Here is a 72,089-nt window from a genome sequence, read left to right as displayed (position 1 = left end):
AGTCTCTCTCTCTCCCTCACAGACAGAGACTAAAGCAGTCTCTCTCTCTCCCTCACAGACAGAGACTAAAGCAGTCTCTCTCTCTCTCCTCACAGACAGAGACTAAAGCAGTCTCTCTCTCTCCCTCACAGACAGAGACTAAAGCAGTCTCTCTCTCTCCCTCACAGACAGAGGCTAAAGCAGTCTCTCTCTCTCTCTCTCCCTCACAGACAGAGACTAAAGCAGTCTCTCTCTCTCTCCCTCACAGACAGAGACTAAAGCAGTCTCTCTCTCTCTCCCTCACAGACAGAGGCTAAAGCAGTCTCTCTCTCCCTCACTGCACAGAGACTAAAGCAGTCTCTCTCTCTCTCCCTCACAGACAGAGACTAAAGCAGTCTCTCTCTCCCTCACAGACAGAGACTAAAGCAGTCTCTCTCTCTCTCACTGCACAGAGACTAAAGCAGTCTCTCTCTCCCTCACTGCACAGACAGAGACTAAAGCAGTCTCTCTCTCCCTCACAGACAGAGACTAAAGCTGTCTCTCTCTCCTCACAGACAGAGACTAAAGCAGTCTCAGCAGTCTCTCTCTCTCCTCACAGACAGAGACTAAAGCAGTCTCTCTCTCCCTCACAGACAGAGACTAAAGCAGTCTCTCTCTCTCCTCACAGACAGAGACTAAAGCAGTCTCTCTCTCCCTCACAGACAGAGACTAAAGCAGTCTCTCTCTCTCCTCACAGACAGAGACTAAAGCAGTCTCTCTCTCTCCTCACAGACAGAGACTAAAGCAGTCTCTCTCTCTCCCTCACAGACAGAGACTAAAGCAGTCTCTCTCTCCCTCACAGACAGAGACTAATGCAGTCTCTATCTCTCTCCCTCACAGACAGAGACTAAAGCAGTCTCTCTCTCTCCTCACAGACAGAGACTAAAGCAGTCTCTCTCTCTCCTCACAGACAGAGGCTAAAGCAGTCTCTCTCTCTCTCCCTCACAGACAGAGACTAAAGCAGTCTCTCTCTCCCTCACAGACAGAGACTAAAGCAGTCTCTCTCTCTCTCCCTCACAGACAGAGACTAAAACAGTCTCTCTCTCTCTCTCTCTCTCTCTCTCTCTCTCCCTCACAGACAGAGACTAAAGCAGTCTCTCTCTCTCTCCTCACAGACAGAGACTAAAGCAGTCTCTCTCTCCCTCACAGACAGAGACTAAAGCAGTCTCTCTCTCTCTCCTCACAGACAGAGACTAAAGCAGTCTCTCTCTCCCTCACAGACAGAGACTAAAGCAGTCTCTCTCTCCCTCACAGACAGAGACTAAAGCAGTCTCTCTCTCCCTCACAGACAGAGACTAAAGCAGTCTCTCTCTCTCTCCCTCACAGACAGAGACTAAAGCAGTCTCTCTCTCCCTCACAGACAGAGACTAAAGCAGTCTCTCTCTCCCTCACAGACAGAGACTAAAGCAGTCTCTCTCTCCCTCACAGACAGAGACTAAAGCAGTCTCTCTCTCCCTCACAGACAGAGACTAAAGCAGTCTCTCTCTCCCTCACTGCACAGACAGAGACTAAAGCAGTCTCTCTCTCTCTCTCCCTCACAGACAGAGACTAAAGCAGTCTCTCTCTCTCCCTCACAGACAGAGACTAAAGCAGTCTCTCTCTCTCCCTCACAGACAGAGACTAAAGCAGTCTCTCTCTCTCCTCACAGACAGAGACTAAAGCAGTCTCTCTCTCCCTCACAGACAGAGACTAAAGCAGTCTCTCTCTCCCTCACAGACAGAGACTAAAGAAGTCTCTCTCTCCCTCACAGACAGAGACTAAAGCAGTCTCTCTCTCTCCTCACAGACAGAGACTAAAGCAGTCTCTCTCTCTCACAGACAGAGACTAAAGCAGTCTCTCTCTCCCTCACAGACGGAGACTAAAGCAGTCTCTCTCTCCTCACTGCACAGACAGAGACTAAAGCAGTCTCTCTCTCCTCACTGCACAGACAGAGACTAACGCAGTCTCTCTCTCTCCCTCACAGACAGAGACTAAAGCAGTCTCTCTCTCCCTCACAGACAGAGACTAAAGCAGTCTCTCTCTCCCTCACAGACAGAGACTAAAGCAGTCTCTCTCTCCCTCACAGACAGAGACTAAAGCAGTCTCTCTCTCCCTCACAGACAGAGACTAAAGCAGTCTCTCTCTCCCTCACAGACAGAGGCTAAAGCAGTCTCTCTCTCTCTCTCCCTCACAGACAGAGACTAAAGCAGTCTCTCTCCCTCACTGCACAGACAGAGACTAAAGCAGTCTCTCTCTCCCTCACAGACAGAGGCTAAAGCAGTCTCTCTCTCTCCCTCACTGCACAGAGACTAAAGCAGTCTCTCTCTCTCTCTCCTCACAGACAGAGACTAAAGCAGTCTCTCTCTCCCTCCCTCACTGCACAGACAGAGACTAAAGCCAAAGGAACAGGTCAAGGTGCCTCAACCAGCTGCTGGCTTTAGTACAATGGGATCGCCTTATTCAAGCAGTAAGCAGGCACCCCCACAACCCCGCCAGCCTCTCCCCTCCGTACCCCATCTCCCTTCCTCCCTCCCTTCCATTTTGTCTATCACTCGCTACACACACTCTACCTCTCCGCTCCCCTCCTCTCCTCTCCCCTCCTCTCCTCCCCTCTCCCCTCCTCTCCTCTACCCTCCTCTCCTCCCCTCTCCCCTCCCCTCCTCCTCTCCTCTCCTCTCCTCTCCTCTCCTCTCCTCTCCTCTCCTCTCCTCTCCTCTCCTCTCCTCTCCTCTACCCTCCTCTCCTCTCCCACCGTACCTGCGGTCTGCTGGGGCGCTGGTGCGGTCTCTGCCGGTTGGGTCTGGGTCGGCTGTGGGTGTAGTGCCGGAGCGCCGGTGCGCCCAGCGGCAGCTCCATGGCGGGGAGACGCGGCACCCTGGTTGCCGTGGAGCTCGTCTGTTGCTGAGGCAGGTTGCTATAGGAGCAGTGGGAGGAGAGGGGAGGGGCCAGGGTGGCTAGACTGACACATCTGACAACAGGGCTGCGCCTCCCTCCTCCTCCCCTCCCCTCGCAGGGGAAAAACCATGAGGAGAAAGATGGTGACGGAACAGGAATGAGAGGAAGCTTGGAGCTGGAGCTGGAGAGGGGGAGACGGGCAGAATGAAATGTAGGATGAACGGCTGCAGGTGCAACAGACCTACGGTCTGGCTGTCAGGCGATTCCCTCTGCGGGAATGACAAGAATGCACAAAATGTTCAGATTATCTGATGATGTCACTGATGAATAATTTATTTTGTGTGCGGGTGAGAGATGGTCTGAAGTGACTGTATCGTCTGAATAGCTTCTCTATGCTTCAGTAAATTGATTATATTGGAAAAAGGAATTGAAGACTTACCAAGGTGCAAAACGACAACAAAAAGACACGCACGCATGTCTTTTTTTTTAATTTAAGATGTTTCAGTGTCATCGGAGACTCGGAGAGTCAATATTTCAAATGTTTCAGTGTCACTAGAGAGTCAATATTTAGAATGTCTGTCACCAGAGTGTCAATATTTAAAATGTTTCAGTGTCACTAGAGAGTCAATATTTAAAGAGTAGTTTTTCTGAGGTCAGAATTGACCTGAGGAACATGTAGTGTAATCCAGTCCTGAGAGCAGGTTTGATCATCTCCTACATTGAGGAACATGTAGTGTAATCCAGTCCTGAGAGCAGGTTTGATAATCTCCTACATTGCATACTAGATTATCCTGAATAATATCACAATATTAAAGACAGAATACTGGAGTACCCTGAATAATATCACAATATTAAAGACAGAATACTGGAGTACCCTGAATAATATCACAATATTAACCACAGCATAATGCGGATCTGACTGTCTATTCTTCTGATAGCAGGTGTTTAATCAAAGATCCCCGCTTTCTAGTGTTGCACAAGGACCAATCAGCATGGGTATGGGCGGGTTCATTATCCATTGATGGGGATTTGATTGGCTGTTTACCTGCAGTCGCAGGATTAATAACGTTAATGTTAGTTCGGCCAGATAAACAATAAAAAATATACTAATAAAAATGGTTGGACCTGTGAGATTTGTACTTTGTACTTTGTAGGTCTGCATTTTAAATGTAAGGAGTAAAAAGTATGTTTTTTTTCTCTGAAATGTAATGGAGTAAAAGTACAAAGTATACAAACCTAATAATACTCGAGTAAAGTACAAATCCCCCAAAAAACAGTACTTAAGTATTGTAACGAAGTACAATTACTCAAGTACTTTACACCCCTGCTTTTCTCATATTCTTATATTCAGCGTTCATTTGATTGTTTACACTATTTATTTTTCTCATATTCTTATTCAGTGTCAATTATATTGTTTACACTTTTTATTTTTCTCATAATCTTATATTCAGTGGCTGAATTATACCACTAGGGGGCGATGGGAGAACGTGTTACTGTATCCCCCCCCCTCAGAAATGAGTGATATGATGCAATTAATCTCAAGGCCTCCGGTGGTTTTGTTTTGTGTTGCCAGGACGACAGGCCGGTAATCCAGGCCAAGACACACATTCAGTACAGTCTGAGGAATCTGAACGACCAGAATGCATTTCATTTTGTACTTTAGTTTTGTATATCGTATATTATTTTGTATAGTGTTTGGTCTTTATTTTTTTTGCTTTTTTTACTGTATGAAGCACAATCTCAGGGGGCTCACACAGAACCAAGCATTTCATTTTTAATGTACGTGTACCTTATATGTGACAAATAAAACAAAACTTGAATTTGAAACTTGACCAGATGAATGGGGACCACCATTTACTTTTCACATACTGTCAAAGAAATGCAAAAAGTGTCGTGATAATGTTCAGGAATAATAAAAACAAGACATTTAAATTAGCTCCTTGGATTCTGGTCCAATTCAATAATAACCACATGACAGTATTAAACATACACACGCCAAACAGAGATGTCCTGTGTTTCTTTCTTTTTTAAGATGTGTTTTTCGGGCATTTCTGCTTTATTGGGGACAGGACCGTGAAGGACATGGACACCAGGGGAGAAGGGGGAAGACAGGCAACGAACATCCTGGGCCGGATTCAACGACGACAGGATGGTCCAAGTGCAGATAGACATTTCATCAGCAACTCAATGCATGTGTGTGTTCCTGTGGGTCGCCCATCCCGCATCTTCTGGCCGTCTCAGACCCACTCCTATCCGAGCTCCGGGAGGGTTCATCAAGGAGAAGCCGCCTTTTCTCAGTCCTTGACCCACAATGGTGGAATGAACTGCCCACCACAGTTAGGACAGCCGAAACCCGTCCAATCTTTCACCGTCGACTAAAGACGCACTTCTTCAACCATTATCTGAAAAAAAAAATATATATATATATATATAACCCTAACTAACCTTACTGTCATGCACTTGTCCTAATAAACTAACCTACACTGTATAGCACTCAACACTTTGATGAACATTGTTACTCAGCTGATAGAGTCGTGCCCTTCCTGATGACTTGTCATACAGAACTTGTAAGTCGCTTTGGATAAAAGCGTTCAGCTAAATGACAAAATGTAAATGTAAATGTGTGTTAATCTGCATGACAATTAATGAAAGACTTCTTCTTCTTCTATCGCGGTGAGCCACCAGGACAACCCAGATGTTCTGTGTTTCTTTGAGGAAATAGTCAAATCCATTTTTGATTTAGCAAATAACTGAATGATAGTAGGTGACTTCAGCACTGTACTAGACCAAGTCCAATAGTCCGTTCATCAGTCGGTTTGGTATTAGTCCACCAAGACTTTCTTAGTCGATGTTTATGATTTCTTCCCGTGCTAAATAAAAAGCATCAAAATGGTCGTACATTTTGGCTCAGAAATAAAGGCATGGAGAGGTTCCTGTGGTAGGCGACAGTAGACCATAGATTTTCAATGGTGGGGCTACCTCTTTGTTTACATTTTGATTGAGGATTGGGCCATGAAGTGAGTCAGTCCGTCTTGCAATGTTTTTTGGAGGGAAACACCTGATTGATTGATTAATTGAACTGTACATTGGAGGGGGTTGGGTTTGGACATTTACAGGGGCCAGTTTCGGATTGCAGTCTCCCGTAGGTGCTCTTTGAGAGTGGTTTTAAAAGTGGGTAGTGATTCACATTCCTTTACAGCTGTGGGTAGGGCGTTCCACATTGATGTGGCATAATTCCAAAACGTGTTTAGACACCTCTATAGACACACACCCGTATTTTATATTATTAAATACAGTATGTGTCTTGTGTCTACATCTTTATTTGTGTACAGGTTGTGTATTTGTGGATGTATTTTAGTATGTGTGTCTACATCTGTATTTGTGTACAGGTTGTGTATTTGTGGATGTATTTTAGTATGTGTCGCTTATGAATCTCCAACACCAAGCACATTGTATACTCAACGTCCCAAGTTGAGACCACAAACTTGAACTGAATTGAATTAAATGTTTATTTCGAACATGTGAACATTTTAAATACATAACAATAACACAAATAATAATAATAATAATAATAATAATAATAAAAAGCAATAACAAACCAAAATAGTTCAAACAAATTAACAATAAGGGCGGCTAAGTGGCGCAGTTGGGAGAAAAATATAAAATGGGGGAGAAAAGGAGATAAAAAAATAAAAATGTAACAATATTAACTCAAAATATCAGAAAAGAAGTAGAAAGAAGTATTAAATCCTTTAACCATATAGCTTTAATTTGAGATTAATTTAAATGATTTAACGCATTAAAATAAATTAATCTAGATTAATCTATGGAGTGAAACATCTTCAATTGATGGTTTTGTTGAGCATTTGTATTTCACAGGAGAGAAACGGTAGGTTATGTAGATAACCTAGTTATATTAGTATTGGCTGAGCGTTCCGCTCTGAGCCGTATGAGATATTCTATCTCCTATGATACCTAATGTATCTCCCTACGAACAAAAAAATACATGCACCACACCTGTATGGGGCTCCGCCCCCATGGTGGCACCGCCCATATAGCAGTGACGGTAGTCACCACACACCCTTCCTCGCCAAAAACCCGTCCCAGGAAAAGATTCCTCAAGAGGGAACTCAGGGCCGCGCAGAGCGGAACGCTCAGCCAATACTAATATAACTAGGTTATCTACATAACCTACCGTTATATGCCGTATTTGCTATCGCGTTCCGCTCTGAGCCGTATGAGATATGGGGAAGAGCGGACGCGAAGCCCGACAAATGTACCCCCTGAGGACCCGTAAGCCCACATCAAGGGGTGCGGGGAGCCCTGTCACCCCATCCTCCCTAATGAAGGGGGGGCGCAGTCAACTCCACCTGAATGCGAACAAGAGGGAAACTAGAACCCCTTGAACACACCGTACAGGCGGAACCACGTGTGACTCAACACACTGTGGCCCATACCCATACACTCCTGCTACCCGACCAAAGGACGGGAAGCAGGAAAGGCCACAGACCCCAGAACCGCCTGGGAGACAGAACCCCCGGTCATGTCCATGAGGAAAAACCTTACAAAGGAGCCCGGGGAGGACCATGAAGCTGCAGCACAGATGGCCTCCACCGAGGCCCCACCCAGGAGAGCGGCAGAGGCAGCCACCCCACGAGTGGAGTGCGCCCTGACGCCCCCAGGGGGATCTTGCCCAGCCAACGTGTAGCAGAGGGTAACACCCTCGCACAACCAATGGGACAGGCGCTGCTCCGACAGTGCCTTACCAGCACGAGCCCCACCGTAACAGACAAAAAGCTGGTCGGTAACCCTGAAATCCTGAGTACGGCTGAGGTAAATCCCCAAGCACGGACTGGACATGACAGGTGAAGGCCCGCATCTAACTCACTAGTGTGAGGAGGAGGACGAAACGCCTGAACCACAATATCCCGGGAGCGGAAGGAACTCCGGATATTCTTAGGCACGAAAGCAGGATCAGGTCGCAGAGTGACACCGCAATCGGTCCGAAAAGACAGGCACTCTGGACGTACCGAGAGAGCACAGAGCTCACCTACGCGTTTAGCGGAAGTGACAGCCAGAAGGAACGCGGTCCTGAAGGACAGCTGTCCCAACGGCGCCTGCTCGAGCGGCTCAAACGGGGCCAAGGACAACCGACCAAGGACCAATTGAAGATCCCAAGTCGGAGCCAAGGAGCGTTGCACCGGCTTAACGCGTCGAGCGCCAAGCAGGAAACGCTTCACAAGAGGGTGGCTGAACAAGACATCCCCTCAAACCCCTCATGATAGGAGGATATAGCTGCTGCATATACCCTCACCGTCGAAGCCGACAGTCTATCAAGGAGAGACCGGAGGTAACTAAGGACAGCATCCAGGGGGCAGGAGACTGAGTCCCGGCCCCCCGCCTTACACCACACTTGGAACATACGTCATCTGCCCGCGTAAGCGAAGCTCCAAGCAGGAAACGCTTCACAAGAGGGTGGCTGAACAAGACATCCCCTCAAACCCCTCATGATAGGAGGATATAGCTGCTGCATATACCCTCACCGTCGAAGCCGACAGTCTATCAAGGAGAGACTGGAGGTAACCAAGGACAGCATCCAGGGGGCAGGAGACTGAGTCCAGGCCCCCCGCCTTACACCACACTTGGAACATACGTCATCTGCCCGCGTAAGCGCGACAGTGGAGGGAGCATGCGCATTCCAGATGGTAACACCATCAGGATCAAGAACCTGCGCCCCTCAACGTACCCGTCCCAACAACTGACCTAACAGATGTATGGGGAAGAATCCCTGGCGGCACGGCATCGGTCCCAGACCCGCCTGGCCATGTCCAGACGCAATCCTCACCCGTCAGGATGAGGGCCGCCCCGCGACAGTACACCTGCACCCACATTCTCCCTGCCGGGGATGTGGGGAGCCCTCAGGCCGCGCAGATGGAGGACGCCCATAGCCAGCCGCCCGCCGCCTGGTGCAGACAGGGGGAGCGTACTCCTCCCTGTCTGTCGATACACGACACTGACGTCGTATCGTCCGTCCTGATCAACACCATTTGTGGACCAGAAGGACCGCTTTCAACACCAACACATTGAACGTAGCGCAGACCGGGCAGCATGGTTTGCCAGCTGCCCCCTACTGCGTTGGCCCGACGCATCACCAGCGAGGGAGGCGTCGGTGAAAACGCGACGTGAGACAGCGCCGTAACCGTCCTAGGACGGAACCTCCCGAGCGTGTTGACAACACGCTCTGAGATGGATGCCCATAGCCCTCCAACCGTTGACTGGGAAGAGGAATACTCTACATCCAGTCTACAGCAACCCCAGGCTGGTAGAGACCTGCCTGGTACGAGACCTGACGATCCACCTTGACCGCGAAGGACCAGAACGTCATCAGGGCAGAACACTCCGTAACCCCGGACGACGCAGAGGCCCCAGTGCGGCCTCCACGCACTTGGTGAAGATGCGGGGAGCCAGAGAAAACCGAACGGCAGCCTCTGGTACTCATACGCTAACCCTGCAAAGGAAGCGTAGGTAAGCCCTAGGATGGAAGATCGGGGATGCGCATACGCATCCTACAGGTCTATGGAGGAGAACCAGACCCCCACCTGACAGTGTTCAACAGGTAGGAGACGATCCAAAAAATGCTGAACCTTCCCATGGGACAGGTCCAGCCTGGGTCTTACACCCCTCCCTCCCGACTTCTCGGGCAGAGAACACCGGGAGGAGAACGCCACAACGATGGCTTGCTTCGTCCACAGAGATTGGATCTCGTTGACCAGAGCTGTCACAGCTGGAGACCCCGACAATAGGGTCTGTACCAAACCTGAAAACGGGTGGGGTTGTGTAAACACAAGTCCCCGCCTCAGCGTTCTCTCCATCCACCTCGACATATGATACTGCCGTAGTCATATGTGACGACACTTCCAACCCGCCGTCACGTGGCGCAGGTCCGCTAGGAACCGTAGATAGTTGGCCCGGTCCCCCCGCTGTGCGTAGCCAAACCTGGAACCGTGCGAGGAGCACGTTCCGTGTCGGAACACCTGACCCTGACACCACCCACGAGGCAATCGCACCCAAGGGGGAACCCCGACAGAAAGGGCCGGTCTGATACGGGGGGCTTCCGATGAAAAAAGCCCCCCCACTGAACACCCCTCCAGAACATGCTGAAGGAGTTGTTCTGCAGCCGGACATGCAAGGTGTAAGGCCCCCATGGGTTCCTACACACCGTAGCCCTGCAGTGATATTACTACCACCCCAAATCATGTGAGCTGCGACCACTTGCCAATATTTCAGGAGTGGGAGGCACCAACATGATACCAGGCCTGGCGAAGGCGAGGCCGGGGAAGCCCGCACTGTGTGCCTCAAAAGGTTTCGAGCCCCCCTGCTGACAACACTTAAGTTGACAGACGTAACACCAGGCTCAACCAACACAGATCAAGGTGTGGGAGCCGCTTGACAGCACAACATTCTCACGGACAGACCCAGGCTCAGCCATAAACTGGGTGTCAGCCCCTGTCCCCATGAGAAGCGAAAAGGGGGGCCGCCCGCGCATCAACGAAGGCACGCGGCCCACAGCCAAAGGAAACAATCAGAGCCCACTTCTTCCGCTGGTGTTGGGGAAGGGAGCGATCGGAGAGCGGGCTGCTCACGGCAGGACGGTGACGGCTTGTTTGTTCAAGCCGAACCCATCCTACATGGCCGATCCCTCGGCCGCCAAGGCTGTCGGCCTTGTGGACACCTGTCGAATCGACGCCCAGGATACCTCTGGCGGGGGAAAAACATGGCCGCCTGTCGAGGGCCCCGTCATCGCCGCTGACGAGGCCGTGCTCTCTCTTCTTCTGGCTGCGCGGTGTGAGGCGGTGTAGGGCCTAGGACAATACCGCCCGCGCTCCAGCAGAAGACCAAAATCCCCTGCGGAGAGGGGAACCCTGAGCGGTTATAGCTTGCGGCTGGGTCAAAGCTAATAACGTCAACAACCTCGCGCAATGTGTCGACGTCGGCTGGCCCTCAAGGCCCCTCCACCAGACACCATTTTTCTAATAGAAAAAAACAGCAATTCGAACACAGTTCTAATTGTTGCCAATTCCATACCGTGGCGGTACAAGCCTTAACAGCCCACCAGCCACTCGCCAGGCCGACCCACCCATGGTGTCGGCCGGGCGGGGCATTGTTTCAATATATCAAAAACAAAGGACTGATGTTAACATGGAGCACCAGTGGTGATTGCAAACAGCACCCTCCACTGTGGTGTGCACCATGAAAGGGTTAAATGAATAAAAGAGCTAAACCACAAAAAACTGTAGAATGAGCAAACCCATACACACAAAGTTTAAGGGGAGACGGACCAGACCCGTCTTCATTCAAAATATTCACAACAGGACACCAGCCCTAGTTTAGCCCATTTACCAAAAAAGGTAAACAAAGCCCCCCCCCGCACTACTCCCCCAGTATACCGATTGACCGTCAGTATGAATGGTTTGAGAGGAGAGAAAACTGTAGCAAGACAGACCTTCTCATAGCAGAGTGACAAAACGAAACAATAGCCCCCTACACAGGGCCGCCCCAGGAGGTGGGGGGCCTCGCGTCTAAAAACGCACAGGGCCTCACATTTCTCCCAGGCGGCCCTGCCCTTATACTACTGCAGCCTAGCGCCAGGCGATGTGGGACCCAAGACAACAATTGCCTGTGCACAGACACGCAACATGTTTACCATGTCGGCTGGACCCATAGCCCCACTACCCGACGCCAACCCAGATGGGAACACCGTTCAACAAACCCCGCCGGAACACAAGGTAAAATACCTGGCTAGGAAACCTAGCCACGGCCTACCCTGTTGTCAACCCATTTACCCGAAAAAGGTAAATAGAACTCAGCAAAAAAAACCACAACAGCTACCGACTGACCTTCATTGATGAACCGGGCAAGAGGAGGGAGAGTGACAACATCTCACGGCGGAGACATTAAAACAGCATAGCAATTAGCAGTAGTAATAGCATGCGGCATTAGCGATAGCATGTAGCATAGCTTTAGATGTTTTAGCAGCACGCCCAAGACAGCTTGGAAACCGTTCCCTGCAGAGAACGTTCACCAAACCATCCTGCCCCCGGCGCCAACACACAACATGGTTGTGTTAACAAAACAAACCAGCATTACTAACACTAATACCCATGCCTGAAGACACAGGGCCTACCTGAGTACAAGCTGGCCCGACAGCCAGCCTTGTACAGCTGAACCTCGATGTGCTGTCATCAAACGAGGAACATCAACACAGGCCCGTCGTGTCGCCGAAAACATGCGTCGAAGATGCCAGGGGCCAGCAACCTCCGGTAAGCTTCCAACATTATGACTCTGATCTTTTCATCCTACTAGTTATCGTACGGTGCACGCATCCGAGTACGCTGGGACGAAAATAGAGGAAGGGTGTGTGGTGACTACCGTCACTGCTATATGGGCGGTGCCACCATGCGGGCGGAGCCCCATACAGGTGTGGTGCATGTATTTTTTTGTTCGTAGGGAGATACATTAGGTATCATAGGAGATAGAATATCTCATACGGCTCAGAGCGGAACGCAATAGCAAATACGGCATATAACTGTATTCCAAGAAAGCTATTAAAATAGTCTTTGAATCTAAATGTACTTTCTTTGTGTTGATTTTACATTAATTCCATGATTTTACTCAAGTAAATATCTGTTACAAGCATATATGTCATATATGTTATTATGAATTGAAAATGGGGGACCCTGATGTAAACAAGACGAAAGTCTTTCTCTGATTGATTGAAAACTTTATTAACAGATTGCAGAATGGGTACAAATCCAGTACAGCTCAATACACACAATTGTTAAGGGGATGCAGACCAGAGAAAGACTTTCGTCTTGTTTACATCAGGGTCCCCATGCATTTTCAATTAATCAGGACATATATGACATACATGACATACAGATAGACAGTACTGCTACATCTATACATTTATGACATATCAGATTTGCAAATACAGTACTGTTTGTGATACAAAAAGAGTCCAGAAAAGAGAGTATATAAAATTGACGTAAAAACTGTACATTGGAGGAGGTTGGGTGGGGGGGGGGGGGGTAGGGGGAACACTACAACTGTACAAGCAAAACTGTACATTGGAGTATAGACAAAACCATACTAGGTAAATTACTGTACATTGGAGGGGGTTGGGTTAGGACATTTACAGGGGCCAGTTTCGAATTGCAGTCTCCCGTAGGTGTTCTTTGAGAGTGCTTTTGAAACCCTATAAACAAGTTCCCATCCCCCAACACCTTTCCGTACCTCACCTCTCCTAACTGTGCTCTAATCAGTTTTGACAGCTGTCTCGGCTCTATATTCCTAACTCCCTCTTCTCCCTCAAATCGCACCACTATATTCAACCCTTTTGAAAAATAATTTTCTCTTTGATTGATTGATTGAAAACTTTATTAACAGATTGCAGAATGGGTACAATACAGTACAGCTCAATACACACAATTGTTAAGGGGATGCAGACCAGAGAAAGACTTTCGTCTTGTTTACATCAGGGTCCCCCATTTTCAATTCATCAGGACATATATGACATACATGACATACAGATAGTCAGTACTGCTACATCTATACATTTATGACATACCAGATTTGCAAATACAGTACTGTTTGTGATACAGAAGGAGTCAAGAAAAGGGAGTATATACATTTGACGTAGAAACTGTACATTGGAGGGAGGTTGTGTGGGGGGGGGGGGGGGGGGGGGTTGGGTACATTGGGATATTGACAACCATACTGGGTAAATTTACATTGGAGGTGGTTGGGGGGGGGGCACACTGTATAAACAAGCAAAACTGTACATTGAGGGGGGGGGGGGAGACACTGTACAAACAAACAAAATTGTACATTGGACTATTGACAAAACCATACTATGTAAATGACTGTACATTGGAGGGGATTGGGTTAGGATATTTACAGGGGCCAGTGTTGAATTGCAGTCTCCCGTAGGTGTCCCTTGAGAGAGGTTTTGAAAGTGGGTAGTGATCCACATTCCTTTACAGCTTTGGGTAGGGCGTTCCACATTGATGTGGCATAATTGCGAAACGTGTTTAGTCCCTTATTTGAGCCGAATCTGGGTTTAACATGATTTGTGGAGCTCCCTCTGGTGTTGTGATCGTAGTATTCACTGACCTTTGGGAAGTATTTTGACATGTACATGGGTACCTTGGTCGTGTAGTGTATCTTGTAGACCAGGCCCATTGCAAGTTGCTGTACTCTGTCGTCTACTCTAAGCCATCCTAGGTTGTCAAAGTGGGCAGGGGTGAGGTGGGTTCTAGGAGTAAGGTCAAGCAGTAGTCTGACCAGTTTGTTTTGAGATGTTTGTAATTTTGTTTTTAGCGCCTTTGAGGTGCTTTGGTACCATGAGGTGCAAGCATAGTCGTAGTACCCCTGAATGAGTGCTCCTGCCAGAGTCTTCAGGGTATTCTTGTTTACAGACTAAGAAACGACGTAAACTCCATGATCAAAACTGCAAAAAAGAATTTCATCAATGACAAAACTGAGGAAAACAAAAACAAACCACGTGAACTTTGGAAATTACTCAATAATCAACTAGGATGCAGTAAAAAACTTAAAACCAGATTCTCAAACATAAACATAAAAACGGACAACACGCTCATCACAGACAAGCTGGATGTAGCCAATTACTTAAACATTTTCTTCACAAACATAGCCACAACACTGGTAAACAAACTACCCTCCCACTCAGGGCTTTATGGGGTAGAACACATAGTAGCTTACTACAAAAACCTAGGGGTCCGCAAGGACGACTTCAAGCTGGAAATGGTAACAACAGATGAGGTACTCAATAAACTGAGCGCCCTCCAACCTAACAAGGCCACTGGCCATGACAACATCCCCTCCAAATTCCTCAGAGACTCAGCAGCCGCCATCACCCCAATCATCACACACATAATAAACCTCTCCATAAAACAGGGACACGTCCCCAAGGACTTCAAAATTGCGAGGGTGACCCCTCTGCACAAAAAGGGCAGCAAATTAGACCCAGGCAACTACCGCCCTGTTTCTATTCTCACCTCCATCTCGAAAGTCATGGAAAAAATAGTCTACGAACAGGTCGAAAAGTACCTAGCGGATTCCTAATTTATGCAAATGACATGTCGTCAGCTTGTGACTGCAACTTGTTCCTGTTTGCGGACGACTCAGCCCTGCTGGTCTCTGACAAGAACAAGTTACAGGTTGAAAAAACCCTCAGCTCGGAACTAGGCAGAATCTGCATATGGCTCGCTGATAACAAACTATCATTACACATGGGCAAAACAGAGTCCATTCTCTTCGGTTCAAATAACAAACTCAGCAAGACCGACGGCTTCTCAGTTACAGTGGGTGACAATATTGTCACAAGGAAAGATGAAATTACCTACCTGGGTTCCATCCTAGAGGCTAATCTCTCCTGTGACAAAATGGCATCCAATGTAATAAAAAAAGTCAACCAACGAACTCGATTCTTGTACCGGATCTCCTCTCTGGTAAACAAGAATACCCTGAAGACTCTGGCAGGAGCACTCATTCAGGGGTACTACGACTATGCTTGCACCTCATGGTACCAAAGCACCTCAAAGGCGCTAAAAACAAAATTACAAACATCTCAAAACAAACTGGTCAGACTACTGCTTGACCTTACTCCTAGAACCCACCTCACCCCTGCCCACTTTGACAACCTAGGATGGCTTAGAGTAGATGACAGAGTACAGCAACTTGCAATGGGCCTGGTCTACAAGATACACTACACGACCAAGGTACCCATGTACATGGCAAAATACTTCCCAAAGGTCAGTGAATACCACGATCACAACACCAGAGGGAGCTCCACAAATCATGTTAAACCCAGATTCGGCTCAAATAAGGGACTAAACACGTTTCGCAATTATGCCACATCAATGTGGAACGCCCTACCCAAAGCTGTAAAGGAATGTGGATCACTACCCACTTTCAAAACCTCTCTCAAGAGACACCTACGGGAGACTGCAATTCAACACTGGCCCCTGTAAATATCCTAACCCAACCCCCTCCAATGTACAGTCATTTACCTAGTATGGTTTTGTCAATAGTCCAATGTACAATTTTGTTTGTTTGTACAGAGTCTCCCCCCCCTCAATGTACAGTTTTGCTTGTTTATACAGTGTGCCCCCCCCCCCCCAACCACCTCCAATGTAAATTACCCAGTATGGTTGTCAATATCCCAGTGTACCCAACCCCCCCCACCCAACCTCCTCCAATGTACAGTTTCTACGTCAAATGTATATACTCCCTTTTCTTGACTCCTTCTGTATCACAAACAGTACTGTATTTGCAAATCTGGTATGTCATAAATGTATAGATGTAGCAGTACTGACTATCTGTATGTCATGTATGTCATATATGTCCTGATGAATTGAAAATGGGGGACCCTGGTGGAAACAAGACGAAAGTCTTTCTCTGGTCTGCATCCCCTTAACAATTGTGTGTATTGAGCTGTACTGTATTGTACCCATTCTGCAATCTGTTAATAAAGTTTTCAATCAATCAATCAAAAACCAGAGAGGAGATCCGGTACAAGAATCGAGTTCGTTGGTTGACTTTTTTTATTACATTGGATGCCATTTTGTCACAGGAGAGATTAGCCTCTAGGATGGAACCCAGGTAGGTAATTTCATCTTTCCTTGTGACAATACCCTCACCGTCTGACCCACTTGTGCTATACCTTCCCTCTCTTTCTTCCTCTTATGCCCCTTCCCCCCACTTTCCCTGCTCTTTTTCTCCACCTTTTCCCACCCTCTCCCTCGTTTTCCTCTCCTACTCTACACTCCATATCGCTATCCATCCCCTCTCCTTCGTCACGGCCATTCCCATCCCTGTCGGAGTCGCACGCGCTTGCACTCCACCTCTCTCCACCACCACAGCAACAACAACAGCTGTTCCTAAAACAAGCCACGCCCACACAGGACGCTCAAATTCAAAAACTGGCGCGTCGTCCCCTCCGCCCCTCCCCCCCCCCTCGCGCGTCCCGCGCATGCACAGTCGCCGCCAAAAGCCGCCATTTTGTGTGTTGGCAGAATTCTTCAAAAAGCGGGAGAAGAGAGTTTCCAGCGCGCGAGGCTCGAGCAGCAGATTAAAGAGGAGCGGCGACGTCACATCACTGAAGTCGTAGCGCGCGGGCAGAACTACTGTGTGGAGCTCGAGCTGCAGTTCACAGGGAAGAAGTGACGCACGCGGCGCGAGGAGAGAGCAGGTAAAGAGACGGCCGACATGTTTGTAGGACCTGCTGTCCGCCTCTAGGTGTCCTGATGACGGCGGAGCCCGCGACCCGGCGGCCGGCTGGGGGTGTTTGTCTCCCTCTATCGTTGTCGAACATTTAATAACCAAGAACATACATTTGGAACGGGAGGCGGTGTTGTGTGTTGTCATTTTCATTTTAAACTCGTTTTCCGTTCGAAAGTCTAAACGAAACTGGGCACAACTGGTTTGTAATAAAGACGGTGACTGTTGTTTTCTAGGCCAGACGTCCATTTTACCACCGCGCCCTTTGTTTCCTCTTCTTTGGAGACTGTGAAGCGGTTCATGTTTTAATAACTCTTCTGACTTCATTACTATCTGTTCCAATGAGTTAATTCTTCTAATAAGCGCGTTCCTCCTGTCGACTTGGTCGTTGACATTGTAAGATAATGGTTTCTAGTGTATTAACCGCCTTGAAAACAAACGACACCTCCTGGTCTCTGGCCTGTAAGTTTGCTAGCTGCTAAAGTTAAAGGGGGATGCCGTCGATTTTGAACAATTCCCCATGTCGTGTGGGTTCTACTACTAGGCTTTATTAAATATAGCTTTTCAGTTTATTTTTCTCCATTTTATTTTCTATGGGATCTTGTTCGCTCGTTAGGAAATGCATTTACTCAAGATTAGGACTATTATCGTGTTTACGGTGTCCTGGTTGTTAATGTTATCATCCATGTGATCCAGGACCAGAGCAGGTTATTAATAATATGGAAACATCATATTGCCCCCCCCTCTTAAATGCGATGAGTGCGATAGTAAATATACAATGTACATGTGGTTCAAATGAGTACTGAGTAATCAGATGTATGTACAGAGTTTTATTAATATGTACAGTGATACAGGTATAAAGACACTGGTAGTAAGTCATACTGGCCAGCAATATAACTAGTAAGAGTAAGTAAGGGACTATATAGATGTATACTATCTACAGATATGTAAAGTATTGTTATGCCGAAATATAAAGACTGATGTAGATATATATATAGAAAGAAAATAAATATAACCTTACTGTCATGCACTTGTCCTAATAAACTAACCCACACTGTAGCACTCAACACTTTGATGAACATTGTTACTCAGCTGATAGAGTTGTGCCCTTCCTGATGACTTGTCGTACAGAACTTGTAAGTCGCTTTGGATAAAAGCGTTTCAGCTAAATGACTAAATGTAAATATAGACTCTAGATGTACATCTTGTGGCTCAGAAGGTCTACATCAGGGGTCAGCAACCTTTTTGACATAGAGTGCCTGTTTGAAATATAGTTGTAACTAGTGTGCCTCAACAATATTCCATGCATCGTAATTTTTTTCTTCTTATAATCAGGTATTTTTAATGATTATCTTTACATTATTACATCATTGTTATTATTAACAATATTATTATGATGGTTGTATCAACCCTAAATCTGAGTTGGGGGGGGGATGCAATGCAGACAAACAGCTGCATACAGTGCGACCATTTCACTCACATTTGCCCATTCATTTTTGGACACATCACACACCATCTGTGTGTACTGTACGTGTGCTGTCATAGCTCCACCTACAGGCCTAATGGAGAACACCAGGATGTGAATGGAGGGTGAATGTGAGGTATATCGTGTAAATAAGTTTTGATTGATCGCAAGACTACACTGTACATTTTTTTATAATAATAAGTTACCACAACTTACAAATATTTTACTGTGCATTACGGTTTTCGGTTTTCAACCCATAATAAGTTAACGGAAAAATAAGTACACAACCACATTATTTCAACCTAATAAAACTATGTTTATTGTCATTGTTTTAAGAACACAAGTTGACTTGGTAATACTCACATTTTGAGTAAAAAAATGGCCTTTAACATGTGCAATGTTCAATGAAATAGAAAAATAAATAATACAATTGGTTGATTAATCCCACTGGTCACAATGGTGACCGTAATAATGTTTTTGTTATAAGGCTCTGCAAATGTTACTGAATGATGTAGCAATGTATTTCCAGCTAAATTGAAATAATAAACAAATAAAGGGTCTCAATTAAATATGTGGTAGTAAAAAGAACCTGTGGGAGGATTTCAACAAGATAAATGCGACAACAGTGCAAAATATTTCACTATAATATTTTAAAGCAAAAAAATATATAATTATTTTTATTTTTTATTTTTTTAATGCTGCCCTCTGTGCCTATGAAAATGCCCACGCGTGCCTAGGGTTGCCTACCCCTGGTCTACATGTTGAGCCCCCTTGCTTCAGTGTCCTACCTCTGCCGGCATGGGTTCGAGTCCTGCCGGAGCTTTCTTTTGAACGAGTCTCCCTCCTTCTGAGCCTCCAACTCTCTGTGAAGAAAAAGTACTAAATGTGATCAACTGCCAATTGATTTCTTATCAAAAGGAAAAGTGGCAGTTATTTAAAATAAACAAACAAATTAGAAGGCCATCAATATAAAATGCAGCATAAATCAAACTAACACGCACTGTACTGTTTCAAAACAACACTGCTGTTTATTCTATTTTTAAAATACATACATTGTCGGTCTACATTTGTCTACATTTATTTAGACTAACATTATTTAATATTGAGTGCAACACAGTAATTGTGAAACTGTGGTGGAGGCATAAAAGAAAAAAATGTTTGTTTCCTGTTGGTTGTCAGTTAATGCCATCGGTAGGGAGGGAATTTATTTTATATTTTCCCACGGCGACTATGGATAGGGAATTTCTTTTTTAATTAAAATGTTCACGACAACACGGATGCATGTACTCTGCCAGCATGTTTACGGTAATATCCATAATGCTAAAGGGTTGACAAAGATTTTTATGAAACTTTATTGTAAATGTTTTTTGATTTTTAATATTTATTTTTAAAACTCATAAAATAAATTGGGTCGCACCTAAATCGGCAGGGTCGGTCGGCAACCGGAACCTTTTTCTTTTAGGCCTAAGTTGGAACAGTCTATGGGTTGGGGGTCCGCACTGACAATTTAGCGTGTGGTACCTTCGGACCTTCTCGACTCTTAACAGAGTTGAATTGAGTTGATGCCATGCAGTGGAAAAGCGGCAATAGTCCCGGTTGGAGTTAGTAAACACAGTTGTGTATGTGTTAGCCTTCTTGGATGTTAACTAAACACCTAGCATTGTCTTTCAACACCTGACCCTGCCTCTCAGACTCCCATTTTCTCTTCTGCTAGGTACGGTAACATTTCATTGGCTGTATTAGAGCTGGCGGGCTACCATAGGTAAACGTGCGTTGTACTTGTAGCGTCACAAACCATGCTAACGTTATGGCAAGATCATGTGTGTAGGCCAATGTAATGTTAATGCCTATGTTTTTAAAGTCGTAATGAAGATTGATTTATATTGCTCTTGCCATTTCCACAAACTGACTGACTACTAGCACCTGCTGCTGCTGCCGGCACACACAAAAAAAGCACACTATACGGAGCCGCTTGCCTGACTGCAGCAGCTTGAATGGGGTGGTGAGGGTCCTTCATTATTCTGCAGGCTCTGGATTTGCACCGCCTATTGTATAAATCCTGCACGGCTGAGGGGTGGTAGTGCAATACCCGTAGTCCATTCTGCTGAGCGCACCACTCTCTGTAGGGCCTTCCTATCCTGGGCCGTGCTGTTTCCAAACCAGGCAGTGATGTTCCCAGTCAGGATGCTCTCTAGTCTCTACAGCCCCGGAATAGAAGTAGTGGAGTATCTTCCCTGATACTCTGAACGTCCTTAATTGTCTCTGGTGGTAGAGGTGCTGTTTTGCCTTTTTTTTACCACAGTGTCTATTGCCTCTTTTCCACTGCATGGTACCGACTCTACTCGCTTTTGGTACTTTGTTCATTTTCCACTGCAGATGGTCAGTGTTGCTGGTCTTCATAGCGAGGGCGTGTACAGCCTAGTTCACAATACAGGTGTTCTCTCCTCATAACCTGGTGCACCACACATAACCCCCCGTGTGGCAACAAACCTAAGCCTAAACAATAGTTCCTATTGTAACAGACTAGACTGACAACAACACGTCGTTTGAGTAGATCGAGTAAATTTCACGTGTCCGAGTAAATCCTTAACGAGTCGATTTTCGATTTAATTGTTAACATCCCTAAATGCACTACATTAATCTGTCCGTCAATGACCAGATAGAAGTGACGGAAGGTATTGCTGTCAGTTTACTTTTTAAATTAGAAACGTCAACTCGTCTGTCCAATAAATGGATACTAAATCATTGAAAATAAACAAACTGACGTGACGGTGTATAAATTTACCTGCATCTCGTTAAAGATCAAAGTGAGCTCTGCAGACATTGAGCGTCATTATGTAAAATGTCAGGAGTCTCCTCCTGATACCGCCCGGTGTTATGAGTTTCGTTGGTTGTGGGAAATTCCACATCATGGTGACAACCCTGGTGCCGACTTGCTCATCGGGAGCAGCTTGGGGTTAAGACTAAGTCTTCCTCAAGGACGCTTCGACGCGCTGCTGGGAGGAACCGGGATCGAACTGGAAACCTTGTGATTACGAGACGACCGCGGCTCTACCCCCCTGAGCCACTGGCGTGTTGTCATAGTGGCGTGTTGTCATGGTGACAGCTACAGAAAGCCCTGTATTTGTTGTTTATAGTTTTTGATGTTCTGTCTTTTCTCTCCTTTTTTCAAATTTTCTTTTTTTAAACAGCCTGTTTCCATGGAGGGTGAGGTGGTTTCCATGGAGGGTGAGGCCCACGCCTTGGTTCCAGATGGAGAAGTTGTGCCCGAGGAGGACGTGCAGGGCACAGAGCTGCTCCTGATGGCGCCACAGGAAGAAGAGTTGGTCGGTAACGTGCAGATGATGGTGATGGACGCTCTGGATCCCGCTCTGCTGCAGATGAAGACGGAGGTCTTGGAAGGCGGCGGCACGGTGACCGTTACTGGAGGAGACGACGGTCAGATCATCACTCTCCAGGTTGGTGTGATGTGTGGACTGCATCGCACCCTGCGTGCCCGACTGGCAAATAACCGAATGTATTGTGCAGGACGACCAGCCCCTTTGTAGGAAATGTAACCTTAGTGTTTGTTACTGCTTCAGCATTAGCTCTTAGCTCAACGTTAGCTGCAACATGCTTAGCATTGAGGTGATAACGTAGGCTTATTGCAAAGTATATTTGCAAACACAACCGTTCTCGTATGAAAACTTCCATCTGTTTTTTTATATATCTAAATCTCCCATTCAACGGGCCAAGCAACGCAGTCTGAACTTATCCCGTGTTGTAGCCTACAACCAGGGCTGTGCAGTGCGAGATGTATGTTGCACGTGCTACAGCAACATCGATCTGTGCGATGAATGGATTTACTTCAGTAGCACTGGCACTGGCATTCGGTTCATATCGATACTCTTATTTTGAAAATCCTGTGGAGTGTCTCATTTCCGCCCCAAGCGCAGCTCCAGCCATAATATCTATGGCTCCGGCAGCTAGCAGAGTTCGGTTCATATCGATACTCTTATTTTGAAATTCCCGTTGCAATTCGGCGAGTCGTATCCGCCCAGTCCGTGCTAATGTCTGCATTAAAGCCGAGCAGCGCTACACAGCAGTGCGCCTATTTTGCAACCCGAAATAAGTCTGTGGTGCGTTTTTTTCTCTCACAACGGGTCAAATGCATCTAACATGCTTTGCATCGTCGCCATTCCTTTATGCCCACATCGCCCGAAATTAATGTTACGTTAGCGTAAGCTAACAAGCTAATCCTGATCAGAGGCAGCCATAGAGAGAACAGCAGAAAGTGGGGACTTGGGAAGGGGGAGGGGGCACTCTCCCTTTCTCTGTGCGTTTGGAAAGACGATGAAGTCGGGAGTATATTTATTATAGTAAACTGAGGATGGACAGATAATGTTGACATTCAAATATAAAAATAATAATAAATGAATTCATGATCATCATGCAACATAAAACAATTGTAGAAACAGTTTGGGAGAGGAAGGGGTTTTAGGTTAGAGTTGTGATTTCCAAAAAAAATTACGTGGACGTTTAAAGCTCAATATATCAAAACGTGGCACTTTACAGTGAACAGGAGGTCTATTTGTATTAAACAATAGATGGTGATTCCCACCCCTAGTAGATTCCATACACCCAACACCAAATCCCATAATTCCTTACACGTAACGTGTCTGGCTGTGTGATGTCAACTTGTCAGCATGAAAATGACAGCCAAACATGGCACTGCAACTAAATAACACAAATACAATAGGCACATTTGTGACTGTTACAAATAGAACACGTTTTATACTTGTGCTACAAGATTTTGGCCTGTGCTACAAAACTATCAACCCCTGTAGCACCAGTGCTATGTGCAAAAAAAGTTAACGTACAGCCCTGCCTACAACTGTCTCACGTCACCCAATTGAACGCTGTGAAATTGAGGCGAATTTCTGGAAATATGACTAGGGCTAAACGGGTTAAGTGTAAGCCAGTCATTTGAGCAGGTCAGATGAGGTCCATAATTCCAATCTAGCATTCCTGTGATATAAATGGTGGCAATATTAAAGGTATTATAGATAACATTCAGCCACTAGAGCACCACTGTGTCCTTTATCCAATCGGGTGCATTCAACATGGGGAAAGTGGAAATAAACGACAACATTAATTTGGGACCCGTATTTTTTCTTAATGATAAATTAATTAGTCAACTATTTGGGGGGGGGGGGGGGGGAGCTCTGTGGCTGTATTATAATAAAATAAAAAAGATTCCGCTATATAAAATGTTATCTATAGCACCTTTTAACTCAACATAGGGCTGGGCGATTAATCGATTTTATTGATTGATTCGAATGAATGATTTAGGACTATTTAGGATTAAAAAAGTGATGTTTGGGTAAAGTTAGATTTGCACTTTATTAATCCCAATAGGGAAATTCATTCTTGTTTGATGATCAAGAGGCACCGTCCTTTTATTTGTTTTAAGTGATGTTTGGTGAAAAAGCAAGTTATTGCACTATTAATCCCAATAGGGACATTCATCTTTGTTTGATCAAGAGTAACATTTTATATATATTTTTTCAAGTGAAGATTGGTGAAAGTTAGGTTTGCACTTCAATCCCAATAGGGAAATTCATCTTGGTTTGATTTTTTTGTGTAAAATAAAAACAAAGCTTATTTGAATGATTTCCTTGGCGTTTTGAGTTTCCAAGAGAAAGAAATCAATTAAAATCGGACGTGGTGTGAAAAAGAGTTTATTTTTAGGCCATATCGCCCCCCAGCCCTAACGCAACATTAACCTTTTTAATTCCACTCTCCTTCCAGGTGGTGAACATGGAGGAGCAGACGGGCGCGGCACTGGACCTGGGTCTCCTCCAGGTGGTGCAGGTCCCGGTCGGCGGCACCACCGTGGAGGAGCTGCAGGCCGGCTTTGTGGACATCTCGGCAGAATCTGACCCACTCATCTGTCACACTCTGCCCCTGCCCGAGGGCTTCCAGGTTAGTGCCCCTGCCCGAGTGCTTCCAGGTTAGTTAGTTATCTACCACCCTGCCTGAGGGCTTCCAGGTTAGTTAGTTATCTACCACCCTGCCCGAGGGCTTCCAGGTTAGTTAGTTATCTACCACCCTGCCTGAGGGCTTCCAGGTTAGTTAGTTAGTTATCTACCACCCTGCCCGAGGGCTTCCAGGTTAGTTAGTTAGTTATCTACCACCCTGCCCGAGGGCTTCCAGGTTAGTTAGTTATCTACCACCCTGCCCGAGGGCTTCCAGGTTAGTTAGTTAGTTATCTACCACCCTGCCCGAGGGCTTCCAGGTTAGTTAGTTATCTACCACCCTGCCCAAGGGCTTCCAGGTTAGTTAGTTATCTACCACCCTGCCAGAGGGCTTCCAGGTTAGTTAGTTATCTACCACCCTGCCCGAGGGCTTCCAGGTTAGTTAGTTATCTACCACCCTGCCCGAGGGCTTCCAGGTTAGTTAGTTAGTTATCTACCACCCTGCCCGAGGGCTTCCAGGTTAGTTAGTTATCTACCACCCTGCCCGAGGGCTTCCAGGTTAGTTAGTTAGTTATCTACCACCCTTACCCCATGCTCAGTATGCTCAGCATATTCTTACTGTATTTATTTCTGTATTTTATTTCATTTCATTTTATCCTATTTTATTTTACTCTACTCTTATCCTAGGCAACTTGATTTGATTTGTGTTATTATTCTAATTTGTGACCTGTCCTGTCTAAATGTTTAAATGTTGAGCGATTTGCAGTGTCTAATTTCCCACGGGATAATAAAAGTATTTCTATTCTATTCTATAGTTGGTTAGTTATCTACCACCCTGCCCGAGGGCTTCCAGGTTAGTTAGTTATCTACCACTGGAGACCACCGCTCTAACCCTCTGCCCGTCCCGCTCCAGGTGGTGAAGGTGGGCGCTAACGGAGAGGTGGAGACGGTGGAGCAGGAGGAGCTGCGGGCCGTGCACGAGGCGCTGCAGCCGCCCCAGGAGGAGCAGGAGCCCGTGGAGCCCCCGCAGGACGACATCAACTGGGCCAAGGACCCCGACTACCTGCCCCACCAGCTGGCCTTCCGCCGGGGCAAGAAGGGCAAGAAGAGCCGGCTGCGCTACACGGAGGGCGAGCGCGACATGGACGTCTCCGTCTACGACTTCGAGGAGGAGCAGCAGGAGGGGCTGCTGTCGGAGGTCAACGCGGAGAAGGTCGTGGGCAACATGAAGCCGCCCAAGCCCACCAAGATCAAGAAGAAAGGTCAGAGGTCGAGCTTGGTTTTTTTTGGTGTGGCTACGTAACTTGTATAATCTTGTAATCTCAGTGTTTCCCACAGGATCTTGTGAGACTGTGGTGGGTGAACCTCGGACCCTCTAGGGGGGTCGGGGGCATCGCCCCCCCCCCCCCCCCGTAACGTTTTAGTTTTTTTTGTACATTTTAAAGTTAAATGCATCAATCTGGTGCACTTTGAGGGCAAAATAAAGAGGCTAGATCTGTGATGAACTTTGTGCTCAAAACACAAAATCGACTCGCTAGACGGGGGTGGGCATTATGCGGCTCTTTAGCCAATCAGGTGTGGCTCCCTGTTAAAAAAAAATTTAATATTTTTTTTTAACATCTTATTTTGGAGATCGCGGTCATATTGTGACATTGAAATGAGAAAATATTTCATCAACTAAAATATACGTCGCACCTCTCCCTGCCGTCTGCAAGTGGCTAATCTTGAGTTTCCGACCCCCCCCAGTAAGCTAACCATGGATCAATTAAAAAAAATGGAAAGTCAGAGGAAAATAGGGTTTAATTCAGCGTGGACAGATTAATTTGCTTTCACGACTAACGATGCAGGCTTACCTGTATACCTGATATGTGGCGAGAAATTTGCGAACATAAAATGTACTTTTTATTTTATAAATGTTCCACAAATAAGGGAAGGCAGGGGAGGAAATTAGGCCATTTTACTCGCCAAATGAGAGTATTTTTTATGTTTGGCGAGTGATTCATGAAGAGCACTCGCCAGTCTGGCGAGTAAAGACAATCGCCAGAGCCAACGTTACGGTAGCCAGTCACAAAGATATAAAACACTAGATGGCTCAAGGCGGAGTCTCCTGCGTACTTTAGCAGCAGATGACACGCGTGAAAAACATGATCCAATTCTCAGCTGAGTTCTCACTCGCTGTCTCTTGCTCACAGCTGCTGCACGCCTTGCCCCTCCCTCTCCCAGAGCCCATGTCAACAAATGCTCCGGCAAGACTCGAGTACCCAGTCAACTGTTCACGTTAGTTTAATACATGAGGCATTGTCTAACGTTATCTAGCTGGCTAGCTACTGATATCAAAGTCTGATATCATCAATTTTATTTTGTGGGAGGGGGAAAAAATGGCTCTTTTGATAGTTAAGGTTGCTGACCCCTGGACTAGAGCATGCATTTGAGCCATCAAAGAAATGAAGCAAAAGTGGTTACCAGTGTTGAACTGGTTTATTTTTTAGAAAATAAAAGAATATGCTGGATTACTATTACGACTACTAACACTGCCAATACTACTGATACATCCCTATTGGCAAACTTTATATTGAAAAAAAACATTAACAAATCTTATTTTTTTTATTTTCGGTTCATTATAAAACTGTGGCGGGACAAATTAGACTGGCGGGCCGCCACAGTCTAGGTAATTAATGGGAAACACTGAATCTAGATCGGGGTGAGCGAGATGTGACGAGGACGGGCAGATCGATACATCTCGACGCGAAACATTTGATTGAAAAGTTAAATCAAATGTGATGCAGTGTTATGAGACGAGTGTCTTCCTGTTGGTGAATGGATTCATTGGTTGATTTATTCTTAGTCGACCAAGGCTTTGTCAGTCACTTTTAGCTCAGAACAATCTCCTAAAAAGTTTAGATTTTAGGAATGGATAGATGCCTATGTGCATACGAGGCAGCAGCTATTGCTTGTTTACTAATTGGTTAAGTCCTAGCATATTTTCAAAAAATTTGCCTAAATGGAAGATTGCTCAGTGTATTTATTGAGTATGAATAAATATTGAGTAGTTGAAGGAACACGCCAACTTTTGGGGAAATTAGCTTACCGTAATTCCTCTAATAGTAACCCCGGCTTGTATTTGTTTCAACTGTAGCGGGTACCAGGCTTGTATTAAGAGGGAGGCCTATATTTCAATTTTTCAAACTGATCATAATGAATAAATCAACATTTTGTGTCAGTTTGAACCCAGTAAAATGTACTGGGTTCATTTATTGAAACCAAGTACTGTATGAAATAGTAAACAGTGCAATTACAGGTGGTCACTGGTCATTTCAACGTTTTCAAAATGAAATCAAGTAACTAGCTCAGTATGCAGCTCAGTATATTAGTAACCCGGCTTGTATTAGGAGGCCGGCTTATATTTGCTTAGCTCAAGAGCGCACCCGGCCATTAATAGAGACCCGGCTTGTATTTGAGACCCGGTTACTATTAGAGGAATTACGGTATTTGCCATCTACCCTGGAGTTAGACAAGCAGATGCATGTTTATTATCATTCACTGGAAGTAGGTGTGCCAGTGTAGCCTAGTTCCCAATGGTCACGAAATACACTCTAAATACAACTCAAACTTTCCTGTAACCATGTTGTGACCTGTGTATTTACCACGTGGAGAAATAAAAAAATTATAATTAGACATTTTCGTTTTCTAAGCAGATATATACTCTGAATTTTTTTTTGCCAAACCACTGCTGCCTGGGCGCAGTGATTTCATCACCTCAAAATCCCATTTTTTTTTTTAAAACTGGTATGTATCTGCTTGTCTAACTTCAGGATAGACGGCAAATAAGCTAATTTCCCAGAAAGTTGGCATGTTCCTTTAAACTCATTTACAGTGTCGTCAAGATGTTACATTCACAAGTGTCCGTGTTAATAAATACAGAAACATCGAACAATTAAGAGCATTAAAAAATATATATAATAATTTGATCAATGCCATAAACAGGGTTCCCACGGACCTGGAAAACATGGGATTCATGGGATTAATTTTCCAGGTATGGAAAGGCATGGAAACTGAGCAAAAGTGACCAATTACATGGAAATAGAAACAGTTGTCCTGGAAAATTTTATTGGATGATGTGTAATAAAATTTAACTATTGAGCACAGAATTAACATGAGTTTATAAAAACCCTTTACACGTGAGCAGCTTTTACTGTAGATGGAAATGGATGATCCCATGTTGTAGAGCATGCTCTTGGCATCCTATATGGTATATTGGATGTTGGAATTTGATGCAGACATGCTCCCCTGTTTTGCAGCTTGAGCAAGACAGTGGGGTGCTGTTCTGCAGCTTGATGCCCCTCAGACATGCCCAGACATGTCAGTTGATTGATAGTCAGCATTTATATATTAGAGAGGGCTTAGTTGATCCCCTCAGTCTGTGTGCGCGTCCCTGATCACAAGTAAGTGTTAAATATGTGTATAATGAGGACGCTTAGTTATATATGTATATAGTTAATCTATATACCAGATATACCAGGGCTGATTTCAAGTAGATCTCGATTAATAAAATTTGATTATGGAGGAGAGAAGAGGACAGGATGAGAGGAGAGGAGTGGAAGAGAGAACATATATCAATCCCAGTGCTCATGTGTTCCAGTTCAATAAATTGTTGTTAATCTACAGCTTGTTGCATTATTTCATGCATTGATATTATCAATAAGACATAATCTCTAAGCATTTACAATGTAGACTTGACTGGCACATCTTTTTTTTTTTGATCCACTTTTTCTCCCATTTTCTATATTTTCTCCCATCCCAATTTCGTATCTTCCAATTCAACCCTCCCCTGTCACGAACGCTGTTTCTTGCCTCCCACAAGCCGGCTGCAATGTGGACTAAGTCATACATAGCACAAGTCCCCTCCGGTACTTGAGGTAACGGCAGTCGCATCTTTTCACCTGCGCAGCTCGATCTCTCAGTGGCGAGGAGTAACGCGTGCGAGGCTCACGCTGCCCCCGACACTTCCTGATTCTACTGCGCAGGCGCACCAACCGACCTGTAGGAGTCGCTGTCCACAACGCCCGATCCCCACCCATCAGTTTCCCACCCCCTAATACGGCCAATGTGTATTAGTATGAACGACCAGCTAAACTGAAAGCAATGTGGAGCGCTGGGCTCGAACAGGCGAGCCCAGCGTCTCCGCATTCGTGGCGAGCGCCTTGCCCACTACGCCACGTAGCCACCCACTGGCACATCTTTTAAATCAAGTAAGTAGTCGGGTGTCCTAGGGGGTTGCGTGTGTGTGTGAGGGGAGGGGGGCGCGGATGGGGGCGGAAAACTTCAGGGGCCTATAGATCATCACTTAATATGGTACCTGGAAAATCAGGAGGTAGTATGGAAAAAAATTTCAAGGCAAGCGTGGGAACCCTGATAAAAGTTAATACCCCGCATTATTACTTCTGGATGTTTGCTTTTTGGTTTCTCTTCCCTCGTGGAAAGGCCTCTTCCTGGTCTCTGCGACCTCTTGACCCCTTCAGTGACCTCGTCTCTGTGCAGCTACACGTGTCCTAACTAGGGATGCACCGAATGGGAAATTCTTGGCCGAAAAACCGATACCGAAAATAGGAAACAGTTGGCCGAAAACCGAATGCCGAAAATGATTAATATATATATATATATATATATTTTTTTTTAAGCTACCTGATTATGGCAAAAGACATGATTATGGCTAAACTTTACTTAAATAATATTAATAATCACTATTATGGGCCCATAAAACATTTATTCAGCACTTTTGAATGCATACATTAATTCCAGACTGTTAAGACTAAAAGACTACAACGATTGATGACGACTTCCTGTCCTCGCATTTCCATTTCCGGTTTAACGATACATTTTCAACAACAGATTGCTGCTAATTAAACACTTCATTTAAACGGAGTAACGTTAACGTTATGTCGAGTTCATACGTGTAGTGTAGTATGAACTCGTCATAGCGTTAACATTACTCAGTGTCCACTGTTGCTGCCACCGTTGCGTCGCAAATGGATGGTACACTGTTAGCTCCGTAGCTAATCCGCTCCTAGACTACTGATAGCAGTACCGTTAACGTCGGAGCTGATCAATACTCCGGTTTTTTCTAATTTAGTTAAGAACCAGGTTTCGGGGGGCATCCCTCTCCCAAGAGGAGTTAGTTATCACAGGCTGTAGAATGCAGGAAGAGCTGCCAAGCTGCTCACGTTACATGTTGCGCATGCTACCGGTATGTCTGTAGTCGCGTTTTGATGACGTCATCACAACAACACGTTATTTGACTTTCGGTCATATATTTTCGGTGTTCGGCCGAAAGAGCCGTTTTAACCATTTTCGGCCGATAATTTTCGGTAGCCGAATTTTCGGTGCATCCCTAGTCCTAACCCTCGTCTCTCTGCAGGTGTGAAGAAGACCTTCCAGTGTGAGCTGTGCAGCTACACGTGTCCCCGACGCTCCAACCTGGACCGACACATGAAGAGCCACACGGACGAGAGGCCGCACAAGTGTCACCTGTGTGGGAGAGCCTTCAGGACGGTCACCCTGCTGAGGAACCACCTGAACACACACACGGGTACAGTGGAGTGGCCATGGTGTAGTGATAATACTAGTAATGTGATTGATTGAAAACTTTATTAACAGATTGCAGAATGGGTACAGTACAGCTCAATACTAACTACTGCTCAGAGGATGAAGACTAGAGAAAGACTTTCGTCTTGTTTACATCAGGGTCCTCTATTTTCAATTCATCAAGACTGTGTAAGAAAAAGAGACTATAAAAAAAGAGGGGGGAGAAACTGTACATTGGAGGGGGTTTGGTGGGTGATTTTGACATTTACCGGGACCAGTTTCTAATTGCAGCCACCCGTAGGTGCTCTTTGAGAGCGGTTTTGAAGGAGGGTAGGGATTCACTCCTTTACAGCTGTGGGTAGGGCGTTCCACATTGATGTGGCATAATTGCGAAGGGTTTTTAGTCCCTTGTTTGAGCTGAATCTGGGTTGGAACGTGATTTGTGGAACTCCCTCTGCTGTCGTGGTATTCACTGACCTTTTTTACGAAGTATTTCAACATGTATGGGTATCATCGTGGTGGTGTAGTGTATTTTGTAGACCAGGCCCATTGTAAGTTGGTATGGCGGAGTTTGTCATTAGCTATGTTCAGCCTGGCTGGGGCTAGCCATGGTCTAGTGTGGTATGGTTGGGTTTTGTCATTAGCTATGTTCAGCCTGGCTGGGGCTAGCCATGGTCTAGTGTGGTATGGTTGGGTTTTGTCATTAGCTATGTTCAGCCTGGCTGGGGCTAGCCATGGTCTAGCGTGGTGTGGTTGGGTTTTGTCATTAGCTATGTTCATGCTATGTTCTAGCTGCTGGAGACGATGACTTGGTGTTAGAAATAGGGAACTCTTTAGCCTGTATCGTGTGGTCTGGATTAAAACCTGGTTTTGAGACCCTGTTTGCAGGAAGGGTCGTCACGTCGGAATACAGAGTTCTATGCTCTGCTTGGTAAATCAAATCAAATCAAATTTATTTATAGGGCCCGACAACACACGTTAATGTCCCCATGGGCCGTACAGATCTTCTTTAAACAAGTCAAGAAGAAAACATAACAAAGTCAAGAACAGAACAAGAACACCATAAGGTCCAAACATTTTTAGATGAATGCAAATAAATGAAAGAATGCAAGCACTCCCAGACATACCCCACGCGAAGGTCACTAAAACCTAACGATAGGGAAAAAAGCTCCACAGGCAGTGTGGAGGAGAGAAACCTTAGAAGGGCCATTCAAGGGGGGATCTCCCTTCTTAGATGTTGGTGATAGTAGTGTTGCAGACGGACAGTTGGTAAGCATGCACTCATGTGTGTAGTGGAACACAGATGAGTGCATGCAATAGCAACTGTACATTTTGAAAAATTAAAGATAGAGCTAATAGCGATAGCAACTGAACATTTTGAAAGATTAAAGATAGAGCTGATAGCGAATCTATTTGAGGCACAGGGGCGGCGCAAAGAGGGTCACGTCCTCCCCGTCTTAGTCAAGGGACATTTAACACTCCGGTCGTTGCTCAGGGACAGCTGTAGACAGGGAGATAGGGGGCGGCGCAGTTGGGTTAAAGCCTGCAGGGGAAAGGGGAAGTATACGTGCAACATGTAAACTACATTAATTTTGGACCTGCCACATTCTTTTTAATGATAAATTCATTAATCGCAAATGATTTAATTATTATTATCGTACATACAATGTTATTAATGTCAGGAAATCCAAACTAAATCTTTAACTTTAACTCTTTCAGGCACGCGGCCTCATAAGTGTGGGGACTGCGACATGGCCTTTGTGACCAGCGGGGAGTTGGTCCGGCACCGTCGCTACAAACACACTCACGAGAAGCCCTTCAAGTGCTCCATGTGCGACTACGCCAGTGTGGAGGCGAGTACATAATAATATTATAAAGCGCTTTTCAGGAACCCACAGACGCTGACAATGAGCAAAGCAAATGAACAGAGAAACTGAGAACCACAGGGAATAAGCAACAGTATGAAGACACAGGACATACAACCACGGGTAACGGATACAGAGTCCAGTAGGGGAACAGTCGGAGAAGTAAGGAAACAGAGGGGGGGGGGGGGGGGGGGGGCGTGAGAGAAAGTAGGGGAGGGGAGGGAGGTGGTGGGTTGGAGGAGGGTGGTGGTGGGTGGGGAAGGTTGTGTGCTTGGGAGAACAGGTAGGTTTTGAGTCGGGATTTAAAGGTGGAGAGTCTCGGACAGTCTGAGGGGGGGTGTTCCAAATTCCCGCCCCCTGCTCCTCCTCCAATCACCACTGCTGCTCTCCTCTGGATGTCCCACGGTGCGTTGTGGTGTTAAGTCTCTCTCTCCTCCAGGTCAGTAAGCTGAAGAGACACATCCGCTCTCACACGGGAGAACGGCCCTTCCAGTGCAGTCTGTGCAGCTACGCCAGCAGGGACACCTACAAGCTCAAGAGACACATGAGGACGCACTCAGGTAACACACACACTCAGGTAACACACACACACACACTCGGGTAACACACACACACTCAGGTAACACACACACTCAGGTAACACACACACTCAGGTAACACACACACACTCGGGTAACACACACACTCGGGTAACACACGCACTCAGGTAACACACACACTCGGGTAACGCACACACTCGGGTAACACACGCACTCGGGTAACACGCACTCGGGTAACACGCACTCGGGTAACACGCACTCGGGTAACGCACGCACTCGGGTAACACACGCACTCGGGTAACACACGCACTCAGGTAACACACACACACTCGGGTAACACACACACACTCGGGTAACACACACACACTCGGGTAACACACACTCAAGTAACGCACACGCACTCAGGTAACACACGCACTCGGGTAACACACGCACTCGGGTAACACACGCACTCGGGTAACACACACACACTCGGGTAACACACACACACTCGGGTAACGCACACACTCTGGTAACGCACACTCAGGTAACGCACACACTCGGGTAACACACACACTCGGGTAACGCACACACTCGGGTAACACCAAAAAATAAACAAATTTCTCCCTTCAAGTTCAAATCTCGTGTTTTTATGTAAATTAGAAAATACTGTGACAGCCCTAACACCTACATGCTATAAGTTGTTCAACAAAACGTTTTGTTTCTCTCCACCTCGCAGGCGAGAAGCCCTACGAGTGCTACATCTGCCACGCCCGCTTCACCCAGAGCGGCACCATGAAGATGCACATCCTGCAGAAACACACCGAGAACGTGGCCAAGTTCCACTGTCCCCACTGTGACACGGTCATCGCTCGCAAGAGTGACCTGGGTGAGTTCCACTGTCCTCACTGTGACACGGTCATCGCTCGCAAGAGTGACCTGGGTGAGTTCCACCGTCCCCACTGTGACACTGTCATCGCTCGCAAGAGTGACCTGGGTGAGTTCCACTGTCCCCACTGTGACACTGTCATCGCTCGCAAGAGTGACCTGGGTGAGTTCCACTGTCCCCACTGTGACACTGTCATCGCTCGCAAGAGTGACCTGGGTGAGTTCCACTGTCCTCACTGTGACACGGTCATCAAGAGTGACCTGGGTGAGTTCCACTGTCCCCACTGTGACACTGTCATCGCTCGCAAGAGTGACCTGGGTGAGTTCCACTGTCCTCACTGTGACACGGTCATCGCTCGCAAGAGTGACCTGGGTGAGTTCCACTGTCCCCACTGTGACACGGGTCATCGCTCGCAAGAGTGACCTGGGTGAGTTCCACTGTCCTCACTGTGACACGGTCATCGCTCGCAAGAGTGACCTGGGTGAGTTCCACTGTCCCCACTGTGACACGGTCATCGCTCGCAAGAGTGACCTGGGTGAGTTCCACTGTCCCCACTGTGACACGGTCATCGCTCGCAAGAGTGACCTGGGTGAGTTCCACTGTGACACGGGTCATCAAGAGTGACCTGGGTGAGTTCCACTGTGACACGGTAGGGGTGGACGGTATGGTCTAAAATGTATATCACAGTATAATTTGAAGCATAGACGGTAACGGTATATATCACGGTATCAGTTTTTTTTTTTTGCCCGATAGGCAGGCTATATAAAGTGACATCCTCAAGGCATGTAGATTTATAATATTTTAACTTAAAACTAGGCTACTTTTGCGTATACAGTCATTATATTCCAAATAAAATAAGTCCTGAGTCGAGACTCCGTGCTGCTCCCAACGAATCCCAATAGTATGCAACTGCAGAGCCGCAGAGCAGGGGCGCTTTCAGGTCCGGTCACAGGCCCGCTCAACAGCGACCCCCACCCAACCGCTGAATTGGAGTATTGCACTGTGCAGGCACAGCTGTCCAGCTCTGCGGCTCTGCAGCTGCATGCCATTCGCAAATCCAGCATCCAGCTCCCGCTGCCCAGCTGTCGTTATCAGAGCACTACACACATCGTAATGTTCTCAGCAAACTGTAGTTGTTAAAAATGCCAGGAACTCCTTAGAGCTGCTCTACCGGTTACAAGGTATAGTCAAAATCCATACCGTAGAGCAAATTCATACCGTTTATACCGTCCACCCCTATGACATGGTCATCGCTCGCAAGAGTGACCTGGGTGAGTTCCACTGTCCCCACTGTGACACGGGTTAGGGCTGGGCGATATGGCCAAAAATGTTCACGATAACATTTTTCATATCGATAATTATCGATGTTTTTATTAGTATTACATAATTTAAAATTATTATTTAAACAACATCCCATCTTTACTTTATATATACGTTTGATGTTGGTTTATTTTTACTGTTTGCATACGAGGTAGGTCCGTGAATTCTTTTGATAACAATTAGTGGCCCGCATAAAGTTTGGGAACCACTGCCATACCTCACCATACCTCAGTCTCTAGAACAGGGTTTCCCAAAGTTTTCAGGCCGCGACCCCCGAAATAACAGTGTCGGAGAGCCACGACCCCCACTATTATAGGAGGTATAAAAAAAATTTGTGTAAATTATTTTTAATTAAATCTTAAAATGGTTGAAACATGCAAACGTTCAAATGCACACACTAATGAGCATTGGAGGCTTTTAACCAGAAATCATTCAGGCCAGGAAATATAGTGTGAAATATAGCCCCAGTCAGGCCACTTTTTAAGCGGGGGGTCTGGGGGTCCCCCACCAGGAAATTCTTTGTTACAAAGACTTAATTTCCTGCATTCTGGTGCAGGAATTGTTTTATTTGTACCCTTTAACACTATGACGACCGGCGCGGCCCGTGGATTTAGGCCTCAGAGGACAGCAGAAAGTAAACAAACCGATGAACTTTCAAAGAGCTTTATATATCATTTATAGTATTGCTATCTGTCCATTCTCATTGTCACTTGAGTGCATAAACCGTGCCTTCATAATGGCTGAAAGAAAATAAAAATCCATCGGTTGGTTGTCATTTTATAGCGTCGTGAATATAAGGTATAACACACTTTTCGTCTAGGCTTTTCTGCAGGAAGCTAGATAATAGGCTAAACGTTGGCGCCGTTATATCAAACGCCATTTCTGCTGTATATATACGAATGAAATAAAACAAACTGCGTAGCATCCGGACTATTGCAGAGCATCTATGGATGAAATGGGGGCGGCGGGGAACGCCGATTACTATTATTGATCCGCAATACAGTGTGCGTTCAATATAGCATTTTCATTGACCAATCACGTTGCGTTATAAAACAATGTCCAATCCAGCTGTAATTTGGCGTAATATTATCCTACAGTCAGGCCATGTGATCGCCGGCAGCATTTCCTCACCAGTCATTGGATTCTGGTAGATCGATATGCACATTGGCTAATCATAAATCCCATTATTCCACGCAGAAAAAACCGCTCGCCAAACTGATCCAAGATGGAGGATGTTCGGCTGGGATCAAGGAACTATGATCCGCCCACAGAATTGTACTTTTTTATTATTTTTAAAATTCACATTGATACTGCAGTGGAGCGATGGCGCCCCTAAGCGGTATGGCCGGTACTGCATGTTTCGAAAATCAAATATGTGAAAAGATGCTGGTAGTGGATCGGGTACCTAAGATCCGTTATAAATATGGAATATAACAATAACAACTCGTCACGTATATACTCGTGGCTCTGGTCCACATCGCGCTTTTTCAAAACACGTATATATACGTGGACGGGCGGCATAGTGTTAAATGCCAGTGTTTGTGATGACATTACTGCATTAAAAAAAGGGGGTTGGAAAACTTTTTTTTTTTTTTTTTTATCATCATCTGGCGACCCCCCCCCCCCACGGCGGCTCGCGACCCCCACTTTGGGAACCCCTGCTCTAGAAGACCCCTGATGGGGGCCATAATATCGGTCTGACCCTGATGTCTCCTGCCTCCAGGGGTTCACTTGAGGAAGCAGCACTCCTTCATCGAGACGGGCAAGAAGTGTCGTTACTGCGACGTGGTTTTCCACGAGCGCTACGCTCTGATCCAGCACCAGAAGTCTCACAAGAACGAGAAGCGCTTCAAGTGCGACCAGTGTGACTACTGCTGCAGACAGGTACGAGCTGGACACCACCTTAACCCTTTGTCGTGGCAGTGACTTCTGTGTTGTCGCAGTGAAAGGGTTAACCCTTTGGTAGTGTGGTAGTGAAAGGGTTAAACTATCCTTTTTCTGTGACCCCTGACCTCTCAGGAGCGTCACATGATCATGCACAAGCGGACGCACACGGGCGAGAAGCCGTACGCCTGCAGTGGCTGCGAGAAGACGTTCCGGCAGAAGCAGCTGCTGGACATGCACTTCAAGAGATACCACGACCCCAGCTTCACCCCCACGGCCTTTGTGTGCAGCAGGTGCTGCAAGACCTTCACACGCAGGGTAACACACACACACACACAGGGTAACACACACACACGCAGGGTAGGACACGCACACCTGTGCACCTGAAACGCGTTTAACATACAGCTTCATCAGGTTCTAAACGGAACAGGATAACGATCTGTATAGTCAAAGTTAGCGATGCCGCAATCGGTATCGGCCGATATTCAGTATAAATATAAGATTGGGGGCATTATTCTTATAATGCTTTCTAGTCGTCGATTGCGAAAACCATGAGCCAATTCTCAGCGGAGTTGGGTGTCATTGTCACACGCTAACTAACCTAACGTGTCGGTGTGGAACTATTACAACGTGTCTGAGACCGATGCAACAAATGCCATCTGCAATGTATGCCAGGATAAAATACCTTGTGGGGGGAAGCAATGTAAAGTTTCAACACAACAAATTTAATAAGACACTTGAAGTCCCGTCACCCAGAGGAGCGTGGAGAGTTTGTTAAGCTTACCGCGGAGTACAAAGAAAAGGCAGAGAAAGAACCATAACGGCCGCAAACGCAAACCCATTTAGAGAGCACCCGTGTGTATAACCGTGATGGTCAGAAGGCTTAAGGCCTCTACATGCTACATCAACTTCAAAGCAACTGCAACACAACATCAGCGCGATTTCAACGCGGTTGTTGCAGAGGGTCTTGTAGACTGTGTTGCGAGGATGTTGCGTACCTCTCCCCAAAATCTAATCTAAACAACCGTTGCGTTGATATTGCGTAGCAGTGATTGGTTGGTATTGAATGGGGGCGGGGCTGTCATAGAATAATATTGGTCCTGCAGCGAGGAATACCATCCTCCATTGTTGTAGCCAGCCAGCTAGCGTTGATGATGCTATTCAATGTTCTATCATACCCAACTAACGTCAATGCCATTCAGAATTTATTAACATAGCTACAACAACACACAGTAACGTTAATATAATTACATGCATCATTGTTTACAATGAACGGTGGGGCAGTTCGAAAGGACTGGACACGGACAAGTTGTTGAACAGCAATCAATTAATTTAATATTAACCGGTAGTTCGAGCTGCATTTTCGTGCCTACAACCACAGCCACAGAGATATATCCAGCTTTGACGAGCTCTCTCCTCCTGCCGATTAAATTCAGCAGCTCTTCCTCGACCTCGAGTGCCTGTAGCTGCCTGCATTTGCACAAAGGCGTCCATCCCTAATTTAATGACATCATCACTCTGTCCTCAGACCACCATGTTATTAATGACATCACTGTCCTCTCCTCAGACCACCATGTTATTAATGACATCACTGTCCTCTCCTCAGACCACCATGTTATTAATGACATCACTGTCCTCTCCTCAGACCACCATGCTGCGTCACGCTGACCACTGTACCGGCGAGGACACAGGGGACGAGAACGAGGCTCAGCCTAAGAAAGCGCGAAGAGGGAGGAAGAAGAAGATGCGTAACAGGAGGGGAGACGACGATGACGATGATGAAGAAGATAATGAAGAAGATTATACCGGTATAATATATATATCACTTCACATAAACTACTGGTATAATATATATATATAATATCACTTCACATAAACTACTAGTATAATAACACTTCACATAAACTACTAGTATAATATATATAATATCACTTCACATAAACTACTGGTATAATATATATATATATAATATCACTTCACATAAACTACTGGTATAATATATATATAATATCACTTCACATAAACTACTGGTATAATATATATATAATATCACTTCACATAAACTACTGGTATAATATAAATATATATATATATAATATCACTTCACATAAACTACTGGTATAATATATATATAATATCACTTCACATAAACTACTGGTATAATATATATATAATATCACTTCACATAAACTACTAGTATAATATATATATATATCACTTCACATAAACTACTGGTATATATTAGTGGTGGGACTCTTGTCGCGTCGGAAATGATGTTATAGATTTACCAATGAAAAAGGTGTTTAGCCGCTCATACCTTTAAAAGCGTGGGGCATAGGCCTGCCACGATAACACATTTTGCTGGGCGATTAATTGCCCCCGAAAATATCGCGATAAGCGATATTATTGCGACCGGTTAGAGAATATTTTTGAGAAATTTATTTCCCAAAACTTTTATTTTGAAGCTCACAGCTCAGTCTTTTCCGGTGTTTAAGACTTTTATTTTGAAGCCCACCGACCGGACCGGAAGTATTGTTGTGATTATCCTAGCCGACAACTTGTCTCGTCCGGTTCTGTGTTTTTTAGTTTTAACGTTAGCTACTAACGTTAGATGCAGCTACTACAGGCAATCAACGATGTTGAGGAAGCGTCAAAGCAGTATATAATAGAATAGCTGTGGTGCGTAGGCACTGCAGCACGACTCGAAAACGACCTGTTATAATAAATTAATTCATGTTTAACTTGTCCCCGTCTCCAGTCCTTTGACTAGCCCCACCCGTTCATTGTAAACAATGATGCATGTAATGCATGTAATTGTATTAACGTTATTCTGTGTTATTCTAACGTTGCACTACAAATAACGCTACTTGGTTAAAAGGAGCAACACTATTGAGAAATGTAGTTAAGCTATGTGGCGTTGCCCCACGGAGCTCCTGTGCTGTGCTCTGTAGTAAAGCCAGCGGCCCGCCTCCCAACACGGACAGTGACTGACGAGGGGCACTGGTTCCGCCTCATTAAAGCAAACGCGCAAATAGCAATTAATCGCGCCCGTCAAAATCATTGCATTCATTTTAATTATCGCGGCAATTAATCGATTTATTGCTTATCGCGGCAGGCCTAGTGGGGCAGCACGAATTCATTGGCTCTCTACATACTGGCCACAGCGCTAAAATAGTGTGGAGAGAGGCCTGGCACAGTGTTAACATAGTGTGTGGAGAGAGGTCTGGCACAGTGCTAACATAGTGTGGAGAGAGGTCTGGCACAGTGCTAACATAGTGTGGAGAGAGGTCTGGCACAGTGCTAACATAGTGTGGAGAGAGGCCTGGCACATGGCTAACATAAGGCGTGTTCGAGATTGATTTCGGCTCGCCTCGAAAGTAGACTAGTTCAGCCGGGGGAGGAGTCAGAACGTCCGACACTTCAGATTTGACGACAGCTTCTCGCATGGCAGATATCGCGTTTGCACACACACATACACACCTGTCCAGCTCATTATAATGCGAGGGCCGCGTGCACAATTAGATTAGATTCAAATGTACAGCACACCATATACCTGCTATAGTGGAATATACTATTCATATATACCTTAATGTATACCATCTTGTTGCGCGCTCCTGACCACCGCAGCGCACACACGCACACACTGCTGAATAATTCTGTTTTGCATCAATATATATATACTGTATATTGAGGCAAAACAGAATTATATATATTTATGCAAAACAGACTACGTGTGTGTCAGGTAGGGGTGGACGGTATGGTCTAAAATTTATATCACGGTATTATTTGAAGCATAGACGGTAACGGTATATATCACGGTATCATCGTTTTTGATAAATTTTTATTTTTACATTCTAACCGCCATGCAGCGCGCTTGGCGAGGCCGTAGTAAAACCTGCGCAGATCTGCGTCCGCCTCGCCAATCTCGAACACGCCTACAGTGTGGAGAGAGGTCTGGCTACGTGAAACTAGTTTGCTCCTAACCAAGAAGACTGAAATTAATATACCCTTCTCCCTTTTCCTCAGAGGGAGAAACTGAGTTGGATGCGATTGAAGAGGAGGATGAGCTCCTGGCGGAGGTAGAACAGGCCCCAGCGGTCATAGCCATCCCTGCCCCCACAGAGCCTCCAGCCAAGAGGAAACGTGGGCGTCCGCCCAAGAACAAACTCACTAGTAAGTCTTCATACAGAACTATCCTGTCAGTGGAACTCACTAGTAAGTCTCTACAGAACCATCCTGTCAGTGGAACTCACTAGTAAGTCTCTACAGAACCATCCTGTCAGTGGAACTCACTAGTAAGTCTTCATACAGAACCATCCTGTCAGTGGAACTCACTAGTAAGTCTTCATACAGAACCATCCCGTCAGTGGAACTCACTAGTAAGTCTCTACAGAACCATCCTGTCAGTGGAACTCACTAGTAAGTCTTCATACAGAACCATCCCGTCAGTGGAACTCACTAGTAAGTCTCTACAGAACCATCCTGTCAGTGGAACTCACTAGTAAGTCTTCATACAGAACCATCCCGTCAGTGGAACTCACTAGTAAGTCTTCATACAGAACCATCCTGTCAGTGGAACTCACTAGTAAGTCTCTACAGAACCATCCTGTCAGTGGAACTCACTAGTAAGTCTCTACAGAACCATCCTGTCAGTGGAACTCTCTAGTAAGTCTCTACAGAACCATCCTGTCAGTGGAATAAATCACTGCCTCTAGGTGGCGGTATTAGGGATGGGTACCGAATTCGGTACTTTTGAGGTACCGAACCGAAACACGTCGGTACTACCGAGTATCGAAGCAAGTGAGAAACCTAAAAAAAATAAATAAAAAAATAAATATATATTTTTTTTTTTTTTTTTTTTTTACTTTTTTTTTTTTCATGTCAACGTTCACACGCACAATATATGCTTACCTAGGATTTGACTTGATTCAACAACAAAGCAGTCGGAGCAATGACAAGCCGAAAACTGTCGAAATTGTAGTTATTTGAAGTTTGGATTTTTTTTTTACGACTGAATTAAATTTCTTGAGACTAAAGTACCGAAAAAAGGTACCGTTGGGTACCGGTATCGATTCACAGGTACCGGTATCGGTTCAAATGTGAAAGGTACCCATCCCTAGGCGGTATACACATGAGAACAGTCAGTAACCACTTTACAGAATAAATCACTGCCTCTAGGTGGCGGTATACACATGAGAACAGTCAGTAACCACTTTACAGAATAAATCCCTGCCTCTAGGTGGCGGTATACACATGAGAACAGTCAGTAACCACTTTATGATCTTTATTTTTTTTTTTAAATGTATATAAACAAGCCAGTCCTTGCAGCAAATCTCATCCCCTCTCTCTCAACAGCTGCGGCCATCATCCGTGTTGAGGATGAGGTCACCGGCCAGGTGGATGACATCATTGTGAAGAAGGAGATGGGGGCGGGGGACCAGGGGGGGCAGCAGGGGGAGGGGGGGGAGGAGGAGGGGGGCATTGAGGAGGTGACTGTGGGAGTAGTAACTGTGGAGCCGCTGCTGCTGCTGGAGAGTTCAGCCGAGCCGGCGGAGGAGACCACGCTGGACATCCAGCTGTCGGAGCCCAATGGAGAGCTGACCCCCGAGATGATCCTCAGCATGATGGACCGGTGATGAAGCCCCCCCCGTCTGCGTCCGGTGGGGTCATCCGATGACCTCCAAACAAAACACAGAGTCCGTCGAGGCTGTGATCACGTGGGACGTTCACGTTCTCTCTACGCACGCCGACCGCCTCACGTCCGAGCGCAAGAAGACGTCTGATCTGATCACGGCCGTATTAAACATCACAGCGATGTTTGAACAACCCAAGCTTTGAACAACCCAAGCTCCTTTCAGTCATGGTCCAGTAAAACAGACACACGGACCCATAATGCACAGCTTCTCCCAGGTCTCTGGCGTACTGTACACACACAGACACCTGTATAACTTAAGATCCGCTCTTTCTTATGTAAATTATGACGCCTGGAACTAGTTTTTGAACAGATTTTTTATGGTTTTTAAACTGCTTGTAACCCTTGTGTTGAGGCTCCTTTTCTGCATCAGACTGTAAAAAAAGAAAAAGAAAAAACCAAAGGCCCTTAATTGTGTTTTTCTCATACGCTACACATTTCCACCGTGAGGAAGGAATCTTGTTTATATCATCATGTACTCATTCCACTCTTACTCCTGTTTATATGGTTTCCGTGGCGATCGACTCATCTCAAACCCCGTCCTTCTTTTCTCAATCCTCCAATTGGACGACTGTGAAAAGAGGGTGGGGTTTGAGGCCGTCGGCCGCGTTTTGTTTTGAGTTTCCCTCTAGTGAAGAACGATGCAAGTCTTCTATCTGAATTGTGTTTTTAACAGGAGAGATATGGAGCGAAATATGAAATGTGCTATTTTAAAAAAAGTAGTTAAGTGAGAGAAAATATCCAGTTTTTATTATTACTTTTTTTTTTTTTTTTTTTTTTTTTTTTTTAATACCAATGGTGGTAAAATCGTAGAGGCTTCAGTGGCAAAGTAATGATGGGATGGAAGATGGAGATTCTTTGACTGTACAGCCAATAAAAAACTAAAACGTACAACCATGACTTGAGTGACCGGCTTCTCTATTTTCTCCTTGATCATTTACCAGGAGATTCTATCTTGAATTTAATTAAATATTTATTTTGAACATGTGAAAAATGTTAATGCACAAAAATACGAGTATAAAAAGCAACAACAAACCAAGATTGTTAAAACAAGTAAACATTAATTTAACATGCCTGAAATGTATTAGGAAGAAGTATAAACTTATTTAATCCTCCCTTCTCTACTATGTCATTGTGAATATACATCTTTCTAACTCGCAATACATATATACACTTGAGTGCACTATTCTTTATACAATTAAATATACCCATATTATATGAAAGTAAATTAATATGTAAACGGCCTTTATTTGTATTTTATCTTAAAGGTGCTATAGATGACATTCAGCCACTAGATTGTGCTATAGATAACATTCAGCCACTAGATGGTGCTATAGATCAGTGGTTCTCAACTGGTCTAGCCTCGGGACCCAACATTTTCCTTAGTCACAAGTCGCAACCCAACATTTTGAACCACTGATTTATGTAAAAAAAAAAAATTGCAGTAATACGCAATCTTTCAAAACATGAAATAAACAAACTGGTGCAACAAAAGTGCAACTATTGCTAAAAACCCAATGAAATCAAATAATAATAAATAATTATGCTTAGCAGATTTCTTAGCTCAACATAACAGACCTAAGTTTGGGGGAACTAATGGGATAACGGGTTGCAACAAAAGTGCAACTAGGGCTAAAAACCCAATGAAATTAAATAATTATGCTTCTTAGCAGACTTCTTAGCTTAACATAACAGACCTACAGTAAGTTTGGGGGAACTAATGGGATAACTGGGGTTGCAACAAAAGTGCAACTAGGGCTAAAAACCCAATGAAATAAAATAATAATAAATAATATGCTTCTCAGCAGATTTCTTAGCTTAACATAACATACCTACAGTAAGTTTGGGGGAACTAATGGGATAACTGGGGTTGCAACAAAAGTACAACTAGGGCTAAAAACAATGAAATAAAATAATAATAAATAATATATCCTTCTTAGCAGACTTCTTAGCTTAACTGGGGATGTTGTTTGCTCCTGACAAGAGTCTTAAAGTCTGGGGTGATGGTAGACAAAGCAACTCTGAGTTTATGCTCAATGTCCAATCTGTTCCTCTGATTTGTCTTCAGCTGGACCAGAGCTGAGGAGGCCACTTTCACAAAGATAGGTAGTGCAAAAAATAAAATAATTTTTTTTTTTTACTTTTTTACTTTCTTCTTTTTACACACATCCGCGACACACTCAAAATGGCCCCGCGACCCAACCAGTTGAGAAACACTGAATGACATTCAGCCACTAGATGGTGCTATAGATAACATTCAGCCACTAGATGGTGCTATAGATCAGCGGTTCTCAACAGGGGTGCCTTGAGATTTCTCAAAAAAAGAAATATTGTAACTGAGGGGTACAATTCCCTGACTGTATTGATAAGTATGGTATCATTAAACCACTACCGCTTTATGTACTTTAATTACCAGGCCATACAGTACATGATATATAAATATGATGAACACTTCCCACAATGAATCGGTTCCACACAAAGTGGTAATTAAGTATTTATTGCAGCAAAAGGTACATAATATACTTCTCTATTTTACTTTGGATGCGCTTATAAGGCAAAGGAATGTGCGTAGGCAAATCAATAATGAATGTCCATTCTCTGGTTACGCAGGAGGTAATTATACAACCTGAATCTTAGGGAATTATATCTATGGTACACTAGTAATATATAGCGGGAGATACTGGAAGGGTCCCCCCGGTTGTAAGCCAGCAGGGGTAGAGGATCTGTCGGTAGTAGAGAGTCTGGTCAACGATGACTAAGGAGACTCCAAGTACAGGAGACGGTGCAATAGTCTCTTGATCCACAGACGAATACAGCTGTTCTCCGTAGACTGTAGCTCCACAGTGAAGAAAGCTAGCCGGCCTCAGGCTCTCTGAGGCGCAGACTCGACGTGGCTCCTCACAGGGTAAATCCCACACATGTAGGCGTCGGCGATTCTCCGCTCCATAAATCACAGGACCAAAACAAATATAATCCAGCCGCAAAGGGCTATGTAGTCGTCGGGTAGATTAATCCAGTGTACATGTCCACACGGTTCTTGTCTAGGTCTCCTCGGGTGAAAGCGCCATGAAAGCAGCCCAGCCTGGATAAGCACTCTAGCTGGTACGAGGAAGCGTTGGTGATGCTGGTCACTGTAGAACTTTAGCCGCACGATATACTATACACAAATAGACTATTACTGACTTAATAGAAATATGTCGCACTCGACGGTATAGCGCCAAACTCTGACAATTCAGTTATTAATTCGCACGCGGTCTCAATGCTCTATTTGGGGCCAAACAGGCCATACTTCACCGCACGTTGTATCGTGGGTGAGGCTTCAACTTATTGGGTAACTCTACTTCTGTATTCACCTGCGCCATATTTATATGCACAGCGAACAATCTAGTGCCAACCTCATTTCTGTCTCGTATTCCTGGGCAAGGCCGGGCATGTACAGACATGTCTTGACGGTGGCCTTGAACCTGACTCTGGAGGCATGGCCCTGGCGCCTGTGGACCGCTGTCCAATAGGAGAATGAAATATTATGGTCTGTACTAGGCTAAAGGGATATTCCGTGTATATGTACAAGGAATATACAAGGGATATCAAACGATATACAAATACTATGCAATATATATCAATCAATAAATATATATATTCGGTTTAATCTGATCCTTTGTAACAGCCGCCTCCTAATTAGTCCCACCTAATTAGCTAAGCAGAGACAGATTAACCGCACTGTCCACTACTCAATGTCTGTTGTGAGGGGTCGGGCAGTTCACAAAGTCATGGGGTCATGGTCGTCATCGATAGTATCGGGGAGCCTTGGCAGTTCTATTAGCCTCGCCACGGGTCGGGTGTAGATCCGTCCTGGGACGAGCACTTCGGCTGCTCGGACCTTTCCGTCGGCACCGGTGATCACTTTGCTTACGCGGCCAGCCGGCCACATAGCTCGGGGTAGTGACTGGTCGATAATCATGACGACTGTTCCTTCTGTCAAATTGTCTCTCTCTTTCACCCATTTCTGGCGGGTCTGTAGAGACGGTAGATAGTGGAGTAGGAAGCTGTTCCAAAACTTGTCAGCCAATACTTGACTGTACCTCCACATTCTTCGGCCGTTCGCTTCTTCAGGCCTGTACATTGTCTGTGGTAGCGCGGGGTCCAGCCGCCCCATCAACAGTGTGTTGGGGGTGACTGGGTCGACATCTGCTACATCACTTGAGACGTAACCGAGGGGCTTTGAGTTCAATACTCCCTCGATCTCCGTGAGGACTGTCATTAGGACTTCTTCCGCCACGGTCTGGGCCCCAAGCACGGCGTACAGGGCTGTCTTTATTGAACGTACTTCTCGTTCCCAAGTTCCACCGAAGTGAGGTGCGTTCGGGGGATTAAACTGGAAGTCAATCTGGGATGGAGCGAGGTGGGTCTTAAGTTCTGGGCCCATAGCTTGGAAGCTCTCTCTCAGCTCTCTTTCTCCGCCTTTGAAGTTTGTCCCGTGATCAGACAATAATATAGACGGTTTGCCTTTCCGCGATGTGAATCTTCGGAAGGCCATAAGGAATGAGTCTGTGCTCATGGTTGGAAGGAGTTCTATATGCATCGCTCGGGTGGTCATGCATTTGAATACAATACCCCACCGCTTCTCGGTTCCTCTTCCTTTCTTTATATACAGCGGGCCGAAACAGTCCATACCGGTGGAGTGAAAAGGCTTGTCGCCGAGTCGGAGGTGACAGGGAGGTAGGTCAGCCATCCGGGGTATACTGGGCTGCGCTCGCCACTTACGACAGTCTAGACAGGTTCGCTGGAAGCGCCGCACTGCTTCTCTCCCTTGCAGTATCCAATAACGACGTCTGATCTCCGCGAAGACTCTCTCTGCCCCGGCGTGATGCACATCCTCGTCGTATTTCTTTATGATCAGCTCTGTGACCTTGTGTCGGCTGTTTAAGACTATCGGGTACTTGACGTCATCCGGTAAGTCTGGAGCTCTCCGCAGACGACCACCCACTCTGATGAGACCATGGGCGTCGCTCTCGGGGGCTAGGTGGAGCAGTCTGCTGTCTGATGGGACGGGCTTTGCTCCCTGTAGACAGTCTAGCTCATCGGGGAACGAGTCTCTCTGGGCTCGTTGTAGTAGAAGAAGTTCTGCTTCTTCGTAGTCAGCTGCTGTAATGTCAGTAGTGAGCTGAACCTCTGGGTGGTGCCACAGGAATGTCTTTAGCTGCGCGCTTTCTAGGGTGAGGCAATCGTCTATGTCGGGGTCTGTGGAGACGAGTGTGTTCAATCCACAGAACATAGATTTCTTGTTTTCGGCCTCCTCTTTACTCGCTTCCCGTGGGGTGGGTGTAGGCCACTCTTCTTCCGGGAGCTTGAGGAACTCTGGCCCGTCACTGTATAGGTTGTGACGGGTGAGGTCATCCAGGGACATTCCCCGGGTGATGACGTCAGCTGGGTTGTGTTTTGTGTCCACATACCTCCAGCTTGCTACTTCTGTTAAATCTTGAATCTCTGTGACTCTGACTCCCACGAAGACCTTGTATCTGCACGAATCAGACCGGATCCATGTGAGTACTGTCGTGGAGTCTGACCACAAGATTGTTCTTTGCACCGGAATGGTGAGTTCACGTTGGATTAACGTGGCGAGTTGCGCTCCTGCTAGGGCTGCGCAGAGCTCTAGACGCGGGATAGATTGTTGCTTTCGTGGGGCTATTCTTGAGCGAGCCAGGATGAAAGCAGTATGTATTTCTCCTCCCTCCTCTCGGGCACGCAAGTAGGCCACCGAACCGTAGGCTACTTCGGAGGCGTCGCTGAAGACGTGCAGGTCCATCTGGCACGTCTCCGGCCTCACTGTGGGTGGGAAGTAGCTGCGGCGTATGTTGACACCTGGGAGTGAGCTGAGTTCCGTCTCCCACTCTCTCCATGTGGATGCAAGGTGTTCGGGTATGGGGTCGTCCCAGCCCTGGTCCTTGTCCCATAACGCTCTTACAATCATCTTTGCCCTGGTGGTGTAAGGTAGAATACATCCCAACGGGTCATATGGTCTGGCGAGTGTTCTGTATACACTCCGTCTGGTGGTCGGTAGTGCAGTCGACCTTCCCTGCTCCTTGGTCAGGGGTGTGTGTTTATAATGGAGCGAGTCTGTTTTGAAGCGCCAGACTAGTCCTAATGTCATTTCTTGGGCTTCTCCTGGGATGGTCGCCATCCAGGTCTCGATGCTTGCTGCCTTGTCCTCGGGGGAGAGGCTGCGCAATACTTGCGGGTCGCTGCTGGCCCACTGCCTGAGATCAAAGCCGCCTTTGATCAGGGAGTCGCGGAGCTTGAGTAGAAGGGCCTCGGCTTCTTCTGGCGTCGAGACGCTTTGCAGACAGTTGTCCACGTAGAAACTATTTCCTACACTTTGTCGGACCTCTTCATCAGCTGCTGGGTCCTCTGCGACGTGTTTTTGCAGTGCAAACGTAGCACAGCATGGGCTGCATGTGGTTCCGAAAGGGAGGACTTCCCATTGATAGATGGCTGGTTGCTCATCCCCGATCCTCTCTCCATAGGAACCGCAGCAGGGGCTTGTCCTCCTCCACTAGTCTCACCTGCAGGAACATCCCTTTGATGTCGCCGCTGATGGCCACCTTGTCTTGGCGGAAACGTAGTAACACGCCTAGTAGAGAGGGGCCGAGTGTTGGGCCGGGCAAGAGCTCTTTATTCAGATTTTGTGATCCGATCTGGTAGCTGCAGTTGAACACGATACGATCCTTGCCGTTGTGGTGGACTTTGTGGTGCGGCACGTACCATGATTCGGTCGTCTGATCGGCCTCTTTAATGTCAATTTTCTTTATGTGTCCCGCTGTGATTAGCTTGTTAATCTCAGCGCGGTACACCGTCTCTTGAGCGGGGTCTCTGGCTAGGCGCCGCTCTGTGTTCAATAGATACCGCTCCGTCGCTTCTTTTGGGGCGTGGAAGGTAGGCATACCCTCTCGCCTCAGGAGTGGAGTTGCGTATCTCATCACTCCGTTGACTTTGACTCTCTTTGTCCCCTGCTCGAGGAGGGCTATAGCGTAAATGTCTTCCTTGGAACGAATGTCTTTCTTTTCGTTCTTAAAGGGCATTGTCTCTAGTGTCCATAGCCTCTCGACATGCTGTAGGAGGGTGGTGTCTTCTTCTGTCACTCTGGAGTGGAGGCAGTTAGTGGCTGCTGTTCGGTTAAGAGACTTAGCGAGGGGGCCTTGTAATGTCCATCCTAGGCGGGTCTCGACTGCTGCAGGACAGCCTCTGGGTCCTGTGTGGACCCGGTCAATCGGGACGATGAGGTCTGCATGGTCGGAGCCTATCAGCAGGGTCGGGGTGGCACCGTCTATGAGCGGTATAGGTAGTTGACGCAGGTGCACATATTTATCCATCAGCTTGGCGATGGGGTAGGTGTACTGCGACAGGCCTATTTCTTGGCTGGTGAAAGCGTTAGTAATCCTATACCGTCTCTCTGGCTGCCCGCTTGCTGCGATAGTGAAGGAGACATTCTCGCCCTTTATCGTCTTTAGATCTCTTCTTATTGTCCGAATCGTCATCTGGTTTTCGCTCCCCCGCAGCCCCAGCTGGGCCGCAGCGGACGCGAGGAGAAGGGTCTTCTCTGACCCGTCGTCAAGGACGGCGTAAGTGTCCATGACCTTATCTTGGTAACTCAGTGTTACGCGGACCACCTTTAAGAACACCCGGGCGCCCCCGCTGCTGGCGGGGTCAATGTACATAACACTTGCCTTTGTGCTGCTTGAGGGTGCAGGCTTTCTTCTGTTACTGTCGTGTAGGACATCTAGGTGGGCTCCGTCACACCGATTACACCTCTTCTTTAAGCGGCAATCGGCTGCCATGTGACTGCGCGCACATCGGTAACAGCGTCGGTTGGACTTTATCCATTGACTCACCTCGTCGGCGGTCATCTTCTTGAACGTGTCACATTGTGACAACCAGTGTTCCTTTTCGCAGTACGGGCACACCATCTTCCACTTCTCTTTCATCGAGGGGGTACTGTGGTTCTTGCTGCTCGGTACTGATTCTGATTGGTGCATGACGGTCACCAATCTTCGGCCATCGTTTGCTCTCCTAGGTCCCTCTCTGGAGCTTGGGGTGCTCCGCATGAACGTATCCAACCGTAGGCTGTTGACTTCTCTCGCCAGGAAGTCGGCTAGGTCTAGGAGGGATGGCTCGGGACCGTTAGGATCACGGTGGTCTCTTTGCCGCCTGAAGCGCTCTTGTCGGGCGGGCGGAAGCTTCTCTAAAATCCTCTCGACATTAGAGTTTGCGTACAGTTCGTGTATACCCTTTTCTCTTTGCGCCCCCAGCATCCCTACCAGGGATTATACCTTGATAGACAGGTCATCTAGTGAGCGATTGTCTGTGGCTGGGGGTAGGCGGTCAATATGCCTTATCTCTTGTATTACGTAGTCCCATATGCGTCCATATCTTTGGTCGAGTGCTGCTAGAGCCGCTGTGTATGGGGTAGTAGAGGTGGCATAGGCCAGCGCTATATTGTGCGCTCGGGGCACCTTGAGGTGCTTCAGTAGGATAGCATACTTGTACGGTTCATCAGCTACATCGGACATCATTGTCTCTAAGCACATTCGTAGCTCCGTGTACTGTGCTCTGTTCTCGTGGGTGAAGTCCGGAAACGTCGGTGTGCCAATGTATGATGCCATGGATGGCTGGCACATCGGTGAGCGTTGGAAGGGAGGCCTCCTAGGCGAGTCTCCTCTTACGCCTCTTGGTGGGCTGGTACCTGCTGGGTACCATGGCCCGCGTATCCAGGTGCTGTTCCTCGGGACTGGTCGTGCGTCAAGCTCACCCGTGAATTGAGTCGGGGGTCTGTAGCGCAGAGCCGCGGGGGTAGAGCCTGGGCTGTACTGGACCTCCTGGTCCTGTGGAGTACTGTGCTGCTGTCGGGCTTGACTCTCCTCCTCTCCCTCTTCTTCTTCCTCTGGCAGGTCCTCTAGATCCTGTAGTCGTCTATTTAGCCTCTCCGCGGTGTAGACCGTTTCTTCCTTGTAGCTGGGTCTCACTTGGACCGGTCGGGGAAGGGGTTCGGAGGGGGGTATAGGCTCTCTCTGGTGGTCGGGCTCAGGGTCGCTTGATCGGGTAGGGGAGTGTGCCCTTGACCCTTGTCTTGACGAGGCCCTGGAACCCCGTGCGGAGGGAGGGGGTGTTGCCCTGGTGATCAGCTGCTCCATTATCTGCGCTTGTAATCGGTCGCGCTCGGCTTCGCGCTTGGTGAGAGCGAGGTCGCGCTCTGCTTCTCTTTGGGCACCGGCAGCGGCGCGCTGGGCTTCGGCGGCGGCGCGCTGGGCTTCGGCCCGGTCCCTTACCATATTCTCTTCCGTCTGAAGGCGTCTAATCTCTAGACGTATACGATCTTCGTCGCTCCGTTGCTGCGCCTGAAGGCGTTCTCTTTCCATGGAAGAATGTTCGCGCTCACTAAGCGTCTGTGCTTGGAGTCGATCGCGCTCTGTTGAGGCTGCTAGGCTGGCGAGGAATGCCTGTGCCAGCATCTTGTCCGCCTCGCTGGGGGAAGACGCTGGTTGAGGTGATCCGCTCCTGGCAGTACTCATTGGAGATCTGTTCTCCTGTGGCGAGTCCTGGAGATCCATCTCCGGGGTGCTCTCCTCTTCTTGTAGCGGGTAGAGTTCCATCCCTGGAGAGCTGTCTTTATCCTGGAGCTCTCCGGGGACTACTTCTTCGGTCTTGGCGGGGGGTAAAGTCATGTCGGGTCCCTCCTGGTCCCTACCGTGAGCTTGGTCAGTTACGTTAGAACCCACTAGGGCCTCTATTGGCGGGGTAGCCTGGTCGATAGGGTCGGACATAATTTTACTATCTACTTTTTCCGCGTTTACCGTCTGTAGAAAGCTAGGTAGTATATTGGCAACGTAATCCTCTAAGTACTGAGGTGTCTGCCGTCTACGCTGCGGGCGATCTACTTTAGGAGAACCGTTTTGTGGAGTGTTCATCATAGGCCATGTCAATATTAATACCACTATATTAATATTACACTAGTTACCCTCCGGCTCGAAGGACCAATTGTAACTGAGGGGTACAATTCCCTGACTGTATTGATAAGTATGGTATCATTAAACCACTACCGCTTTATGTACTTTAATTACCAGGCCATACAGTACATGATATATAAATATGATGAACACTTCCCACAATGAATCGGTTCCACACAAAGTGGTAATTAAGTATTTATTGCAGCAAAAGGTACATAATATACCTCTCTATTTTACTTTGGATGCGCTTATAAGGCAAAGGAATGTGCGTAGGCAAATCAATAATGAATGTCCATTCTCTGGTTACGCAGGAGGTAATTATACAACCTGAATCTTAGGGAATTATATCTATGGTACACTAGTAATATATAGCGGGAGATACTGGAAGGGTCCCCCCGGTTGTAAGCCAGCAGGGGTAGAGGATCTGTCGGTAGTAGAGAGTCTGGTCAACGATGACTAAGGAGACTCCAAGTACAGGAGACGGTGCAATAGTCTCTTGATCCACAGACGAATACAGCTGTTCTCCGTAGACTGTAGCTCCACAGTGAAGAAAGCTAGCCGGCCTCAGGCTCTCTGAGGCGCAGACTCGACGTGGCTCCTCACAGGGTAAATCCCACACATGTAGGCGTCGGCGATTCTCCGCTCCATAAATCACAGGACCAAAACAAATATAATCCAGCCGCAAAGGGCTATGTAGTCGTCGGGTAGATTAATCCAGTGTACATGTCCACACGGTTCTCGTCTAGGTCTCCTCGGGTGAAAGCGCCATGAAAGCAGCCCAGCCTGGATAAGCACTCTAGCTGGTACGAGGAAGCGTTGGTGATGCTGGTCACTGTAGAACTTTAGCCGCACGATATACTATACACAAATAGACTATTACTGACTTAATAGAAATATGTCGCACTCGACGGTATAGCGCCAAACTCTGACAATTCAGTTATTAATTCGCACGCGGTCTCAATGCTCTATTTGGGGCCAAACAGGCCATACTTCACCGCACGTTGTATCGTGGGTGAGGCTTCAACTTATTGGGTAACTCTACTTCTGTATTCACCTGCGCCATATTTATATGCACGGCGAACAATCTAGTGCCAACCTCATTTCTGTCTCGTATTCCTGGGCAAGGCCGGGCATGTACAGACATGTCTTGACGGTGGCCTTGAACCTGACTCTGGAGGCCTGGCCCTGGCGCCTGTGGACCGCTGTCCAATAGGAGAATGAAATATTATGGTCTGTACTAGGCTAAAGGGATATTCCGTGTATATGTACAAGGAATATACAAGGGATATCAAACGATATACAAGTAACTGAGGGGTACAATTCCCTGACTGTATGGTTAGATATGATACTTACTACCACTACCTCTTGTACTTTAGACTCTGGCCACCCAGTACTAGGTATAAATAATTATGATAAACACTCCCACCTGATGAAACGGATCCAACACAAATGTACCAAGTCGAAAGTCTGCGTTTAATAATAATACATAGCAAAAGGTATGTACAACGATCACTTAATTACATTTATGATTTGAAATAGTATGCACTTTTATGGCAAATGAGTATTCGTAGATAGATCAATATCGAATGTCCAATCTCTGATTGCGCAGGAAGCAAATATACAACCTTGAATATTTAGGGAACAATAGCAATGATACTTGAATGATTATATAGCTGGATACACTAGGGGAAGGTTCCGACTGCTTGTAGGACAGCTGGAGGGGGGGGGGTAGAGTCTGGCTGTATCCCGTCTGGCCGAGGGTATCCTGGGAGAGCCCACAGTCGTGCGACCCGGTGCCCAGCGATCCTCGATCCACAGATGAAAGCAGTTGGACTCTCTGTGGCCGGCGTCCTCCGGTCCACGATGGAGAGACGTGAGGCGACCTCGTCGTGTAGAGCATCTTCTCACCTGTCGTCCTCTCCGGGGGGGGGTATTTCCAACACACCGCAGTGTTGGCCTTTATCCATAGAATAATCAAAGTACTCAAAGCATAATCCAAGCCGGGGAAGGCTAGCCGTCGTCGGTAGAATAATCCAATATACAGGTCCACTCGCTCTTTGGCCTGGAGCTCCTCGGGTGCAGCTTCACGTGGGGTCAACCACCCTGGATAAGCGTCCAGCTGATGCCCGAAACGATGGGGGTGCTGATTACTATAGAACTCTTACCGCACGAGGCACTACATATGAATAGACTATTATTAGCTTAATAGAATACGTCCAACTCGACGATATAGTGCCAAATATGACTATTCAAATATTAATATACACGATGTCTCAATGCCGATACTGGGCCGAATTGGCCTTACTGCCCACACGTGGTTCGCGGGGAGGCTTTTGCGTCTGTCACTCTGTTGGAGGGTAAGGAACTGGACTAAAAGAAAGCTCTACTTTAATAGCGCAGTATATATACGCACTATGAACAAATAGTACCATTAGTGGTGCGGTAGACATATTCCTACGCGGAACTAGGACTTGTCCATACATGTTGAGCGGTACGATTGAACCTGGTCTGAGGGGTATGGCGACCTGGCACCAAGGTCTCGTCCAATGGTAGAATGGAGACTATTATGGGATGTTCAGTAGACTAGAAGGGATATTCAATGCATATTGTACAAGGAATATACAAGGGATATCAGGGGATATACAAATACAATTAAATATATATAAATATATATATTCGGTTTAATCTGATCCTTCAGAACAGCCGCCCCCTAATTGGTCCCAACCCAATTAGTTAAGCAGAGACAGATTAACCGCACTGTCTACCACTCAAGGGTTCGCTGTAAGGGTCAGTCAACTCACAAAGTCATAGGGTCATGGTCATCATCGATTGTGTCTGGGAGTCGGGGCAGTTCTATGAGCCTCGCCACAGGACGGGTGTAAATGCGCCCCTGGACGAGTACTTCAGCTGCTCGGACCTTGCCATCGGCACCGGTGATCACTTTGCTTACGCGGCCAGCCGGCCACATAGCTCTGGGTAGTGACTGGTCAATAATCATGACGACTGTTCCTTCCGTCAAATTGTCTCTCTCTTTTACCCACTTCTGGCGGGTCTGTAGAGACGGTAGGTAGTGCAGTAGGAAACTGCTCCAAAACTTGTCGGCTAATACTTGGCTGTACCTCCACATTCGTCGGCCGTTCGCTTCTTCAGGCCGGTACATTGTCTGGGGTAACGCGGGATCTAGCCGCCCCATCAGGAGGGTGTTGGGGGTGACTGGGTCGACATCTGCTACATCACTGGAGACGTAACCGAGGGGCTTTGAGTTCAATACTCCCTCAATCTCCGTGAGGACTGTCATTAGGACTTCTTCCGCCACAGTCTGAGCCCCAAGTACTGCGTACAGGGCTGTCTTTATAGAACGTACTTCTCGTTCCCAAGTTCCACCGAAGTGGGGTGCGTTTGGGGGGTTGAATTGGAAGTCAATCTGGGCTGGAGCGAGGTGGGTCTTAAGTTCTGGGCCCATAGCTTGGAAGCTCTCCCTCAGCTCTCTTTCTCCGCCTTTGAAGTTTGTCCCGTGATCGGACAATAATGTAGACGGTTTTCCTTTCCGTGATGTGAATCTTCGGAAGGCCATAAGGAATGAGTCTGCGCTCATGGTCCGAAGGAGCTCGATATGTATCGCTCTGGTGGTCATGCATTTGAATACAATACCCCACCGCTTCTCGGTGCCTCTTCCTTTCTTTATGTGCAGCGGGCCAAAACAGTCCATGCCTGTTGAGTGGAATGGCTTGTCGCCGAGTCGGAGGCGACATGGAGGTAGGTCAGCCATCCGTGGTATGCTGGGCTGCGCGCGCCACTTTCGGCAGTCTAGACAGGTTCGCTGGAAGCGTCGCACCGCCTCTCTTCCTTGAAGTATCCAGTAACGACGTCTGATTTCCGCGAAGACTCTCTCTGCTCCTGCGTGGTGTACATCCTCGTCATATTTCTTTATAATCAGCTCTGTGACCTTGTGTCGGCTGTTCAATACGATCGGGTACTTAATGTCATCCGGTAAATTGGGGGCTCTCCGCAGGCGACCACCCACTCTGATGAGGGTATGTGTGTCACTCTCGGGGGCCAGATGAATCAATCTGCTGTCTGATGGGACGGGCTTTCCTCCCTGTAGACAGTCTAGTTCATCGGGGAACGAGTCTCTCTGGGCTCGTTGCAGTAGAAGCAGTTCTGCTTCCTCGTAGTCAGCTGCTGACATATCAGCGGGGGACTTAATCTCTGGGTGGTGCCGCAGGAATGTCCGTTGCTGCGCACTCTCTATGGTAATGCAATCGTCTATGTTGGGGTCTGCGGAGACAACAGTGCTCAATCCACAGAACATGGGTTTCTTATTCTCAGCCTCCTCGTCAATTGCTTCCCTCGGGGTGGGCGTGGGCCAATCTCCTTCCGGGAGCTTGAGGAATGCTGGTCCGTCACTGTAGATGTTATGACGGGTTAAGTCATCTAGGGACATTCCCCGGGTGATGACGTCAGCTGGGGTGTGTTTTGTATCAACATAGCGCCAGTTTGCTTCTCCGGTTAACTCTCCGGTTAACTCTTGAATCTCAGTGACTCTGACTCCCACGAAGACTTTGTATTTGCATGAATCCGATTTGATCCAGGCGAGTACTGTCGTGGAATCTGACCACAGGATTGTTCTATGCACCGGAATGGTGAGCTCACGTTGGATGAGCGTGGCTAGATGCGCTCCTGCGAGGGCTGCGCAGAGCTCTAGACGTGGGATAGACTGTTGCTTGCGTGGGGCTATTCTCGAGCGGGCGAGGATGAATGCTGTGTAGATCTCTCCCCCCTCTTCTTGGGCCCGCAAGTAGGCTACTGATCCGTAGGCGACCTCGGAGGCGTCACTGAAGACGTGTAAATCCATTTTACATTTCTCTGGCCTCACCGTGGGTGGGAAGTAGCTTCGGCGTATATTAACGCCTGGGAGTGAGTGGAGTTCCATCTCCCACTCTCTCCAGGTGGATGCAAGGTGTGCGGGAATGGGGTCGTCCCAGCCCTGGTCTTTGTCCCACAATGCTCGTACAATCATCTTTTCCCTGGTGGTGTACGGTAGTATACATCCTAACGGGTCATATTGTCGGGCGAGTGTTCTATACACACTCCGTCTGGTGGTTGGTATTGCCGTCGACCTTCCCTGCTCCGTGGTCAGGGGTTTGTGTCTATAGTGGAGCGAATCTGTTTTGAAGCGCCACACTAGTCCTAGTGTCATCTCTTGGGCTTCTCCTGGGATTGTGGCCATCCAGGTCTCGCTGCTCGCTGCCTTGTCCTCGGAGGAGAGGCTGCGCAGTACGTGCGGATCGCTGCTGGCCCACTGCCTGAGATCAAAGCCGCCTTTGATCAGAGAGGCGCGGAGTTTATGTAGGAGAGCCTCGGCTTCTTTCTGGGTCGAAACGCTTTGTAGACAGTTATCTACGTAGAAGCTGTTCTTCACACTGTGTCGGACCTCTTCGTCCGCTGCTGGGTCCTCTGCGACATGTCTCTGTAGTGCAAATGTAGCACAGCATGGGCTGCATGTAGTTCCGAAAGGGAGGACTTCCCATTGGTAGATGGCTGGGTGCTCATCTCCTGGCCTCTCTCTCCATAGGAACCGCAACAGGGGCTTGTCCTCCTCTACTAATCTCACCTGCAGGAACATCCCTTTGATATCCCCGCTGATAGCCACCTTGTCCTGGCGGAAGCAGAGTAGTACGCCTAGTAGGGAGGGGCCGAGTGTAGGACCGGGCAATAGCTCTTTATTCAGATTTTGGGATCCGATCTGGTAGCTGCAGTTAAACACGATGCGGTCTTTGCCGTTGTGATGAACCTTGTGGTGGGGCACGTACCACGATTCAGTCGTCTGGTCGGCCTCTCTAATGTCAATCTTTGTGACGTGTCCCGCTGTGATGAGCTTCTCAATCTCAGCGCGGTATACACTTTCTTGGGCGGGGTCCTTGGCTAAGCGCCGCTCTGTGTTTAGTAGGTACCGCTCTGTGGCGTCTTTCTTTGCGTGAAAGGTAGGCATCCCTTCCCGCCGCAGGAGTGGCGTGGCGTATCTCAACACGCCGCTGACTGGGACTCTCTTTGTTCCCGTCTCGAGGAGGTTAATGGCGTAGATGTCGTCTTTAGAGCGAATGTCTTTCTTTTCGTTCTTAAAGGGCATTTGTTCTAAGGTCCATAGCCTCTCTACATGCTGCAGGAGTGCGGTGTCTCCCTCTGTGACTCGGGAGTGGAGACAGCTAGTGGCTGTGGTTCGGTTGAGAGATTTGGCGAGTGGGCCTTGGAGAGTCCATCCTAGGCGGGTCTCGACTGCTGCAGGACAGCCTCTGGGTCCGGTATGAACCCGGTCTATCGGGACAATGAGGTCTGCATGGTCGGAGCCTATCAACAGTGTCGGGGTAGCACCGTCTATGAGTGGGATCGGTAGCTTGCGTAGATGTACATATTTCTCCATCAGCTTGGCTACGGGGTATGTGTACCGCGAGAGTCCTATTTCTTGGCTGGTGAAAGCGTCTGTAATCCTGTACCGTCGCTCGGGCTGGCCGCTTGCTGCGATAGAGAATGAGACATTCTCGCCCTTTATCGTTTTCAAATCTCTTCTTATTGTCCGAATTGTCATTTGGTTTTCGCTCCCCCGCAGCCCTAGCTGGGCCGCAGCGGACGCGAGCAGAAGGGTCTTCTCTGACCCGTCATCAAGGACGGCGTAAGTGTCCATGACTTTATTCTGGTAGCTCAATGTCACACGGACTACCTTTAAGAGCACTCTGGCTCCGCTGCTGCTGGCGGGGTCGATGTACATGACGCTTGCTTTGCTGCTTGATGGTGCGGGTGGAGGCCGCCGTCTGTTACTGTCGTGGAGTATGTCCAGATGGGCTCCATCGCACCGACTGCACCTTTTCTTTAAGCGGCATTCGGCTGCCATGTGTGATCGCGCACAGCGAAAACAGCGTCTGTTGGACTTTATCCATTGACTCGCTTCCTCCGCATTCATCTTGGGGAATGAGTCACATTGTGACAGCCAGTGTTCTTTCTCACAGTAGGGGCACACTATCTTCCACTTCTCCTTTCTTGAGGGGGTACTGTGGCTCCTACTGCTTGGCACTGACTCCGATTGGTGCATGACAGTCACCGATCTTCTTCCATCATTTAGTCTCCTGGTTCCTTCTCTGGAGCCAGGGGTGCTCCGTCCGAATGTATCTAGCTGTAAGCTGCTGACTTCTCTCGCCAGGAAGTCGGCTAGATCGAGGAGGTTCGGTTCGGGGCCATTAGGGTCTCGGTGGTCTCTCTGCCGCCTAAAGCGCTCCTGTCGGGCGGGCGGTAGCTTCTCCAAGATCCTCTCTACATTTGAGTTGGCGTATAGTTCATGCCTACCCTTTTCCCTCTGCGCTCCCAGCATCCCTACTAGGGACTGCACTCTGATGGACAGGTCGTCCAGTGCTCGATTGTCTGTTGCTGGGGGTAGGCGGTCGATGTGCCTGATCTCCTGGATCACGTAATCCCATATACGTCCATATCTCTGGTCCAACGCTACCAGCGCTGCGGTGTATGGGGTCGTGGAAGTGGCGTAGGCGAGCGCTATGTTGTGCGCGCGGGGTACCTTTAAATGCTTCAGTAGTATCGCGTATTTATGGCGTTCATCAATGACATCCACCAACATTGTCTCCAGACACATGCGGAGCTCCGTATACTGGGCCCGGTTCTCCTGGGTGAAGTCTAGTACCATAGGTGTGCCAATGTATGACGCGGATTGTTGATACATCGGCGAGCGTTGGGGGAGAGGCCTCCTAGGCGAGTCTCCTCCTGCTCCTTGGCGTGGGCTGGTACCGGCTGTGTACCATGGCCCGCTGGTCCAGGTGCTGTTCCTCGGTGCGGGTCGTGCGTCGTGCTCACCCGTGAATAGCGTCGGGGGTCTGTAGCGCAGCTCCGCGGGGGTATAGCCTGGGCTGTACTGGACCTCCTGGTCCGGTAGAGTACTGTGCTGTCGTCGGGCGTGGTTCTCCTCCTCTTCCTCTTCGTCTTCCGTTAGGTCATCCAGGGCTTGTAGTCTCTGATTTAGCCTCTCCGCAGTGTATGCTGCTCCTTCCCGGTGGCTGGGTCTCGCCTGGACCGGTCGGGGAAGGGGGTCTGCGGGGGGTATAAACCTCGTCTGTTGGTCAAGTTCAGGGTCGCTTACTCGGCTAGGGGATGCCGCCCTGGAGTGATGTCTAGACGAGTTCCTGGAGCCTCTGGTGGAGGGAGGGGGTGTTGTCCTTCTGATCAGCTGTTCTATTAGTTGCGCTTGTGCTCTGTCGCGCTCGGCTTCGCGCTTGGTGAGATCCGATTCTCTCTGGGCACCGGTGGCGGCGCGCTGGGCGTCGGCCCGGTCTCTTGCCATATTCTCTTCCATCTGAATGCGTCTTATTTCCAGGCGTATGTGCTCTTCTTCGCTCCGTTGCTGTATCTGCAATCGATCGCGTTCACCCTGGAGTCTATCGCGTTCAGTAGAGGCTTTCAGGCTGACGAGGAATGCCTGCTGTAGTGTCCTCTCTGCCTCGCTGGGAGAAGACGGTTGTATAGGGGAGCCGTCCCTTGGGGTACTCCGTGCGGAGTCTTGGAGCTCTATCTCCACGGTGCTCTCCTCATCTTCTTCCGTGCCGAGTTCTCTCTCGGTAGTGTTGTCTTCCTCCCGGGACTCGTCGGGGACTACTTCTTCGGTATTGGCGGGGTGTAAAGTCATGTCTGGTTCCCCCTGGTCCCCACCGTGAGCTGGGTCAGTTACGTTAGAACCCATAGGGGCCTCTATGGTCGGGGTAGCCTGGTCGTTAGGGTTAGACATAATTTTACTTTCTAGTTTTACCGCGTTTACTGTTGGTAGAAGACTAGGTTGTTGACTGACAGCGTAAGCCTCTAGGTACTGAGGGAGCTGTCGTTTGCGCCGCGGGCGTTGTTGGTTAGGAGGATCGTTTCGTGGAGTGTTCATCATAGGCCATTTTAATATTAATAACACTATATTAATATTACACTGATTACCCTCCGGCTCGAAGGACCAATTGTAACTGAGGGGTACAATTCCCTGACTGTATGGTTAGATATGATACTTACTACCACTACCTCTTGTACTTTAGACTCTGGCCACCCAGTACTAGGTATAAATAATTATGATAAACACTCCCACCTGATGAAACGGATCCAACACAAATGTACCAAGTCGAAAGTCTGCGTTTAATAATAATACATAGCAAAAGGTATGTACAACGATCACTTAATTACATTTATGATTTGAAATAGTATGCACTTTTATGGCAAATGAGTATTCGTAGATAGATCAATATCGAATGTCCAATCTCTGATTGCGCAGGAAGCAAATATACAACCTGGAATATTTAGGGAACAATAGCAATGATACTTGAATGATTATATAGCTGGATACACTAGGGGAAGGTTCCGACTGCTTGTAGGACAGCTGGAGGGGGGGGGGGTAGAGTCTGGCTGTATCCCGTCTGGCCGAGGGTATCCTGGGAGAGCCCACAGTCGTGCGACCCGGTGCCCAGCGATCCTCGATCCACAGATGAAAGCAGTTGGACTCTCTGTGGCCGGCGTCCTCCGGTCCACGATGGAGAGACGTGAGGCGACCTCGTCGTGTAGAGCGTCTTCTCACCTGTCGTCCTCTCCGGGGGGGGTATTTCCAACACACCGCAGTGTTGGCCTTTATCCATAGAATAATCAAAGTACTCAAAGCATAATCCAAGCCGGGGAAGGCTAGCCGTCGTCGGTAGAATAATCCAATATACAGGTCCACTCGCTCTTTGGCCTGGAGCTCCTCGGGTGCAGCTTCACGTGGGGTCAACCACCCTGGATAAGCGTCCAGCTGATGCCCGAAACGATGGGGGTGCTGATTACTATAGAACTCTTACCGCACGAGGCACTACATATGAATAGACTATTATTAGCTTAATAGAATATGTCCAACTCGACGATATAGTGCCAAATATGACTATTCAAATATTAATATACACGATGTCTCAATGCCGATACTGGGCCGAATTGGCCTTACTGCCCACACGTGGTTCGCGGGGAGGCTTTTGCGTCTGTCACTCTGTTGGAGGGTAAGGAACTGGACTAAAAGAAAGCTCTACTTTAATAGCGCAGTATATATACGCACTATGAACAAATAGTACCATTAGTGGTGCGGTAGACATATTCCTACGCGGAACTAGGACTTGTCCATACATGTTGAGCGGTACGATTGAACCTGGTCTGAGGGGTATGGCGACCTGGCACCAAGGTCTCGTCCAATGGTAGAATGGAGACTATTATGGGATGTTCAGTAGACTAGAAGGGATATTCAATGCATATTGTACAAGGAATATACAAGGGATATCAGGGGATATACAAATACAATTAAATATATATATATAAATAAATATATATATTCGGTTTAATCTGATCCTTCAGAACAAATACTATGCAATATATATCAATCAATAAATATATATATTCGGTTTAATCTGATCCTTTGTAACAAATATATATAAATGTTTTTATATGATTAAAGAAAATGATCACTAAAGTGCTATCTGTTGCAGCTGCACTGTTTTCCATGAAAATACCACATTTGGATAAGTTTGACCATTTCTCAAAAACTGGAAATCATATTTTTTTTTAATATGTTTTGGTAGCTTTTTCATTTGTTTATTGGACCCCCCCAGTTAAGGTGTTGATACCATTCAGCACAACATATCTGTGTGAAGCTGGCTTTTCATCCATGACAGCTCTGTAAACAAAATATAGGGCCAAGTCGAGCCTTGAGGATGACATGCGTGTTGCCTTGTCAAAGATCTCCCTGTGTATTGACCGTATTAATAGCCAGCAGCAGCAGCAGACCTCGCATTGGAGGTAGAAATGTCCACTGAGTGAACGAATGCTTATCTTCTGTATTCATTTATATTTTTTGAGAAATGGTAACTTGGTGATCCTTTTCTGTATTTAAAAGAAATACATGATTTTCTGTTTTTGAGAAATGGTCACACTTATCCAAATATGCAATTTTTATGGAAAACAGTGCAGCTGTAACAGATAGCACTTTAGTGATAATTTTCTGTAATTTTATTTAAAAAAATATGCTATTTGATTTACTACTACAAGCAGTGTAATGTCAACAGTACTAAGCCATTTAGACCTGAAACGCCATTTATACCTTATTTTGAAAGCAAGCACTTTTGTCATCATTGTAGCAAAAAAGACGGGACCGGAAAAGTCTTTATCGTATAGGGGTGCCCTGGAATATTTTATTGGACACAGGGGTGTTTTGGCAGCAGAAAGGTTGAGAACCCCTGCAAACATTCAGCCACTAGATGGTGCTATAGATAACATTCAGCCACTAGATGGTGCTATAGATAACATTCAGCCACTAGATGTCACACTAGAGCACCAGCATGACGTTTATCCAATCGGGTGCGTTCCACGTGAGTAGGGAGGGGATACATGCACACAATGTAAACATTTATTTTGGACCCGCAAACATAAAAAAAGAAAATCATTAATCAATAATTTTTTTAGAAGGAAAAGTAATACTTTTCTATTTTATACATCCTCTGGATGTATTTACAAAAGAAAATACATACACATTTTATCTATAGCACCTTTACAAGGAATTTGATTATTATGGTATGTTATGGATCAGGTAGGAATGTATTTACTGTGGCCTTCTGGACTGATCACTTTCATCATCTCATAGTTTACACTTGTGATATTAATTATTTGATACACTATGAAGATGACTGTAAACTTTAAATGTAAAAGTTAAACTGTATAAGATGACAAACAGCCTTCCATCTTTATGCTCCCCAGAGCTCGTTCCCATGACAACGGAAGGAGGGTCATTAGTTTCCTGCCCTGCCCTCCAGAAGGGCAACTTACCTGTTGCCATGTTGAAAACAACCACTAGATGGCTCACTTGGGTAAAGCAAGAGAGGAAGTTGATCTGGCCCAGATGTTTTACTTAAGCCCCGCTGGAAGACCTGCCTCAACATCCGTTATGGGAGGGGCCCACTTGATAATGACGTACAGTACCAACACAATACTCACTCTAGACACATCTAAACTAGGTTCCTATGTGTTATATCTGATCTTGTAATATAACAAGGAATCATCACAGACACGGAGGTACTCAGTAACGAGGCTTTATACTTGATAGCAGGTAAATACCATAACAACCACAGGTGCGCAATCACCACGTACATATACAGGGCGAGTACGGCGATCGCCCTGGGACAAACCCAACCCAATACATAACATCTCCTCCCCACTTAGCATAATGGTACCCCTAAGTTGCAACAGCCCGCATGGCAATACAACATCATAATAATATATATATATTTTTTTCTTTTTCATTTGCCCGGTCAACAACATTCCAAAAAATCTAACAGTCCACTCTCCCCCTTTCCCATTTTGGACACAGACTTTTTTTTTTTTTTTTTTTTTTACAGTTTTCTTTTTTGTATAAGTCTTTCATTTAGGTAAGTCTATAGATCCAAACGAATGGGTGGCCGCCGTTCCCGACTTGGATATCGGCGGTCACCACTGTCCATTTGTGGCGTCGGTGGCATGGACTTTGGTGCCGGGGTGTCGGCGTCATCATCACCCTCCTGGGTGGGTGAGGCTACTGTAGGCTCTTCCAGGGAAGGTAAGTCAATTGACACCGGCTGCATAGTTGGAGTGTCATTCAAAAACAGCTCTGTAATTCCAGCAGTGGATTGGGGTTCCCTAGGGGTCTCTACACTCCCCAATAACTGCTCTGTGTGCCGTTTCCACACCAGATCGCTGTCTGTCTGTACTGTATAGGACAGCGGTCCTGTCTGTTGGACTACAGTGGCGGGCACCCACTTCGGTCCACGATGGTAGTTCCGTGCCAGTACGTGGTCACCAGCACTGAAAGCCCTGGTCTTGGCTCTCAATGCTCTTCTTCTTACTTGCTTATCCTGTTCATGCCACACAATTTCTGCTTCCTCTGGTGGTCTGAGAAGATCCAGGTTGGTGCGCAGCGGTCTCTTAAGGAGCAGTTCTGCTGGGGATGCCTTGGTGGTTGCGTGTGCGGTGTTCCGGTAGGTTAAGAGGAAACCGTGAAGGCGTTGGTGGAGACTACCTTGTCCCTGTGACGCCTTTAGGCTGTGTTTCAAAGTCTGCACAAATCTCTCAGCTAACCCATTAGTTGCTGGGTGGTAGGGTGCAGATCTAATGTGTTTAACTCCGTTGACCTTTAAGAAAGTGTCCATCTCCTGAGAGATAAATTGGGGCCCATTGTCACTCACCAGTTGTTCTGGACACCCGAAACGGCTAAACATTTCCCCCAGTTTCTCAATGGTCCTCTCAGCCGTTGTGGATTTCATTATTGCCACTTCGGGCCATTTGCTGTGGGCGTCTACCGCCACAAGGAACATTTTCTCGTCGTACGGCCCAGCAAAATCAACATGTAGCCGTTTCCATGGCTCACTTGGCCACTCCCAGGGGTGTAGTGGTGCCGGCTGGGGTGCTTTACGGACCCGCTGACAGGTGGGGCATGTCTTAGCCTTTTCTTCGATGTTGCTGTCCAGCCCGGGCCACCAAAAATAGCTACGTCCGACCTCTTTCATACGGACCATGCCACAGTGTCCCGTATGAAGTTGTTGTAGCATGGACTTACGCAGCGAAGGAGGGATGACCACTCTTCTTCCCCAGAGCAGGCACCCAGCTTGAGTCGACAGTTCATGTTGTCTAGAGATGAAAGGCTTGAGCTCGGGTGTGTCCTTCATTCTCCCCCCCTTTACGATGGAGTCCATTACTTGTGAAAACACTGGGTCATTCCTAGTGGCCCTCCTCACCTGTTGCGCGGTGACTGGTGCATTCTCCACTTGACTGAAATAAAATATGTCAACCTGACCCGGGCCTGGCTTTGACACAGGTAATGGTAGCCTGGAGAGGCCGTCTGCGTTACCATGCAATTCTGACTTCCGATATTTAATTGCATAGTCATGGGCAGACAAGAGCAATGCCCATCTCTGCATCCTGCTCGCTGCGAGCGGTGGGATGCCCACATGCGGACCTAGTATGGTCGTGAGTGGCTTGTGGTCGGTCAGGAGTGTGAACCGTCTCCCGAAAAGGTACTGGTGAAATTTTCGTATGCCGAACACGATGCTTAGTGCTTCACGCTCTATTTGAGCGTAATTTGATTCAGCCTTGTTCAGTGTTCTGGACGCAAAAGCAATGGGTTTCTCTACCCCATCCAGCATGATATGGGAGATAACCGCCCCTACTCCGTATGGGGATGCGTCACAGGCCAGCTGTATCGGCAATGCTGGGTCAAAGTACGTTAAGGCCTCTGACCTCAGCAGCGTCTCTTTTGATGCTACGAAAGCCTTCTGACACTCCTCAGTCCAGGCCCATGGCTTCTCCCGACAGAGCAGTTGGTGCAGCGGCTTCAGCGCTGTCGAGAGACCCTTCATGAATCGTCCATAATAGTTCAGTAGTCCCAAGTATGAACGGAGTTGGGCCACATTTTGGGGGGCAGGAGCCTCCACAATGGCCATAGTCTTTGAAGGAGCCTTGTGCAAGTTTCAAGTTCAAGTTTCTTTAATAGTTGTCATACAGAAGTACAGAATACTTTCATACAAAATGCTTCTTACTGTTACGCTCCAGAGACTGTGCTAGACAAGATAGTATCAAATAACATAGTATAGCATGTAGTTTAGAAGAAGAAAATGAGGTCACAGTGTTCGGTATAGACATATGTACAATGTTCTGAGTTACCATATAATATACAATACTATGCAGTGTACTAATGTACAGTACTATATAGTGCAAAGCAGAAATGGGATGAGGTACAATTTAGGTACAATTTACAGTAAGGTGTACGAGTTGTAGTGCAATCCTTCATCAATAAATATAAGTGTGGGGAGTGGGTGCTACAGTGTGTTTGTTTAAAGTGGGTGTGTGCTATAAAGTGTGTGGAGTGGGTGCTACAGTGTGTTTGTTTAAAGTGAGTGTGTGCGTGTGGATGTGTGTGCTATGTGCGTTTGGTGGTTGTTGTTGTGTGGGGGAGGATCTATGGTGGTTGTTGTTGTGTAGTGTTCATTCATTGTTCGTTTAGCAGCCTGATGGCCTGGGGATAGAAGCTTCTTCTGAGTCTTTCTGTGCTCGCCTTGAGACTCCGGTATCGCTTGCCTGACCGCAGCAGTTCAAAGAGGCAGTTGTTCGGGTGACTGGAGTCTTTAATGATTCTCTTAGCCTTGCCCTTGCAACGCTTGTTGTAAATGTTCTGGAGGGTGGGGAGCCCCCCTCCAATTGTGCGTTCGGCTGAACGTGTCACTCTTTGTAGTCTGCTTCGGTCTTGTGCAGTGCTATTCCCAAACCAGGAGGTGATGTTGCCGGTCAAGATGCTCTCTATTGTACATGAGTAGAAGTTCTTAAGAATCTTCTGACTGACTTGGAACTTCCTTAGGCGCCTGAGGAAGTAGAGGCGTTGTCGTGCCTTCTTCACAACACTGTCAATGTGTGTGGTCCATGTCAAGTCCTCGGATATGTAGGCTCCGAGGTACTTAAAGCTGTTGACTCTCTCAACCGGTGCCCCGTCGATGCTGAGGGGGCTGTAGTCCTTGACCCCCGACCTCCTGAAGTCCACAATCATCTCCTTTGTTTTGCTGACGTTCAGGGAGAGGCTGTTTTCCTGGCACCATCCCGCCAGGACCTTGACCTCTTCCAGGTAGGCCCTCTCGTCGTTGGCAGAGATCAGGCCCACCACCACTGTGTCGTCAGCAAATTTGATGATTGTATTGCTACTCCGCTGAGCCACACAGTCGTGTGTGTACAGGGAGTAGAGGAGGGGACTCAGAACACAGCCCTGGGGGGCCCCTATGTTGAGGGTGATGGATGAGGAGGTGCAGTTGCCTGCTCTCACCACCTGGGGTCTGCCAGTCAGGAAGTCCAAGACCCACTGGCAGAGGTCATAGTTCAAGCCCAGGTCCCTGAGCTTGGCTATGAGTATGGAGGGGACTATGGTATTGAATGCCGAGCTGTAGTCGATGAATAGCATTCTCACATAGTTCCCCTGCCTCTTGTCCAGGTGTGATGCTGCTGTGTGCAGCACATGGGCTATGGCGTCCTCCGTGGACCTGTTGGGGCGGTATGCAAATTGCAGGGGGTCCATGTTGATGGGGAGGGATCGAAAGTCCCACTTTTCTTTCGATCAAGGATGCCGCGCAGTTCCGTCGTCCTCGTCGCCAATTTGTTATATCTGATCTTGTAATATAACAAGGAATCATCACAGACACGGAGGTACTCAGTAACGAGGCTTTATACTTGATAGCAGATGTGGCTATGGAGGTGAGAGCTACAGGGCGGTAGTCGTTGAGGCAAGCAGGCTTGGATTTTTTGGGTACAGGGATAATAGTGGACTTCTTCAGGCAGGTGGGGATGACAGCCTGTTCTAAGGACAGGTTGAAGATGTCAGTGAATACTGGGGCCAGTTGGTCGGCACAGACTTTTAGGACGCGGCCGGGGATGCCGTCCGGACCTGCTGCCTTCCTGATATTCACTTTTTTAAAGGTCCGCCTCACCTCATGCTCTGTTACCCTGAACACTGCGCCTCCATCAGCAGCCGACCCCCCCCCCCCTTGCCGTGGCTTGTGAGCTGGTGTTGTTATTACCAGCATCAAACCTCGCACAGAAGGTATTGAGGTCATTTGCTAAGGAGATGTCACTGTTCAGTTTGAGGGAGGCGCCTTTGTAGTCTGTCATCGTTTTGAGCCCCTGCCACATAGCTCTAGAGTCAGCTTGTTCAAACTGGAGTTCAATTTTATCCCTGTAGCGCCGTTTGGCCTCTGACACTGGCCTCCTTACGTTGTATCGCGCCACCTTGTGGTCATTCATGTTGCCTGCCACTAGGCCGTCGTTGTATGCTTTGGTGCGCTCTCTCAGAGCTTCACGGACGGATTTGTCTACCCAGGGTTTTTGATTTGGGTAAACTCTCATTTTGGTAGTGGGGATTGTTTCTTCCACCATAGTACAAACATAGTTCAGCACTGTTTCCGTGTAGACATTAATGTTATCTGTGTCGCGGAACACATTCCAGTCTTTGCAGTGAAACGCAGCCCTGCAGCGTCAATTACATGGCCGAGGTATTCGATGGAAGACTGAAAAAATTCACATTTCCCTTTGTGGACTCTCAGTCCATAATCCTGCAGCCTCTGCAGGGTCTCATCCAGGTTCTGAAGATGGTCTTTGTCATCCTTCCCCGTCACCAGGATATCATCTAGGTAGCATTGTACCCCAGGCAACCCACACAAAATCTGATCCATCGCCCTTTGGAACAGAGCAGGGGCTGAGGTTATCCCGAATGCCAACCGACAGTACCTGAACAACCCTTTGTGGGTGTTAACCGTCAGAAACTTTCTGGAGTCTTGATCCACGTGCATCTGCAGGTACGCATGGCGGAGGTCAATTTTACTGAATTTCTGGCCGCCAGACAGGCCAGCGAACAAGTCCTCGATAAGAGGCAAGGGGTATTTCTCCACTTCCAGCACTGGGTTCAATGTAGTCTTGAAATCACCACATACCCTTATTTCCCCATCCTTTTTTACAATGGGCACGATGGGGGTACTCCAATCACTGACGCTAACTGGCTCCAGCACCCCACTTTTCACCAGAGCATCCAGTTCCGCCTCCACCTTGGGCCTGATGGCGTAGGGCACTGGCCGCGCTTTCAAGAACTTAGGTGTGCTGCCTGGTTTAACTCTCAGCTTCACCGTAATGTCCTTCATGCTTCCGAGCTCCTTTTTAAAAACATCAGCATGTTTCTTAAGAACTGCGGGTAACCCTGTGTCCCCCTGTGTCACCAGTCGCACCGCGGGCCAGTCCAATTGTATTTTCTCCATCCACGCCTGTCCCAGTAAGGAGGGGTAGTCGCCATGCACCACATAGAGTGGTAGTTTAGCGTGATGTCCGTTCAGCTCCACTTTGACCTCTGTGACCCCTTTTAGGGCCACCGCTTCTCCGGTATATGTCTTCAGCACCACTCGGGCTGGCCGCAGTGGTAGGTGTTTCAGTGTTTGTCGATACACTTTGTCTGACACCAGTGACACCGCCGCGCCGGTGTCTATCTCCATACGCACTGGTTTCCCCTCTAGCGAAGGTAACACCCAGTAGCCACTAGACCCACCCGCCACAGTTAGTATGTGTAGTGGATACTCCTCGTCAGAGGAGTCACTAACAGCCTTGTGTTCCACCTGGTATACGCCTTTCTTGGTCCTAGGTTTGAATGCCTCTTTTTGAAACCTAGGTTGTCTGAGCTGCGACGGTGCTTCGCTCCTCTTATTACGGCATGCCCGCTCAATGTGGCCCTTTTTGCCACAGCCCCGGCACTCTAACTCCTTGCACCAACATTCCGTCGGTTGATGCCCTGGCTTGCCACACCGAAAACACATGCCCTGTCCTGACATTTGTCTTTGGTTTACATTAAAAACCTGATGCACTTTGGCAGACGCACTCAGTTGTTGTGCCTCTCTGGCTGCCAATTCCATTGACACACTGACATCAATGGCCTTTTGTAGGGTGAGCCCATGTTCTGTTAACAGTCTTTTTTGTGCTGCCTCACTTTGCAGTCCACACACAAGTCTATCCCTGATGGTGTCATTTAATACCTCATTAAATTCACAGTGTTCAGATAATTTCCTAAGTGCTGCTACAAACATTGTTACAGTTTCCCCCTCCTCTTGATTCCTCCTATGGAACCGAAACCGTTCCGCT

At 47.2% G+C, this 72,089-nt stretch overlaps 1 protein-coding gene across 1 annotated transcript; it reads left to right on the top strand.

Moving 5' to 3' along the window:
- Positions 1-16,990: 16,990 nt before the first annotated feature.
- Positions 16,991-44,143, top strand: LOC311223090 (transcriptional repressor CTCF-like). Its single transcript, XM_084307829.1, has 13 exons — positions 16,991-17,164; positions 21,850-22,116; positions 24,449-24,622; positions 25,529-25,877; positions 31,031-31,201; positions 32,917-33,050; positions 33,502-33,622; positions 34,320-34,469; positions 37,513-37,673; positions 37,809-37,991; positions 39,319-39,481; positions 41,700-41,846; positions 43,029-44,143. Exons 2-13 carry the CDS (start codon positions 21,859-21,861, stop codon positions 43,307-43,309), a joined length of 2,292 nt encoding a protein of 763 aa, XP_084163955.1. The 5' UTR covers positions 16,991-17,164; positions 21,850-21,858; the 3' UTR covers positions 43,310-44,143.
- The last annotated feature ends 27,946 nt before the right edge of the window (positions 44,144-72,089 follow it).

The sequence above is a fragment of the Notolepis coatsorum genome (assembly GCF_963971535.1).
Source record: "Notolepis coatsorum genome assembly, chromosome: 2".
Classification (NCBI taxonomy): Eukaryota; Metazoa; Chordata; class Actinopteri; order Aulopiformes; family Paralepididae; genus Notolepis; species Notolepis coatsorum.
Note: the sequence above shows the minus strand (reverse complement) of the source record. Positions and strands in the feature narration are given on the sequence as shown.

Coding starts and splice junctions, on each gene's coding strand:
- LOC311223090 (XM_084307829.1), top strand. CDS start 21,859: ATGGAGGGTGAGGTGGTTTCCATGGAGGGTGAGGCCCACGCCTTGGTT. Junction 34,470..37,512: donor CGCTCGCAAGAGTGACCTGG/GTGAGTTCCACT, acceptor TCCTGCCTCCAG/GGGTTCACTTGAGGAAGCAG. Junction 41,847..43,028: donor GCCCAAGAACAAACTCACTA/GTAAGTCTTCAT, acceptor CTCTCTCAACAG/CTGCGGCCATCATCCGTGTT.